Consider the following 52,440-nt stretch of genomic DNA (forward strand, 5'->3'; position numbering starts at 1 on the left):
TAAAGCGTAATAAAAGGTACTACACAAACGATATAAACGAATGTAAGAAAGTTTTTAATAATGATGGTCATTTAGTTGTAGCGAAAATACTACACGAACAGTAAAAAAACATTATATACCGAATTTGAAGAAAATAATAAAAACCAACTATTTAAAGGTAAAACCATAAAATGTGTAAAAATGGTTTGATAGAAACACGAGAATCCAAAACTTTGGTATAAAAAATGAAAACTAAAACTTTAATGGTGGCAAAAGATTAAATATAGAAACTTTAGGGAGAAATATTGAATAGAAGCAAAGTCAAAGGTTTTGTAATGATAAGATAAAAACTTAAGGGGTAAAAGTGAATATTATTAAAAGTAAAGAAGTATTGTCCTTTATGCATTAAAACTTGTAAATTTAAAACTTTGACGGTGGCAAATGATAAAATATAGAAACGAATAGAAGCAAATTCAAAAGTATTGGGGAGGGGATTCCCTTTAATTATTTCCCCAACTTAAGTCAAGTTGGAGAAAATCTTGACCCATGAATGAAATTTAATGGTCAAGATTTAAAGATCATCTTTGAATCTTGACCCTTGATTTTCATCTAAGGATCAAGATTACCCTAACATGACTAGTCATGTTAGGATAACTTGAGAGAATCTTTTCCAAAAGTATTGTAATTAAGATTTGGGAATATTATGTTTTTTGAAATATTTTGTTTTTTGAATGCATGTCTACATAGAAATAAAAGATAAACGGATAACAAGTTGCGCCGCTACTCCTTTTTGTATAGCAAAACTAAGACCCTTATCATGGTGTCATAACATTACTATGCATAACCATTAGACCCTTCCAACTAGCTCGACGGCCTCAGGTGCAAGAAATCTAAAGGGATCATATGCAAAGGGTATAAATACGTGTTGGTTGTCAAGACACGCCTTCTCGTGTTTGGTCACTTTGCATGGGGGAGCTTTTAAAGCGGCAAGACCGACTGTGAAGTTTCACCCTAAGCCCACAAGAGGAGAGACTCCTGTTACATCCACACATGCATGTTTTCCCCCATTACAACCAAAAACCAAAATGTCAGCAGGTCTGAGAGTAGATAACCCTTCCAACGGGGCAGTCAAAAATTCACTGGCGCTTCCTTCTTAGCAGAAATCTCAGCCCGCCTAAAAATGTCAAAGAGAACATCCCTAATCAAATTATGTTTGTATTTGAACCTTGGGAGCTCTTTAAAGTGAAGTGCATGCTCCCCAAAAGAATCCAAACAAGCTTTCCGACAAATAGGACATATCTCATCATTGTGAATATTATTAAAAGTAATAAATATAGATATAAAAGATAAAAATTTAAGGGGGGTAAATGTGAATATTATTAAAAGTAAAAAAGTATTGTATTTTATGCCTTAAAACTTTAAATTTCAAGTTGGTGTTAAGTATAAAATTAAATATAAATGAATGTCTTTGGTCAACAATTATAACCAGGAAGTGATATTCCTATCGAATCATTTGGTATGCCTACCACATATATCATATATGCATTATTGGTATCAACAGTGTGTTGTAAAAATGGTGTCATGTGATAAAGTAGAAAAATTATGGTAGATTTATCACCATCTGTTGTAAACGGTGTGTTGTAGAGAGTTTGTATCCATTTTGTTTTGTATGTAGCATATGAGGGGTGAATATTGTGCTTCACGTATAATGTAGGATAGAAAATAAAAATATTGTATGACAGCGAGTTTGTATCCATCAATGTTTTTGAACGGAATTGAACCGGTCTAGCCATCCGGTTTTTTAGAGATTTCCGGTTAATAGGTATGGATTGGATCGGTGACAACGAACTACTTTGAACCGCTTGCACCGCGCTAGTTGGATCGGACCGAAACCGGATCAGATCACTATTGATCCGGGCAACCTTGGTCCTTGAAATCCCGTCGTTATCTCAAATCTGTGCTTTGATTTCTTTGCACCATCAGTTAATTGTGTCTGGAATTCAACACCAAATTTTGCCTTTAAATGTGAGTTAAACTCATTTTTTGCATACCTTGATAACAAGTTTGATTTGCCAATTGATTAATCTCCTATTATCACTACTTTGAATATACATAGTTAAGCCCCTAATTTAGTGTGGTGGACCCACTAAATTATACTCCGTAGTTTAATCTTGAGTTTTGTTATGTTCTTGTGAAGTTAGATTGAGTTTCTGAGTTTTTTAACTTAAAATGCTACAAGAAATATGTCAAGGAATAGAATTTAAATGCATTTTACCCTTCAGTTTCGATGCTAACAAGATACAAAATGTAACACAAGCTTGGAAATAAATAATACAGTAACAGAGTTGAATGACCATATATATATAATAACACAATTGATGAACTAAATAAGTGGCTTGCAAACAAACTCTAGGAATACCATCATTCTGTCAATCTCGTCAACAGCTGCAGCTCGATTATCCTCAATCCACTCGATCGCATCAGCAATAGCACGCTCGATGTGCTCCAGACTCTTGGAGTCCAACTTCGCTTGAACTTCATATTCTTTAAGCTTATTCTTCTTCTTGTATATGAAATCCTCTAACGCATTGAATGCTTCCGCTTTCTTCTTGAATTCTTGGTCCTCGAGTTTGTACCTTTCGGCATCTTTTACCATCTTCTTGATCTCTTCTTTGGATAGCCTCCCAGTTTCATTTGTTATGGTCAGTGTGTCTGTCTTACCCGTGAATAACATTTCAGCAGTGACCGTGATGATACCGTTGGCATCTATTTCAAAGCATACATTATGATTCGGGACTCCTTTTGGAGTTCTTAGAAATCCAGAAACAGTGAACTCCCCCAACAAATGGTTATCCGTACATCTTGGTCTCTCACCTTGATACACGCTGATACGTGTGGTACGTTGATTGTCAGCTGTGCAATAACTATTGGTTTTCTTTGTAGGGATTGGAGTGTTTCGTGGTATCAAAACACTCATTACTTTTCCAGTTATTTCTATACCAAGTGACAAAGGAGTGACATCTAGTAATACCAAATCTTGAACACTACTATTTTCTTTATTACCGCTTAACTTTGATGCCATAACAGCTGCACCATATGCAACAGCCTCATCAGGGTTCACGCTCATGGAGAGCTCCTTCCAGTCAAAAAACTCGCGCAACATAGTCTGGATCTTAGGTATCCTTGTCGAACCACCAACAAGAATAATTTCATCCACCCATGACTTTTCCATCTTTGCATCGCTTAAACAGTTCTCTAGCGTCTTGATACACGTAGCAAACAAACTCATATTGACCTCTTCAAATTTAGCTCGAGTAAATTTCATTGAAAAATCAATCCCTTCATGCAAGCAATCCAACTCGATTGATGTCTGAGTTGCACTCGAGAGGATTCTTTTTGCATTTTCACAAGCAAACCTTAACCTCCCGAGTGCTCTTTTGTTCCCTGTCAAGTCCTTTTTCCATTTCCTTTTGAATTCTCGGATACAGTAATCCACCATGTTGTTATCAAAATCCTCCCCTCCTAAATGAGTGTCACCAGAAACAGCTTTCACTTCAAAAATACCCCCTTTCTCAATTGTCAACAAAGAGACATCAAAAGTACCCCCACCCAAATCAAAGATGAGCACATTTATAATCTTGTCAATAATATCAGACTTATTGTCTAGACCATATGCAATTGCAGCTGCTGTGGGCTCGTTGATCAAGCGTATGACATTTAAGCCAGCAATAGTACCTGCATCCTTTGTCGCTTGACGTTGGGAGTCATTAAAGTAAGCCGGGACAGTTATCACAGCATTTTTCACAACTTTTCCAAGGTAAGCCTCAGCGGTTTCTTTCATCTTGCCAAGAATCATGGATGAAATTTCTTCAACCAAGAATTCCTTCTCTTGACCTTTGTAAATGACAACAATCTTTGGTGTGTCATCTGCCCCTTCTTTGACCTTGAAAGACCATAACTTCATGTCTTCCTTCACCTTGGAATCACTAAATTTCCTCCCAATCAATCTCTTTGCATCTACATACAATTAAGTATTATCAGTCATTAGACCGATGCTCAAGTATCGTGTGCTCTTTTTTTTTTTGGTTATCTGAAGTGTAATAATCCTGTAAGCGAATTAAGCTAAAGTTTTTTCTTAGAATCCAGATAATCTTATTGATTGCTATTGTGCTTTTTTATAACTAAACATCAAAAATATATAAAATGAAAACGAATGAAATAGTACACTACTGACCAAATATGGTGCTGGCAGGCCTCATGGCTACTTGGTTCTTGGCACCATCACCGATGAGACGATCTTCATCAAGAAAAGCAACACACGATGGTGTGGTTCGGTTGCCTTGATCATTTGTTATGATTTCTATTCGATTACGATTCCATACTGCAACACATGAGTATGTTGTTCCAAGGTCTATTCCGATAGCTGGTGCTTCATTTTCTTTTCCCTCCATTATACCTTCAATACTCAATGTGAAATTATTCTATATTATATTTTGCTTTCTATATATTGATCTACCTTTGTAACTTCATTTGATAATTAACCAATATTCTTAATTTTTTTGTTCCTTATAATAATTTTAAAAAAAACTTTCAAAGCCAAAGTCAGAACAGCTAATTAGTGAATAACAAAAAAGTCGTCTCTTGAGATAATTAATTAAACCAATGATGTTTTGTTTTATATGATTAATTAAAGAGCCGAAGACTTTTACGAAAGTAACATGTAACTTTTATACCATGTTGAAACTTTCGTCAGATTGATCCAAAATTTCTATATATTAATCTTTATCTTTACTAGTATTTTTATAAACATTATCCACTCTTATAGAAAGTTAGTTTGGAAATTACATAATTACCTTTTATGAACGCTCTAAAAAGAGTTATAAGAAATTATCCACTTGTACATTTTTGTGTTTGATTATTTGTTAGCTAATATCATTTACGGAGTATTTTCATTTTTTTTTATGTTTAATATGTGTAATTTGGTTTCTTAATAGTTGCATAAACATTTTGTAGGCTGATTGTATAATTTGATGTTTATGAAGCTAAATTAACTCTAAAATGGGTAAAAGGTCACTCGAAATGGTCTTAGGAGTTGGCCAGTTGGGATTAAGTTACCTAAATATTTTTTATGTTTAAAATATTAGTGGGTAATGAATTTTTTTTGTGGGCCGAAGTCTGCAAGCACAAGCCTTCTATTTTTGTTCTCCTGGAAACCACACTATTTATAGTATCATAGTTCAATTGGTGAAATGTTGATTATCCATACGTTTTAGTTATTGTGATAACACCATTTAGGCGTTTAGCCCATTTGAGTCTTTTTATTTAGGGTTAAATTCAAATTTTGTCCATGTGGTTTTTCGAAAAACGCTTTCTATCTCTCTGTTACTTTTTGAGTTTTTTTCATCCCCATGGCCCGACTTCCGTTAAAAACCATTTATCCATGTCGTTAACTCCTCCCACGTGCAAATCATGTGAGGGTATATATGTCTTTTTACTCACTTTCTTTTCTTGTTATTCTCCGTTCTTCAAAACCCATATTCACACACACACACTCCAAAAAAAAAACCTAATTAAACACCTTCGGCCGCCGTGAAACTACCACCGCCTCCACCTTTATCTTTAGTCCCCCCCCCCCCCCCCTCTTTCTTTTATGCTTGTGAGTATCATACATTACATTTTGATTCAAGAATCAAACAATAAAGCCCTAATGTTGTTATTGGTGTGAGGTTGTCCTGACATTTTTATTTTCTGTTTTTGGATTATTATTATTGGATTGCAATTTGGAATTGGAAATATGATGGTGATGATGAGTTTTTATATTCATGGTTGAATTGTTTGGGAGAACTGCATGTCCTACTAGTCGGATAGAAGCCTACCCACCTACCAGCCTACCTTGTTCATATAGAGCCGGACTGAGCCTTTATGGGTTGGGCCACACACGTGCTACAATGGCAATTACAATAGGAAGCAAGGTTGTAAGGCGGAGCGAATCCGGAATGAAGATAATGATTATCATTATTCGTATAGATATAGATACAAATATGTTGTATGCATTGGTATTAGTTTCCTAATTAAAAGGAGTCAAAGAGCATTCTCCAAAGAACATATATGAATTGTGAGATATAATGACAAAAATGCCCTCACGTGATTTTTACGTGGGGACTAAACGATGAGGATGAAATTTACATTTAACCCTTTTATTTATCAACAATCAATCATTTATTTATCTGGATTAACAAAAGCCCAACACCCTCATATTTATTTTCTGCTTGGGCCGTGAATCACCAGCCCACCCTCATCTTTATATTCATGTTTTAGCCTTCTAGGGCAGCAACAAAAATAGAAAGAGCCGCAACCGCATAGTATAAAGAAAAAAACACACCTTTTATGATTTTTTCCACACATTATAAGCATGTATCAAAATAACTACTTTTAGAAAACTTTTTTCATCTACAATAAACCATTGAAGAAATATTGAATCTAAAACAATGATTTGAGAGAACTACTCATCTAGATTATCTTGAGAAAAGAATCTTAACAAGAATAAAAAGGACGAATACAATAACCTATCAACTAGATGATGGATTAAGGGACAAACACAAATCAATTACATAACCAGAATAATGATCAAAACAAACATGGTAATTTTTGTGAGAGAAGGGTACAACGGCTACAACGGCAAGAAATAGAGATTGTGTTGCAAGAACCCTAAAAGGAACAGTGTCTTGTGTATAAAGCCTTCATATCTTCAAGTCTGCTCCCTCTTTTTTTCTTCTTGCTAGCTTTAGTCCTTCAGCTTTCATCTTTTAATAAAGTGCGGAATAAGTCCCTTCCTTTATTTTTCTAAAACACAAAAATACATAAATAAGCAATAATACCAAGTATCAAGCTGCCAAGTTAACAACCATCATTATTCATTTCCACCGTTATCATTATTCTAAATCTAAAATCCACCTTTAACCTTATCTTAAGAGTGACTCTTGATTTGAAGACTCATAGTTTTTTTAGTTAAAGTTGAAAATCCATCTATTATTTTCTGTATGTGGATTGTGATCTCTACATATATATTATTAACTATAAGCATGATTTGCATACATTTATACATTTATGATCTACTTATTTACTCGTATTTAATTGTTTATATTAATGATATAAAATAGTGATTCAAAAATTTAATGTTTTTACTTTGATTGATTGTGGTTGATAAACAATAACTTGTGAATTTTGATTTCTAAAGTCAAAGTTTAGCTAGTAAATGGCAGGATTGGCATTGTGAATGAGGTTCCTTTTTCTTGATCGATTGATAAGTGAAAGCGAAATTGAATCATAACTTTAACTATGATTTTTCAAGCTTGTTTATTATAACTAATAAAAGTAGTGGTTGTACCCCATGGATGTTGTAACAAATGTCACATGTTTGAATCTCATCTTGAACATTGTTACTAGTCAATATTATCGGCGTGAGAGTTCAATTTATCGGGTGGGACGGGCGGAGGGAGGGGATCGGGTAGGCCCTCGGTATCCAGTCCGGATACCTGTGGTCTGGCCCTTCGTTGTTCTAAAAAAAATATGATACTATTGCCAATGAGGTCGGTAACCCATTGGTCACTTTTTAGACCTTCGGGTATTCCATGAGAATTTGAATCTTATTTTTTACATTTGTATGATAGATTATTGGGGTATTATGAATAATAAAAATCAAGTTAATTAGGGTGAGACCTTTACCCAAAAATATGGTATTATTAGAAATACAACTATTAAATGAGTAGTTTTTTTTTTTTTTTCTTTTTTTTTGTCGGGGTTTCCTTGATCACGAAAAGGAGACACCCACTTAGTGATTGAATAAACCAACATGAGTCGTTCATTATAATTAATTATCAAAGTTGTGAATACCAATGAGTCTAACATTGATGTATTTTATTAAAGAGTGATCGACATAAATCGTCCTTGTGGTTTATTAAAAAAGTCTAATTCTGTCCTTTAAGTTTAAAACTATCTAATATCATCCTTTATAGATTGTAAATGATCACGTTTCATCCTTTCTGTAAACGGACGTTTACTCCAAGCCGTTAACCTCACCACGTGTTGCCCACGTGAGGGCAGTTTAGTCATTTCCCACACAAAAAGTAGCAAATGCTTCTGTACCCATCCATGGCCATCCCATGAGTCTAATAAAAAAAATGATGGCTGCCGTCAAATATATATGTAAAAAAGTGAGATGAACCTTAATCAAACATATAGCAGCTACCATCAAACATATAGGAACACACATATAAAAGAGTCATAATGAACTGAAGGTAGATCTACTACCATCGTCGTGACAACCAGCCATCACCATCATGTCCACCAGACCACCATCAGGCCGCCACCGCCGTTCTACCATCACCAAACATCTCTCTTCCCTTTTTTAAACAACTCGACGACCACTATCCACCACCACTTTCCATCACGACCATCGTCCGTTTACCCTTATCATCATCGGCTTTTGATTTTATCTTTTTCAACCACGGGAAAAGAAAGACCATCACCTAGATCTCATTGTTACAAGAAATTGTCGTCGGAGATGGGTAGGCCGGATTACAAATATATATATATATATATATATATATATATATATATATATATATATATCTGCTACCACCGCCGCCGCCGTCGTACCCACCATCACTACCGCCGTACCGATCACCACCACCGCACCTTTTACTAAAAGAATACAAATTATTTATAGATTAGCTACCACCACACCCCTCTCTTCTTTATATATATATATATATATATATATATATATCATCGTATATATTTATATATATATATGGAACATATGAGTTTTAAGCAAATACTCATATGAAATAAAGACAACAACTAACAGTGTAAGTTATATATTTCTTCTGTACATATTTGCAAGAGACATAAAGTTTTTGTGATCTTTTAGTATAAATATTTTTTGTAAGATTTAGCATATGTTGAAATTAAAATGGAAGGTATTATGTGGAAGAAGATGATGGATGGTTGTTATGCTATTGAAGATATGGAAAATGATCTTTTAGTTGGGGTATTTTTTTTTTTTATGTTAGATAATAGATAAAAAAAAATTTTACTTAATTCTATCTATTATAATATAGATTAATTGGATGGAGAAGATGCAAAACAGGAAATGAAAAGAATAAGAAAACAAGATAAAATTATCAAATTTAGTCCTTTAGCGATGAAAAAGGACTAAAATGCCCTCACGTGGGCAGCACGTGATGGGGTTAACGGCATGGAGTAAACGTCCGTTTCAAAGAAGGATGATACGTGATAGTTTTTCATCTAATAAGGATGATAGTAGACAGTTTTAAAAATAAAGAACGATCTTAGACAATTTAGGTAAACCACAAGGACGATTTAAGTCGTTAACTCTTTATTAAAAGGGTGTGTAACTTTTAATGAAGAAATGAATATTGTGGCTTATGTCATGCTCCCATTAGAATTCAAATTCCACTTATTTAGTTATTTTCATTTGTCAACCTAATTCTGTTTGAATCAATTATGACCATTTCATGTAAAGAAAAAACATGTCCACGTGAACATATTTATTGATATTTGATTATTTCATTTATTTTACGCATTTGTTATATATGCTTCTCTATTTACTTGTCACTTTCATATTGAGTTATATTAATTAAAAATTAATCTTTATAATCTTTTTCTTATTTTCATTAACAAAATACATATTTTGATAATTTTTAAGGTTTTTAGTTAATCATCTTTTTTGTCGAACTCCGGTCATTATTTGCTACTTGTTAGAGGTAGGGTGAATACATTTCCCCTTATTCTTAGTATTTAGTTTAGTATTGTCCATTTCACTTTAATTAGTTTGTTTAGAAGAATTAGGCCAAAAATTAAGATACATTCTGGGAAAATCAAACTTCCATCGAAGAGAAGCAAATGAAAGGCTTTCATAAAAATTCTCGTAGAATCGAGAAGGAAGTTTTCATTCTGTAAAAACTAAATATATTATTAGAAAAACTAAATATCGTACAATACAAATTTATTTTAGATAAACTTTGACAAATATGGTTTTAATGTAGATCTATATTTATTATTAAAAACTATCTAGTACCCCCTAGGTCGGTGGTGATGTAAGAAAGGGGAGTTGAGAGCTATGATGCACCGAACCTTCAAACAAGTAGTCGTACCCGTTTCATAAACTCCATGGAAACGTTTCTGTGTACGAAACACGAGTAAAACTTTTCCTTGAACTTTCCATAGATACCGAAACGTTTTTTTGAAGTTTCCATACTGAGTTTAGTTAATATTAGAGTTTAATGGACTTTTTGTATTCCAAACAGACTATATTATATACAATTTGATCAACATTCGATTTTTTTTTAATTTCAAAACCAATTATTAAACACTAAAAATTCGATGAGTGATAACTGATCAAGCATAATTGATATATTTTAAATACAGTTATACATAATATCTAAAGTCTCAAGTCTGTCTATAAAAAATTGATATATTTTAAATTTGTATGTTTTTTATTGTCGTACCCGTATCTTGCATTTTTTAGTTTTTCCATTTCCCGTTCCCGTATCGTTCTTGTACCTTTTTGCCGTACCCGTTTTGGTGCTACATAGGTTGAGAGATTATAAATTATTTCGTTACAAATATATTATAGAGTCGTTTAATGGACCGAACGAAGTTGAGGGGCAAAAATTAAAAAACAGAAAAACCTAGACTTTTATGAGAAGGAAAGGGTTGCCCTGTAGGTATAATAAAACATAAACACCAGGTTACGTAAATAACAAAACACAAAACCCAACTAATTACTTCACTTTGAAAGTAATACTAATGGCGGACGGAAAACAAAAGGAGGCGGCAGCAATCGGCATTGACTTGGGAACAACATATTCATGTGTTGCTGTTTGGAAGAATGGTCGCGTTGAAATCATACCGAACGAACAAGGAAACCGTACCACACCTTCTTGTGTTGCTTTCCTTGATGACTCAGAACGTCTCATTGGCGATGGCGCCAAGAATAAACTAGCAACCGACCCTTGTAACACTATTTTTGGTCAGCATTATATATATACTATATGTTATATAATTTTATTTTTGTAGTTTATAGTTTATATTGAATGTTGTTTATTAATGCATCATCTGGCTATTTTATCTTTGGTTGACTCAACCCAAAAGTCAGAAACCCTACTTGAAAAATCGGGTTGTGAATGTATCATCTGATTTTTTCATGCTGGTTTTGGGTTTGCAATCTGGGTTAACGAGTAGGCCCTCCAAACCGAAAATTTTACCTGACCCGCAACCTGCTAAAGCATATGTCCACAACCCAACCCACTTGACATGTTTAACAGATCAGAAAATAAGACTAAAGATTGAAAAACACATGCAATTATTTATCGAAGAAAGTAACACAAAACTCCAATTTTTGTTATGCCTTTCCGACCCATCTAAATAGTATATATATACACGAGTACTTCATAACATACTTTGTCTGCAACATTACCCAACAGTTTGACCAGAAAACTACAAAATCAACCTTTCAACCCGTTTGACCAGAAACCAACCCAATAACTAGTTTTAATCCATGTTGATAGGTTCAGGTTGCAGGTTAAGGCTAGTTTTCCAACCTGATTTTAATATTATTATTCATGTTGGGTTTGGGCTGGGTATTAACAACTGGAACCCGACATATTGCCAGCCTTAGTTTAACATGAAGTTTTTGAAGATAATTCGTGTAAGGGTCTCAAACTTTGGGTGTTAGAGGGATTTTGGTGTATTTTTTATTTGACAAAGGCACAAAGAATTGACATGACAAAAGCAACAACAAACACCTTAATCAATGATCCTGCGTTCAAAGATCTCATGGCCCTGTTCATATGTCTTAGATTTCAAGTCAACTTATATCTAGTTGTTTCAAGTAGTCCGTATCAAAAGTGTAGCACACATTTATAGGACATGACTAGTCTCAGTTGGGTGCCTAACAATTTCTGTAAGGAGTTAAATAATTTTGTTTTCAAATGGACTGTTTATTATCGTGGATATTGTTTTAATCAAAGTTGTATTTACAGATGCTAAGAGGCTAATTGGAAGAAAATTTAGTGATTCACAAGTCCAAGAAGACATGAAGCTTTGGCCTTTTAGAGTCATAAAAGGATCTGCAGACAAACCAAAGATTGTTGTCACCAACAGAGGTCAAAAGAAGAAGTTTTTGGCCAAAGAAATTTCATCTATGGTTCTTGGCAAGATGAAAGAAACTGCAGAGGCATACCTTGGGAATGCCGTGAAAAATGCTGTGGTAACAGTGCCGGCTTACTTTAACGACTCGCAACGTCAAGCAACAAAGGATGCTGGTATCATTGCTGGATTAAATGTAATTCGCATAATAAGCGAGCCTACTGCAGCTGCAATGGCATATGGTCTAGACAATAAGTCTGATATAATCGGCAAGATGAATGTGCTCGTCTTTGATTTGGGCGGCGGAACCTTTGACGTCTCTATATTGACCATTGCTGAAAATGGCACCTTTGAGGTGAAAGCTGTAGCCGGTGACACTCATTTGGGAGGTGAGGATTTTGATAACCGAATGGTGGATCATTGTGTTTGAGAATTCAAGAGAAAATGGAGTAAGGACTTGTCAGGGAACCAAAGAGCATTGGGGAGGTTGAGACGTGCTTGTGAGAAAGCAAAACGGATCCTTTCATCCACTACTCAGACTTCAATTGAATTAGATTGCTTGCACGATGGGATTGATTTTTGTATGAAATTCAGTCGGGCTAAATTTGAAGAGCTGAACATTGATTTTTTCACCAAGTGCATTGAGACTGTGGAGACATGTTTAAGTGATGCCAAGATTGAGAAATCATGTATAAACCAGGTTATTCTTGTTGGTGGCTCAACAAGGATACCAAAGATCCAGCATATGTTGCGGGAATCTTTTGATGGCAAAGAGTTATGCAAGATTGTGAACCCTGATGAAGCTGTTGCATATGGTGCAGCCGTTATGGCTGCAAACTTAAGTGGTAGCAGTGATAAGACTGTTCAAAACTTGGTGCTTTTGGACGTAACTCCTTTGTCACTGGGTATAGAAATAATTGGGGGCGTAATGAGTGTTGTGATACCACGTAACACTCCAATACCCACAAGTCAGTCCAAAAATTACTATACATCTGTTGATAACCAAACTGCCATAGATTTCATGGTATATCAAGGTGAAAGAGCCAGATCTAGTGATAATTATTCCTTGGGAGGTTTCAAAATATCTGGAATACCACCTGCCCCCAAAGGAGTCCAATCAGTTTTGGTATGCTTTGAAATAGATGTGAATGGTATACTTACAGTTACTGCCGGGGTAATAGCTACTGGTAAGACAGAGAAACTCAGCATCACCAACCCAAATGGACGTCTCTCCAAGGAGCAGATTGAGAAGACGGTAAGTGATGCTCAGAGGTACAAGTTTGAGGACCAAGAATTCAAGAAGAAAGCGGATGCATATAATGCTCTAGAAGACTGCTTGTACAATATGAAGAAGAAGACCAAAGATGATAATTTGAAGAAGAAGGTTAACACCGATACCCTGAAGTTAATCGAGAGTACCGTTGCTAACACAACCAAGTGGCTTGAAGACAACCAAGCTGCATCGTTTTCTGATCTTCAGGTCAAGAAGGGACACCTAGAGTTTGTTTGCAAGCCCCTACGTTAGATCTCAGATGATTCATTGTCAAGGATTTTTAAGATTCTGTTTATCGTTTGATTGTACACTTGTACTTTTTGCTCAATGGATTTTTTGTCCTTTTTTTATCTTCTTTTCTGTGTATGTGACTTTAAAGGTTAAGAATGTTAATGTGTTAGGTTACCTCGCATACATTAGTTGGAGTTAATAATTCCTATTTCACTTCATGATTATTTAAAGTTGATCTTTAAATTGGTTTAGTTACATACGAAAGTGTAATACAAATTATTAATATTGTTTGAAATTTTAATATACTAGTTGTAGACTCTCAATAGACATTTTATAAAACAAGTTTTATTAAATATTCATAATAATTTAATATAATAAATTGTTAATGAAATTAATTACTATCAGAGAGACATAGAAAACTCATTCTTTAAATCAAATAGTACATATAAGAGAAACTCCAAACTGGGAAGCAACATGCAAGTGCACAAGAAGGGTACTTTAAGATTGCCACAATTAGCAACATACATCTGATCTGATGCAATATAACCTTTTGATACCTTTCCTAATCTGTCCATTGGTTATCAAGTCTTCCGGGTATATTTCATAGTACATGTCGTCTATCTCCTTTTCAACATTAACAGTTGGAGGACTTTCTGTCCTATTTGATTTGTGCTACAAACACCGTCACCTACCGTTGAAAGCGCGCCATAACCTGAAGCCTCTATATAGTGGTTTCTGGCTTTCTGCGCAAATCTGACAGGCACGGGCTAGTTTTGTAGAACCAATTTGTAGCATAGCTTCGAGTCCATAATTGACACTCAAAAGTTGCCAACTAAAATAACCAAGTTTAACATCATCAAGAGACACTACTTCCCTCATTTTCTTTCCATGGCCACACGCTTCTCTAGTTACCCATCAATTCTTCTGCTTTGGAAGACCAAATCTTGCAGATACCGGCCAGTTCGTTTTCAAACACCCAAAACATCATTTTAAAACCAAATATGTACTTTGTACTCTAAATTAATTCACCAAAATCATCAAATATAACATACATCTATTTGAAAACATCAACCGTTGAAGCAAAATCTCACTTCTCATAACTTCAAATACCGGCCACATTATGATACCACAAACCTTAAAAATTCAAACTTAATTTACAAAAAGGGTATAAAAAAGAACAATAGAATACCTGAAATTTTGATGGCCCTGCTTTCTTTTTAGACAACTTTAGAAGAGCTTGAGTAAGACCCATTAACTATTGTTTATTCCTACAAGTTTTGGAGGAAGTGAGTGAAGGAGCAACAATATTTTGTGAAATTAAGATTTAATCCTTATGGTCACTTCTTTTTTATTTAGAATTATTTTTGAACGCCACCGCCATCACTCCAGATAATAAAACCACAATACAACAATAATAAGATTAATAATTTCCCCCAATCGTACTTACCACAACAACAATAATAGTAATAATAATATGTATCCAAATAATAAGCAAAATTTGAATCATAATCTAGTACTACTACCATTTTTATTTTTATTTTTTGTTATCAGTATCCTTATATAACAAGGTTAATGAAAGTCAAAGTATTATATATAGTCAAAGAATTGAAAAGTCTGGAAAGTAAATAACGAAATTGAATCATAATCTAATACTACTACCATTTTTCTTATCAGTTTCCTTTTATAACAAGGTTTATCAAAGATTTATATATATATAGTCAAATAGTACGTACAGTCGGGAAAGTAAATTCGAAAGTACGAATTGAAACACAAACCCCAAAAGTAATATTATAATACTCGTAATAATGGGCAACGGAAAACAAAAGGAGGGGGAGGTAGCAATCGGCATTGATCTAGGAACAACGTATTCGTGTGTTGGTGTATGGAAGGATGGTCGCGTTGAAATCATAGCCAACGATCAAGGCAACCGAACCACGCCATCTTGTGTTGCTTTCCTTGATGACTCGGAACGTCTTATTGGTGATGGTGCCAAGAACCATCTAGCTATGAACCCTGCTAACACTATATTTGGTCAGTATTTTTGTATATATATAATTTTACTTTACTCGTATTATATATATATATATATATATATATTTCTTGTATAGTTAATTTATATTGGATGTTGATTATTTTATATATGGTAGTTAGTAAAAGTTGGATCCTTTATATTGAATGTTTCTTTTATTATGATCCGTCTACTCAACCCGAAATCCAACCTGAAAAATCGGGTTAGTACTTAGTGCTGACCCGAAACAACCCAAAAACCCGACAATTCTCCAAGTTGCCAACCCATTTTTAAGCTGTTTATCCCCAATCCAACTTATCACCCCAACAAACCAGTTGATGGTTAAATGCTTAGTTTTCCAACCCGATTGTAAATAAAGCAACAACAAAAGAATCTCACAATCGAAGTTGACATGTCGTAATTGTTTCAAGTATTCTATTGTTGATGTCTCTATAAGTGCAGTTATGTGGGAGGGGACTTACCTTCTTCACACCAAAGTAATTTTCATTAGGATTCCTTCAAAAATATGTAATAAAACTCATTTATTAGAGTAGTCAATTAGTACCCCTTTGGTGGCTAACAATTTCTTTAAGATGTTTCAAAATTCTGTTTACAAATGGATTGTTTATTATTGTGGATATTGTTTTAACTAAATTTGGATTTACAGATGCTAAGAGGCTAATTGGAAGAAAATTCAATGATTCTCAAGTCCAAGAAGACATGAAGCTTTGGCCTTTTAGGGTCATAAAAGGATCTGCAGACGAACCAAAGATTGTTGTCACCTACAGAGGTCACAAGAAGAAGTTTTTGGCAGAAGAAATTTCATCTATGGTCCTTGGCAAGATGAAAGAAACTGCAGAGGCATACCTTGGGAAAGCCGTGAAAAATGTAGTGGTAACTGTCCCGGCTTACTTTAACGACTCACAACGTCAAGCCACAAAGGATGCTGGTGTCATTGCTGGGTTAAATGTTATTCGCATAATAAGTGAGCCTACAGCAGCTGCAATGGCGTATGGTGTAGACAATAAGTCTGATATAATCGGCAAGATGAATGTGCTTGTTTTTGATTTGGGTGGTGGAACCTTTGATGTCTCTATAATGACCATTGCTGAAAAGGGCTCCTTTGAGGTGAAAGCTGTCGCCGGTGACACTCATTTGGGAGGTGAGGATTTTGATAACTGCATGGTGGATCATTGTGTTAGGGAGTTTAAGAGGAAGTGGAATAGGGATTTGTCAGGGAATCAAAGAGCATTGGGGAGGTTGAGACGTGCTTGTGAGAAAGCAAAACGGATTCTTTCATCCACTAGTCAGACTTCAATCGAATTAGATTGCTTGCACGATGGGATTGATTTTTGTATGAAATTCAGTCGGGCTAAATTTGAAGAGCTCAACATTGAATTTTTCACTAAATGCATTAAGACTGTGGAGACATGTTTAAGTGACGCTAAGATGGAGAAATCACATGTAAAAAAGGTGATTCTTGTCGGTGGCTCAACAAGGATACCGAAGGTCCAACATATGCTACAGGAGTATTTTGATGGGAAGGAGCTATGCAAGAGTGTGAACCCTGATGAAGCTGTGGCATATGGCGCAGCCGTTATGGCTGCAAACTTAAGTGGTAGCAGTGATAAGACTGTTCAAAACTTGGTGCTTTTGGACGTAACTCCTTTGTCACTGGGTATAGAAATAATTGGGGGCGTAATGAGTGTTGTGATACCACATAACACTCCAATACCCACAAGTAAGTCCAAAAATTACTATACATCTGTTGATAACCAAACTGCCATAGATTTCATGGTATATCAAGGTGAAAGAGCCAGATCTAGTGATAATTATTCCTTGGGAGGTTTCAAAATATCTGGAATACCACCTGCCCCCAAAGGAGTCCAATCAGTTTTGGTATGCTTTGAAATAGATGTGAATGGTATACTTACAGTTACTGCCGGGGTAATAGCTACTGGTAAGACAGAGAAACTCACCATTACCAACCACAATGGACGTCTCTCCAAGGAGCAGATTGAGAAGATGGTAAGTGATGCTCAGAGGTACAAGTTTGAGGACCAAGAATTCAAGAAGAAAGCGGATGCGTATAATGCTTTAGAAGACTGCCTGTACGTTATGAAGAAGAGGATCAAAGATGATAAGTTCAAGAAGAAGGTGAACACTGATGCCCTGAAGCTAATCGAGAATACCATTGCTAAAACAACCAAGTGGCTCGAAGACAACCAAGTTGCACTAGTTTCTGAGCTTCAGCTCAAAAAGACACACTTAGAATTTGTCTGCAATCCCCTGCTTTAGGTCTCAGATTCCACTTATACTTACGTGTGTTAAAATTCAATTGTATGGTTATTAAATATTTCAACATATTAATGTGTTACATTGCATATATACTTTAGTTGGAGTTCATGCATAAAAACGTGACATTCATGATTATTTAAAGTTGCTCTTCTGGTGCATATACTATCTTGTTACCTCGTATTCGTATTTGAGGATTTTAGTCAATTTAATTACTGGTATGACGGAAGCAAAAGAGGAAGGGAATAAGTTTATTCCGATGGAATGATTTTGAAATTGTCTTTTGGAATGGAATGTTTAAATCCTAAATGAATCACATTCCTTGAGTTGTAGCGTTTTTCATTCTTTAGCCAACCTTGGTTTTTTTCTCCATTTCATTCACAAGCCGAAAGAAATATTTTGGTTGGGTATAAAATTCAATGGAGAGAAACAGTATGAATAACAATGCAATGCGACGACAATTAATGCAATGACGGATGGTGGTGGTGGCAAAAATAACGATGTGGTTAATAATGTAAAAGTAATTGATATAAAAGTAGGTAGTGTACTTTTAAAAAAAAAAAAAAAGTAGGTAGTGTTGTTATTTTAAAGGCTAAAGGATATATGTTTAAATAGGTCCATTAAGAGTATTATAGGTAATATTATGTGAAAATATTTATAAGAGTTAATTGCAAGATTGGTCCCTGTGGTTTGTATGTTTTAGCAAGGGGTCCCTATTCGAGAATCGTTGCAATGGGGGTCCCTATTTTGAGAATTTTTTGCAAAATTGTTCCAAATTTGACGAATCCGTTAAAGGTGGTCGTCAAGTGTGCACCTGTAGGGGTATTTATGTACTTTCCACCCCACAGGGACCCCCATTGCTAAAATGAAAAAACCACAGAGACTAATCTTGCAACTAATATCTTGATATATTATTTTTTTCATTTAAGAGATTGTAATATATAATTATCTGCTCGTTAAGTCTCTAATATTAAATTTATGTGCACTTTAAAATTTTAGTAATAGAAATATACCTTATATATATATATATATATATTATATTTGACCCGAGAATAGATAACTAAAATACCATATATGACATTTATATTATTCGAATAGAATTGCTTTTTTCTTTTTAATAAATATTAAATTCTTAACATAAAATCTTTTATTTATTTAAGCTTATATAATAACAAAATTTTATATATAAATCAGTTTTCTAAAACAAAAGTATTTATATAAGGTATATTTCTATTATTAAAATTTTAAAGTGCACATAAATTTACTATTACAGACCTAACGAGTAGATAATTGTATGTTACAATCTCTTAAATTAAATCAAAAAAAATATCAAGGTGTTAGTTGCAAGATGGGTCCCTGTGGGTTTTCCATTTTAGCAATGAGGGTCTCTGTGGGGTGGAAAGTACATAAATAAGCCCCATAGGTGCACACTTGCCGGACACTTTTAACGGATCCGTTAAATTTGGACCAAATATGCGAAAATTTCTCAAAATATGGACCCTCATTGCAACGATTCTCGAATAGGGACTCACCTTGCTCAAACGTACAAGCCACAGGAACCAATCTTGCAATTAACTATATTTAAAATTAGTATATAAGAGAGTTGATATTTGTACCATCATTAGTAATAAATACTAGATTTTAGACCCGTATAATATACGGGTATATATAGAATTTCTACATTTAAACAAAAGTTAAATAAGTTTATAACAAAAGTCATGAAATAAAATATATGGAGTAACATATATTCAGTTAGTTTTTAAAGATCCATTTACAAATGTATTTAGTAAAAGATAAAGATTATTCTATTAGATATGTATTACTAATTATTCTTTATATTATATCAAAATTATTCTTTAATAAGTGATGAAAAACAAAAAAAAAGTAAATTAAATTAAATTAAAGACAAAATTGAAAGCAAAAGCTGATTTGAGAGAATCGAAAGCTGTGATTATTCTATAAATACTTAACTATTTGAATAAAGATTATTAGTATTTTTAAATTATAATAAGGCTAATAATGACATCATCAATGTTAAATTTTGAGAATTGAAGATTAATGATTGGTCAATAAAATGGTTAAGTCAATTGTCATTTAGTATATATAAAGATAAATAAAAGATAAAAAAGACTTTTTCTACAAATAATACGGATATAAGTACTAAAATATCTGGATAAAGATTATTAAGATTTTTAAATTAGAGTTTTGTTAAACAAAGCCAAAAGAGCTTTAAAAAAAATAAACTTTTAAGTTGAAGACTACAAAGTGCAAGAATAATATTTAAAGTGCAAATTAATGATGTAAAACAAAAAAAAATATAAATTAGTTAGAGTTTTTCTAAGTATATATATATATAATATAATATATAATATATATATATATATATATATATATAAATATTAAAGAGTAGTTATCCTAAGATTCTTAAGTCATCCATCTTAATTTAAACTCTCCTTAAACAATGCCACATAGGATTTATCCTATATGTCATTTTCATAAAATTTTTGACAATATTTTATTTATTTATTATATATATAATAAAAAAAACTAAAATAAAATTAATCTATATTATATTGTACAAATTTTAGATCCTCTAATCCAATAAGGCAATATATATATATAATACATATATTTGTGGTTTGGCATGAGATTTGCGATAGATATTAAAATTATTTATTTTAGGTAAAAATTTGTTTTATTAACCAAAAATGAAAATTCTGTAATTAACTGTATATTTTTACCGATAACTACTTTGGATTGCATATGTATATTTTACATTAGAGTTAGATATTTTATTTACCAAATTTTTAATTTTATTAGAATAAGTATTGGTTTGCTTTTAGTTTATTGTGTATGTAATTGGTTACGTTTTTTTTTGGTGCTTCATAATCATTTATTAAGCTCGATGTGTGATTTTACCATTTTGACAAACATACAATAAGACATATTGTTTAAAAGTATGTTATAATCGCCTCATGGTTGCTAAATATTTTATCTAAAAATATGTTGTAATCGTTCTTTATAATCTATGTAGCTGAGTCCAAATTCAATGCATGTTGTTTAATGTTTTTGTTAACCGGTTTTGTTGGTGACTATGATATGAAAATACAAGGGCCAACGAATGATATGGTTGTATAAATTAACACAAAACACTTTCACTGATTATCAATATCCACAGCTAGATTATTTTTCTTATATATATATATTCCATTAACGATATTTTAATTAGCCACACATCGTGCGGGTAAAATACCTAGTAATATATATATAATAACTTTTTGTTAGAGAAAAAATACGGCTACTATAGTTAATTCTTTGATTACATATTGTTGATTTTAATAAAAAGAAAAGTTAATATTTACATTGTGCTTAAAAGTAATTACATTAACAATCCGTGCGTAAAAATAGTCCCATGAAGTTTGCATATTTGTTAAAGTTATTATAGCTAGGTTTAAGGTAAAATAAAATAAGTATTGAAGTAAAACAAATAAAACAATAAGTTTCTCTTCACTGAAGATCACTGTGCATCATGAAAATCATCGTGTATCAATTGTTTCGTGAATATTCGTGCATCAATTTAATCATGATCTAAGGGTCAAGATCTTGTCTTATTTGTTTTACTTTAATACTTGTTTTACAATACCCAACCCCACTATAGCTATTAATCCTTTAAAATAAAAGTTTGGATGTGCTTAGCATCTTTAAATAACGGATAAGGAAAGTCATAATATTATTTATAGGTTAATAACTATTTTTATTTTATATTTATGAAATCATCAAAAGTTAAATTATCAAATTAAGGCTTTTGATTGGTCAATAAACTATTAGGTTTGTTGTCTTTTAGTATATATAAAGATAAAGATATCATACTCGTGCATTACTAACTTGTACATTCAGCTGTGAAACTTATACAGTGTGGTACATTTATCAAAAGTGATGGTATTCATATCAATACTCAAAGGATAGAAATAGTATTGATAGATTGGGTTGGAAAAAAAATTAGGGATACATTTGATATATATGTAGTGTATGAGTTGAGAATGCGTTAAAAGTTAAGGATATTTTACTTAAAGATAAAAAGTTGAAAAAAGAGAAGGATTAATTTGTTTTATAAAGAAATATAGATATAGAAATAAGGTTAATGAGTGGGTCAAAATGGTTAAGAATGAGAAATATTAAGACATTAAATGAAGAAAATAATTTAATAAATAAGGAAGTAGTTGAACATAAAATTTATAAAAATAAGTCTAATATAATTTGAGTTAAAACTATACATTTCTTATACAATCAATTTTGAAGATATCAAAATTTATAAATATTTTGGTAGATAAATATAAATCTCGTTCACTATTTGAACATTCAGGGTCGGCCCAATAGTTATGTTGGACTAGGCAATGACCTAGGGCCCCCAAATATCCCAGTTCCTCAAAGTTTTAACATGTTGGGCTGAAAATACTATTGGGTTTTTTCCTATACAAATTTACTTTCTAATTAGTATAAGACAATTAGACTAGGAACAGAATATAAATGATAATGATGGGAAAAAAAATGCTTAGATAGATCTCTTTGTTTAAAGGTTTAATAATAACATGAAAGGAAAAAAAAACTCCCGACGGCCGGAACTCATACAATTAAATTGATAATGGCACGAAGAGATTTTGAGAGCCATTTCCCATTAAACGAGAGGTCGCGGGTGTGTGGAAATCATTTGTGAGCTGTCTAAACAAGGTAAAAGTGGCTGGTGTGTCCTTAAACAGTTGTTTTAGAGGAGTTTGTGAATCAGGCAGGCTCATTCGGTTCTAGTCGGATATTTGGGCAAGTGAACAACCCCTTAGAGTTAGCTTCCCTCGATTATTTAAGATGGAAATGAAAAGAAAATGCAACGTGAGAGATAGGTCCAGACAGAAAACAAAGGTTTTTGGATTAGACTGTTCGTAGACAAGATGTCCTTCGACCACTAAAGAAACGGAGGAACTTGAAGAGTTGAAAAATTGATGGAGGGAACGTTTTAAACCAGCAAAATGATAAATGGAAATGGACTGGGAATCAGGACAATGATTTCTCAGTCAAAAGTGTTAAAGAGTTTATTGGGAGTGGGGTTGACTATGGTGAGAGATTTGTATTCAAGTGGTCTAAATGAGTTGCTAGGAAGTGTAATATTTTTATGCGGAGAGCCTCTATGGATTGACTTCCAACATTAGTAGCTGTAAAAGCAAGGAACTGCTACTATGGGAGCTTGGACTGTGGTTTGTGTAATATTGTTGGTGAAGAGCACTTGTTGTGTTCTTGTAAAGTGGTCGTGGAAGTTTGTTATAGGATTAGCATTTGGTGCAAAGTGGCTACTAATTTCTTCTTCTCGATTAGAGACATCTTTAATATCAACAAACATATGGGTTAGGGAAGCAAGCAAGGAATGTTTTTGTGACATGTTGGTGCATTTAGAGGAAAAGGAACGAAAGAAAGTTTGAAGATAAAGACATCAATATCGAGAAGATCATCCATGAGATCAAGAGTACGAGTCACTTTTGGCTCAATAATAGATGGAGCTTTTGCTCAATTAATTGGCAGGATTGGATTTTTTTAATGTACATATGTAATTTATACTTGTAAATGTTGGCCACTGCATATCAGTGAGAGTTGGCGTTGTTTATGAATGAAATTTACATTTAAAAAAAATGATAATGGGCTCCATAACAAAATACCTTTGTAAAATACCTAATCAAATGCAATAAAAATAAATAAATACATAAACAAATCACAACAATTAAAATCGAAATAACAAACATAAATAATCACACAATTTAATTATGAGCCATCTTATCTTAATTTTAATCTTAATATGTACTATAAGACAGTTGAACTAATGACTTATTAACCAATCAAATTGTTCGATTTTATTAAATTGACTCTCGCTTATGTCATCATGTAGATAAACTATAAATTAAAAATCCTAATAATCATTATCTAAATATATTATTATATTAGTATTTATATTAATTTGTAGAAAAAATCTTATCGATTTACATTCTTTTTGTTTTCCATCAACAATTTACACTTTTTAACTCTGAATATTTAATTTATACTTGTTTTTAACCATCAATTTGACAAAAAAAATTTAAATTTACAATCTTTTAATTAACCAAAAAAAATTCAACGTAATCTCTCAATAAAAAATGTACATATTTTATCCTATTTATATATTAGCTTTGTGTATTAATGTTTAAAGTTACAATTGTCAGTCAAATCAAGAGTCTTAATTATTATCAAAAACAATCATAATTGTTATCTAATTATCATAGAACAAATGATTGGAAATAAACCTAATCGTGTCATATACCCGCATCATGATCAAATACATATACTTGAATGTCAACTACAGGATCACAAGTATGCTTATATTTTAATTATTAATTATCTTTCATAATAATATCACATTATGAGTAAAACTGATTTTAAAAAATTCTATGATTATAAGAAATTATTATAGCATGCGCCTTGTGGAATTACTACGGTAAACGATTTCATCAATATGTCTCAGCTAATAATGAAAGTGGCAAACCTGTGATTATGGTATTACAACTTGCAAAGTATAACTTGGAACCGTATATTTTCAAAATTATAAGCTTTTATGACTTAAATGTATGAAAATCTAATATTGATAATTATAAACCTCGTGTCCAGTGTTGAACACGAATCTAAATCTTGTATACGTACTATATTGCAATCAAATGGGTACACATGGACGATTGATTATATAATGAACAATTTTAAATTGGAAATAGTAATATTGACATATTGGTGGTATCTTTCTTTCATATATGACATACGAGACTTTTGGAATATATATGATTTGAATGGTTGATTATGTGGGCCTTAAATTGGAAATTATATTGATGATATTTTTTTTCTCCATATATCATATATGGGAATATTATGTTAGTATACTAATGGTCAGCCCGTTCAATGGACAGGTAGTCTCAAAATATATTAATTAAAGCTAAAAAATTGGATTTCAAATATATTAAATAGATATACCGAAATCAACTTGAAAATTTGTTAGCTGAATAGCCACTCCATCGGTTAAAATACTGCAAAAATTATCCGCCCAACGAAGAAACATACGAAAATTAACTCCATATAAGATTTCAGTTTACCCTTTTTTTTCAACTTTAGTTAAATAAAAAATTTACAGTTTCTTATATTCTAAAAGTGTAAACTATATATATAAAAGTATAATTAAATATAAATTAGGTTAAAGTGTAAATTGGTGATGGAAAATCAAAAAGTATATAAGTTAATTATTTTAAATTTGGTTAAAGTGTAAATTGGTGATAGGAAACTAAAAAGTGTAAATTAATTGTTTTAGATTGGGGTTAAAGTGTAAATTGGTGATGAAAAACCAAAAAAGTGTAAATTAATTTAGATTAATATTAAAAAAATTAGAGGATTAATAAGGAGGGGGGATTAGACTCAAGGAGGTGGATTAGGGGTGCCAAGTGTAATCCCAACCCCCTCTTTTAGTTATATTATAGATATATTGTAAGTTAATTAGTATATTAAATAAACTAAGAAGATATATTCTAAAAGTTAAAGATTGTTATGATATATATCGATATGTTTATCCATATATACAAAATCTAGAGTTCTATTAATTGCAAAGTTTTATTAATCTAGAGTTTGTCTTTATTGAAACCAAACAATAAAACTCAGGATTCATAAATCACGAAACACAAAACCCAACTAATTAATTACTCCATCTTGAAAGTAATACCAATGGAGGACGGAAAACAGAAGGACGGGGAGGTAGCGATCGGCATTGATCTAGGAACAACGTATTCGTGTGTTGCTGTTTGGAAGAATGGTCGCGTTGAAATCATACCGAACGAACAAGGAAACCGTACCACACCTTCTTGTGTTGCTTTCCTTGATGACTCAGAACGTCTCATTGGCGATGGCGCCAAGAATAAACTAGCAACCGACCCTTGTAACACTATTTTTGGTTAGTACATTTATACTAATAAGGGATAACTAATAATTTGTTTATGTAGTTACATGCTTTTCCTCTGATCACAATTTTTATAATAAATATATATATATATATTATAGTTTACATTGAATGTTGGTTATTTTATTTATCGTAATGAGTAGAAGATGGATCCTTTATATTGAATGTTTTGTATTATTAATTATGTTCGGTCAGATTCAAGCCAACCTGAAAAATCTGGTTAGAATGCTTACGGTAGTATAGAATAGTTTGGGTTACCGGGTCAACCCAAGTTGACGCACCAAAATAGTTAGTTGCTAGTTGCTACAATTTCTTTGAGGGGAGTTTAGTAATTTTGTTTTCATATGGACGTACCGTTTCTTTTCCTGGCGGTTGCTTTATTAATTAAAATTGGATTTTTTTCTTTTTTTACAGATACTAAAAGGTTGATTGGAAGAAAATTCACTGATCCTCAAGTCCAAGAAGACATGAAGCTATGGCCTTTTAGGGTCATAAACGGGTCTGCAAACAAACCAAAGATTGTCATCACTTACAAAGGCCATGAAAAGGAATTTGTGGCAGAAGAAATTTCATCAATGGTTCTTGGCAAGATGAAAGAATCTGCAGAGGCATACCTTGGGAAAGTCGTAAAAAATGCTGTGGTGACTGTCCCGGCTTACTTCAACGACTCCCAACGTCAAGCAACAAAGGATGCCGGTGCCATTTCTGGATTAAACGTGATTCGCATAATAAGCGAGCCTACAGCAGCTGCAATTGCATATGGTGTAGACAATAAGTCTGATATAATCAGCAAAATGAATGTGCTTGTTTTGATTTGGGTGGTGGAACCTTTGACGTCTCTATAATGACTGTTGCTGAAGAAGGTGCTTTTGAGGTGAAAGCTGTCGCGGGTGACACTCATTTGGGAGGTGAGGATTTTGATAACCGAATGGTGGATCATTGTGTCAGGGAGTTTAAGAGGAAGTGGAATAAGGACTTGTCAGCGAATCAGAGAGCATTGGGGAGGTTGAGACGTGCTTGTGAGAAAGCCAAAAGGATTCTTTCATCCACTTCTCAGACTTCAATCGAAGTAGATTGCTTGCATGATGGGATTGATTTTTGTATGAAATTCAGTCGAGCTAAATTTGAAGAGCTCAACGTTGAATCTTTCACTAAGTGCATTCAGACTGTGGAGACATGTTTAAGTGATGCTAAGATGGAGAAATCACATGTAAACAAGGTGATTCTTGTTGGTGGCTCAACAAGGATACCAAAGGTCCAGCATATGCTGCGGGAATATTTCGATGGAAAAGAGTTATGCAAGAGTGTGAACCCTGATGAAGCTGTTGCATATGGTGCAGCCGTTATGGCTGCAAACTTAAGTGGTAGCAGTGATAAGACTGTTCAAAACTTGGTGCTTTTGGACGTAACTCCTTTGTCACTGGGTATAGAAATAATTGGGGGCGTAATGAGTGTTGTGATACCACGTAACACTCCAATACCCACAAGTAAGTCCAAAAATTACTATACATCTGTTGATAACCAAACTGCCATAGATTTCATGGTATATCAAGGTGAAAGAGCCAGATCTAGTGATAATTATTCCTTGGGAGGTTTCAAAATATCTGGAATACCACCTGCCCCCAAAGGAGTCCAATCAGTTTTGGTATGCTTTGAAATAGATGTGAATGGTATACTTACAGTTATTGCCGGGGTAATAGCTACTGGTAAGACAGAGAAACTCAGCATCACCAACCCAAATGGACGTCTCTCCAAGGAGCAGATTGAGAAGACGGTAAGTGATGCTCAGAGGTACAGTTTGAGGACCAAGAATTCAAGAAGAAAGCGGATGCATATAATGCTCTAGAAGACTGCTTGTACAATATGAAGAAGAAGACCAAAGATGATAATTTGAAGAAGAAGGTTAACACCGATACCCTGCTGCATCGTTTTCTGATCTTCAGGTCAAGAAGGGACACCTAGAGTTTGTCTGCAAGCCCCTACGTTAGATCTCAGATTATGGTCATGGAACATTAGGATTTTAATTAAGCTCAATTCTGTTTATCTTTTTTATTCCACTAGACTTTTTGCTTTTATGGATTTTGTGTCCTTTTTGCTTAATGGATCGATTCGGTATCCCCTTTAATGTACGCTTGATCCCACGTAATGATTTTGTGTCTTTTTCTTTTCGTTCAAGAGATTTTGTATTTTTATACCTTTATTAATGTGTTCTATAACTTGCATAAATTAGTTGGAGTTCATAGAAACGTAGCATTCCGGCCTATTGAATTAATTAAGGTTGGTTAGAATAGTTGGTATGTTGAACAATCCAACTAACTGATCTTTATAAAATCAATTTAATTTTTAATAAAGGCAATTACCCGTATCAGATCTCAAGTTAGTTGTTACGAGCCAGAGATTTCTAATTCGTTTTCTATCACAAAATCCTTTTTGTTAAACCACGTGTTGAAGCTTTTCAAAGTAATAGAGCCGAATTGGAACCAATGGAGAGTGGTCTGACAATCTTCTTAATTTTAAAGCAACTTAACAATCCTCGGGCCAACTATTCATGAAATGATCGATCACACTCCAAGATGTTGTCAATTCTGCTAAATTATATGCTCATAAGTGAATTTACAGCCTTACAAACTGTACGTACTCACGTATAGTATATACGAACTCAATGAAATCAAAGGCACGTAATTACATGAAGTCGAAATTAGAGTTTCTCCTTAATTTCTTCTATCGATTTGACTGCAACAAAGTCTCCAAGCATTAACCAAATTCAAGGATTGTAGTTCTTTATTATCTTAAATTCAGACCATATATAATTCCCTTTTAGCATGTGACTGTTAAGTATGTGCATGATCTCATGGATCGGAAACTTTCAATTTACCAGTGATAAAGGATGTAACTTCTACTGCTACTACTACTGCAACTTGGTTTTTTGAAGACACATGCATGGGTTCCAACAGCAAAGAAAGCCTCCTAATTAAGAGGCCTCTAGGATTTTCTACTCCGAATTCGAAACAATCAACCCCCCAATATGAGCTGACTTAAGTTTCTTTGCGTTCGATCTGCAACCTTAGTATCCTGGATAGCAATAAAATCTATTTTGTGTTCGATCTTTTGTTAAAGCTTTTATCCATCGTCCTTTATTAGTAGTATCTACGGTTCCTCAATAAATAATAGAGTTAATTGCAATATTAGTCCACATAAGTTAGTCTCGTGCGTTGCACGTTTATCTCTATATAACATGTTTTGCTAAAAATGTTAAAATGAAAAAGGCGCAATACAAGTGATAACGTGTAAAACTTATTCGCCTCCTAACATAAGTTCCAACGTTGGTTGTTTACATCTCAATCTCCCAATACACCGTTGTTGCATTAAGACCCAAAATACATGGAAAATTGGCATTGGTGTTACTTTACTCATTTTTTTTTTTCTTGTCACCAAACATTCAAGATTCGAACTCTTACACTTATATTGCATGCCTGTGTCTTGGATGTTAATGTTTATTGCCAAAAGGTAAGTTGTTTATTTAAAAGAAGTTTTTTTTCTTTTTCGCCGCCCAAAAAGTTTATAAAATTAAAGAGAAAAATTGTCTTCCTTCTAATTGTTTTGTTTTCTCTCTTTTTAGTCCAACGGCTATCATCCAAAATAATCACTGGCCATATACTAATAATAATTCATTGAAAAAATATAAAAAAATTAATTGAAACAAATTGTGAAATTGAATTATAAGATAAAAAAGTAATTAAGATATATTAAAAACATATGTCAACATAAAAAAAAAAAAAAATTTTAATATATAGATTCATTTTTTCTAATAAAAATAGTAAATTAATTTTTAAACCACTATAAATTAACATCTAAAATTAATAATATCGTAAATATTGTGTATTCAACACGAGTTTAAAATCTGGTAGATTTATCATAAGAGACATTTATTAAGTTTAACTTTTAATGACATGTCGTTCATAAAATAAATAATTAAAGAAAGAAACTAAAATATAAAACATGAAGCCATTTATTTATTAACTTAAAAAGGTAAAAAGATGGACATAAAAGCATCTAGCTCATGAGCCATATATCAAATTAAAAGATGGTGGTAAAAATACAAACTAATTTGTGGTGGCGGGAATTATTCTTTTGGTACGCACGTCATGGACTCATGGGTTTGAAACCCACTTGTGGCATTTAGTTTTTATTTGGAAGGTGATGTGATCATATTTAGATTTTCGTTTTGAACAACAGATAAAAATTGGTTTGTAGACTAAGTGGCGCAACTGTTTTACACCATCCACATAGGTCGCGGGTTCGAGCCATGTATAAAGTTTTTTAGTTATGTCTTGTATTTAATTTAAATTAAATTAATTTTAGTTTAAGTTCTAAAGTATAGGTGTCAACTTATGTGTCAATATTTAGGAGACAAACGACGTGAGAACACCATGTAGGAAAAAAAAATGATGTGGCGATACCAGAGACATGACACGTATGCACTTAGAGATAGAGAATTATATATAGAGAGAGAGATGTGGTTTGTTCATTTAGCATTGGCGTCCCTTTTCGAGAATCGTTGCAATGGGGTCTCTATTTTGAGATTATTTTACAAAAATAGTCCTCTTTAACAGGATTGTTAGTGGGTGTCGTTAAGTTTGCACGTGACCATCACGTACAAGGGCAATACCGTATTTCACACAACATAGAAGGGAAGGGACCCCCCCATTAGCATAATTCAAAAAGGGACCCCCATTGCTAAAATGAACAAACAACATGGACCAATCTTGCGATTAAATCTTGATAATATATATCATCTTTTATCCTTATCTTTTCTTTATATGTACTAAAAAACTACTAACTTAACTATTGATTAACCAATTAAAAAAAAACTAAATTAACCCTTAAATTTAATTTTGCATTTATCATAGTTAAAATTACAAATTAAAAAATATGGACCCATGAAAAAAAAGTTATATTATTAAAATAGTTGTACATAAGCTTTATTAATTTACATTTTTTTTTAATCTATCATTAAAGTACATTTTTTTGTTTTTCTATAAAAGAATGAATCTTACTAAATACTTAATGCAAATATAACTATTAACATAGTTTTCAATAAAAAGAAATTATACAAGGTACATCTATATCATCAAAATTTTAAAATATACATAAATTTACTAATTAAGCACCTGATGCACTAACAACTGTATGTTGCAATCTTTTGAGTTAAATAAAAAAAAGATTTCAATGTGTTACTCGCAAGATTGGTCCCTATAATTTTTTTCATTTTAACGAGGGTCCCTTTCCGAGTTCACTAGCAATGATGGTCACTTATGTGTTGTATGAAATGACGATATTGCCCATGCACATTAACACATCTGTTAAAAGGGGACAATCTTGCAAAAGTTTCTCAAAAATAAAGTCCCTTATTGTAACGATACTTGAAAAAGAACCTTTATTGCTAAAATGAGCAAACCACAAGGACCGATCTTGCAGATACCTCTAAATAATATACGAGTATATATATCATAAGAAAATAAATTCATTGTTGAATTTTAGAATCGATTGTGTGAGAGATGCCAATAAACCTCTTATGACGAAAGAAACGATACTTTAGGATTTCCATCTAATAACTTTCTTTTTATATATTTAATCAAATAAAAGTCCATGGTATATAAGTAACCCTAAACACAAAAACCCAGTAAATTACTCCACTTTGAATTTTTTTAAGTAATGGACCACGGAAAACAAATTGACATCCGTTCAACTAAAAGAAGAAAACAAAACGAGGAGGAGGTAGCGATCGGCATTGACCTCGGAACGACATACTCATGTGTTGGTGTGTGGAAGAATGGTCGTGTTGAAATCATAGCCAATGATCAAGGCAACCGAACCACGCCATCTTGTGTTGCTTTTCATGACGATGAACGTCTCATCGGCGATGGCGCCAAGAACCATCTCGCTATGAACCCTGCTAATACTATATTTGGTCAGTAAATATATATATACATAATTTTTTTAATATACTTTTATTGCATGTTGCTTATTTTATTTGTACTAATTAGTAGAACTGCGCGCAGAAGATGGATTTTATATTGAATGTTGCTTACGGAGTATTCATTATGTTTAGTGTAAATTGCAATATTCGATCCAACCCGTGACCCGATTAACTTTTAGATTATCAGAAAAAGAAGAGAACATTAGGTCGTGTATTCTATATCCGGTTATCTATTAAAAGGAAAACACATATGTGGCCCTTGAAGGTTTTTTTGACTATTAACGTCAAAAACTAATTGATTTTGTCGTTTAAGTAATTGACTAAAGTCGTTGCAAAAGAGTCTCTTATTTTAACATAGAGCTAATTATTAGAAAGTACTCTGGTTTGGGTCAAAAATCTGTATTGAGTTCCCAAAACTCAACAAACTGATATACACACACCTTACCTCTTATAGTGTTTTGTACAGGCGTTTAACCCAAGTTGGAGTAATTTCCAATTAATTAGCTAGCCCTTTATCTTATAGTAATTTGACCCACCAACCAATTTTACATGTTTAAACGGAAATCAACATGTCTGACCTACCAGTTCAGGGTTGACTTTTCCAACTTGATTTTTGATATCATGGCACGTACATAACAGTTTCTAAATAAAGCGCGCAGCAAGAAACATCTTTAATCAATGGTCTTGTACTCAAAAGAATCTCACGGCCAAAGTTTACATGTCGGAGACTTTAAGTCAATCTATGTTCAGTTGTTTCAAGTAGCTGTTATTGAAGTTTCTATAGTTGCAGTTATGTGGAAGGGATTTACCTTCTTCAAACCATAGTAAATTTTATTAGAATTTCTTAAAAATCTGCAATAAAACTCATTTAAGGAATCAATTAGTATCAGTTTGGTGACAAACAATATTTTTTTTCACAGATATTAATAATTCTGTTTTCATATGGACTGTTAGTTTTCCTGACTATTGCTTATATTAAAATTGATTTACAGATGCTAAGAGGCTGATTGGAAGAAAATTCAGTGATTCTCAAGTCCAAGAAGACATGAAGCTGTGGCCTTTTAGAGTCATAAACGGGCCTGCAGACAACCCAAAGATTGTTGTCACCTACAAAGGCCATGAAAAGGAATTTGTGGCAGAAGAAATTTCATCAATGGTTCTTGGCAAGATGAAAGAAACTGCAGAGACATACCTTGGGAAAGCCGTGAAAAATGCTGTGGTGACAGCCCCGGCTTACTTTAATGACTCACAACGTCAAGCAACAAAGGATGCTGGTGCCATTGCTGGATTAAACGTCATTCGCATAATAAACGAGCCTACAGCAGCTGCAATGGCATATGGTGTGGACAGTAAGTTAGATATTGTTGGCAAGATAAATGTGCTTGTCTTTGATTTGGGTGGCGGAACCTTTGATGTCTCTATATTGACCATTGCTAAAAATGGCACTTTTGAGGTGAAAGCTGTTGCCGGTGACACTCATTTGGGAGGGGAGGACTTTGATAACCGTATGGTGGCTCATTGTGTTTGAGAATTTAAGAGGAAGTATAATAATGACTTGACAGTGAATAAAAAAGCATTGGGGAGGTTGAGATGTGTTTGTGAGAAAGCCAAAAGGATGCTTTCATCCACTACTCAGACTTCAATCGAAGTAGATTCCTTGCACGATGGGATTGATTTTTGTATGAAATTCACTCGAGCTAAATTTGAAGAGCTGAACATTGATTTTTTCACCAAGTGCATTGAGACTGTGCAGACATGTTTAAGTGATGCTAAGATGGCGAAATCATGTATAAACCAGGTTGTTCTTGTTGGTGGCTCCACAAGGATACCGAAGGTCCAACATATGCTGCAGGAGTATTTTGATGGCAAGGAGTTGTGCAAGAGTGTGAACCCTGATGAAGCTGTGGCGTATGGTGCAGCCGTGATGGCTGCAAACTTAAGTAGTATCAGTGATAAAACGGTTCAAGACTTGGTGCTCTTGGATGTAACTCCTTTGTCACTGGGTGTGGATATAGTTGGAGACATAATGAGTGTTGTGATACCACGTAACACCTCAATACCTACAACTAATTCCAAACAATACTTCACAATCCGTGATAACCAATCTACCATGTTTTTTAATATATATCAAGGTGAAAGAGCCAGAGGTAGTGATAACTATTTGTTGGGAAGGATAGAAATTTCTGGAATACCACGTGCCCCGAAGGGAGCCGCAAAAGTTATGGTATGCTTTGAAATAGATGCAAATGGTATACTTACAGTTACTGAGAGGGTAGTATCTACTGGCAAGACAAAAAAACTCACCATTACCAACCACAATGGACGTCTCTCCAAGGAGCAGATTGAGAAGATGGTAAATGACGCTCAGAGGTACAAGTTTGAGGACCAAGAATTCAAGAAGAAAGCGGATGCATATAATGCTTTTGAAGACTGCTTGTACAACATGAAGAATAAGATGAAAGATGATAATATCAAGAAGAAGGTTAACACCAATACCCTAAAGCTAATCGAGAGTACCATTGCTTACACTACCAAGTGGCTCGAAGACAACCAAGGTGCACTGCTTTCCGAGCTTCAGCTCATGAAGGTACACCTAGAATCTGTTTGCAAGCCCCTATTTTAGGTCTCAGATTATGTTCAAGAAACGTTGGGATTTTAAGCTTCTGTTTATCTTTTGTTTCCACTTATGTTTTTGCTTAATGGATTGTGTCTCCTCTTTTGCACTTGATCTCTCATACTATATGTATGCCCCTAGAAGCTAATACTTCTGTTGAATGATGGTAATGAATTTTGTGTCCTTTTCACTTAATGGATTTTGTGTTCTTTTCACTCAAGGGATTTTGTATCTTTTTCTACCTTTCTATCTGTGTTAAGTTTCATATGTATGGATATTAAATATTTCAGAATATTAATGTGTTACCTTGCATAAATTATTTAGAAACGTACCATTTCTATTAGATTGTGTAAATTGAAGGTCCTCTGGTGCATACATCTTTTTAGTTGTAACATTCCATTTGTGTCAGTGAAATTGGTGTTCTGATGCGTGAAATGGCATGTTTCCGGTGAACATTACTCATTTGGGAGGAGAAGATTTTGATAACCGTATGCTGTATGTATGGTGGATCAATGTACGCCTGTTTGTGTTTTAGAAGTCAAGAGGAGATGGAATACATCGCGATGGGGAGGTTGAAGTTCGTTTGCGAATTATATGACCTGCATTAGAGGATTGATTTTTCTATGAACTTTGCTCGTGTAAATTTGAAAGATAGCTGAACATGAGGTTATTCGGTTGCATCAAGATTCTTGTGAGATGTTTGAATTATGTTATCAACTCAAAATTGAGATATCAAATACATATACATTCTTTGATTTTAAAAGAAATTGAAAAAAGGGGTTGTCAATTGTCTAGATTGGGTGTTAAAGTGGTCTAGATTGGGTGTTAAAGTGGTCAATTGTCTAGTGTTTTTTCATCTCTATCACAAGAATTATTAGCGAATTACGTCATTTTTCTTAATGCAATTACTTTTTTGCCGTTAACAGGCTGCATGTGCCCCAAACGTGAGGACCTTCTTGTCATTTTACACCGATGGAGGGACGTTTTCTGCAAAATATTGATAAATATTGATATATATTTATGATTTATAAATATAATATACGTCAAATATGTTAAAGCATGACTAATGAAACAAAAATATTTATAAATCATAAAAAAAAAATTATGATATATATTTTTTTAATATAATATAATAATTACTTTTCAAAAAAAATAAACATAATATAGTAAACAATCTCGTTTGAAAAAAGATAATTATTATTAAATTAATAAAAAAAATATATAATGTATATAAACATCTTTATACTAATAGTTGGTTACGAATATCTAAAAAAACTTATATTATACTGTTACAAATTCATATACTAAATCAATGTAAATTATACATAAAGATCACTAGTATCTATTTACAATTACATAGAAATATCGAATATGTGTAAGTTTTTGAATTGTGAGTTATGATGTTAAAAAATACAATTATATAATATGTGTTTCGTGAGAATACATGAAAGGTATTGAAATGCAAAATGAAAATAAAAATAGACTTTTTGGATACTTTTGGATATCCAATGGATGCATAAAATTGCACTGGATTTTGATATGGGCTGGGCTAAGGTTTGACTGGTTGACCGGGGTAGGTTTGTCCAAAAAGAAAAGTTTTTTCTCAAAACACCACATTGGGAACTGGAACGTCAACATGCATATGATTTTCATCTAATTACTTCGTCAAATAAAAGTCAGGGTACACACTACACAGTTATCCCGAAACACAAAACCAAACAAAATTACTCCATTTTGAATTTTTCGAAAGAAATGAACAACGTAAAACATTTCGAGGAGACAGCGATCGGCATTGATTTAGGAACAACGTATTCATGTGTTGCTGTATGGAAGAATGGGCGTGTTGAAATCATAGCCAGCGATCAAGGCAACCGAACCACGCCATCTTGTGTTGCTTTCCTTGATGACTCGGAACGTCTCATCGGCGATGGCGCCAAGAATAAACTAGCAACCGACCCTTGTAACACTATTTTTGGTCAGTAGTACCTATATAATCATTTTTTAATATTTTATATTGTTTTATTGTAAGTTGCTTTTTTTCATTTATCATATTTTGACTTTAGTACAAGGTGCTTGGGTCGTTTATATTGAGTGTTGCTTATTGTGTTCAGGGCAGGATGCAATATTCGACCCCGCTGATTTGTATATTAAATAGATAATTTGAAAAAGAATAGAAATTGTTTTTGCAGATATGAATAGAAAATAGGAAATCGATAAATCCTCGTAAAGATTAGCCTAAAAATCAACTTAAAACCTTAAGAATGGTCAATGATGACTAGTCCAACTAGTCTAGAGGCATCCCAGGTTTTACCCAAGGTCTCGAGTTCGATCCTTAGGGATGACAAGTCTTGGGGTCTTTTTTCCTCCGAATACTTGTAATGGCCCATGGTCAACATCTCGTTGTCTAGGTACGTGCAAGGCTTCACCATTTACGGTGAGGTTTCCTGATGTCGCATACCGACTGAATGTTTGGAAAAAAAACCTTAAGAATTTGACATGTGCGTTCCACTAAATCTCTTTCCGATTCTTATCTTTTGGTTCTTTCAAATGTCAATTAGGTTTTTTTAGGCATGCTACTTATGTTTATTATCATTATTCTAGAAAGAAATATCATGTTAGGGTTGTCAACTTTTTTTTACCCGTTGATCCGCTTTTGTTGGGTTGAAGTTCATTTGGGATAACAGACCGACCAGAAAACCAAAAAAAACATGTTAGGGTTTCAAGTAGTCTGTTGTTGATATGTCTATAGTTGCAGTTATGTGGAAGGGGGATTTACCTATTTTAAACCACAGTAATTTTCTTTAGGGTTTTCTAAAAATGTGTAACAAAGTTAATTTAAAGGACTCAATTAGTATCATTTTGATGGCTAACAATTTTTTAAGGAATTTAATAGTTTTGTTTTCATATGGATTGTATATTTCTGGGTATTCCTGTAAGTAAAACTGAATATACAGCTGCTAAGAGGCTAATCGGAAGAAAGTTCAGTGATTCACAAGTCCAACAAGACATGAAGCTTTGGCCTTTTAAAGTCATAAACGGCTCCGCAGACAACCCAAAGATTGTTGTCCTCTACAATGGTCAGGAGAAAGAGTTTTTGGCAGAAGAAATTTCATCTATGATTCTTGGCAAGATGAAAGAAACTGCAGAGGCATACCTTGGGAAAGCTATGAAAAATGCTGTGCTAACAACCCCTGCTTACTTTAATGACTCGCAACGTCAAGCAACAAAGGATGCTGGTGCCATTGCTGGATTAAACGTGATTCGCATAATAAGCGAGCCTACAGCAGCTGCAATGGCATATGGTGTGGACAATAAGTCTGATATAATTGGCAAGATTAATGTGCTCGTCTTTGATTTGGGTGGTGGAACCTTTGACGTCTCTATAATGACCATTGCTGAAAAGGGCTCCTTCGAGGTGAAAGCTGTTGCTGGTGACACTCATTTGGGAGGTGAGGATTTTGATAACCGAATGGTGGATCATTGTGTTGAAGAATTTAAGAGGAAGTGGAATAAGGACTTGTCAGGGAATCAAAGAGCATTGGGGAGGTTGAGACATGCTTGTGAGAAAGCAAAAAGGATTCTTTCATCCACTACTCGGACTTCAATTGAAGTAGATTGCTTGCACGATGGGATTGATTTTTGTATGAAATTCAGTCGAGCTAAATTTGAAGAGCTGAACATTGATTAAGTGATGCTAAGATGGAGAAATCGCGTGTAAACAATGTGATTCTTGTTGGTGGTTCCACAAGGATACCAAAGATCCAACATATGTTGGAGGAATTTTTTGATGGCAAGGAGTTATGCAAGAGTGTGAACCCCGATGAAGCTGTGGCATATGGTGCAGCCGTGATGGCTGCAAACATAAGTGGTAACAGTGATAAGACTATTCAAAACTTGGTGCTCTTGGATGTAACTCCTTTATCACTGGGTGTGGATACAGTTGGAGACAGAATGAGTGTTGTGATATCACGTAACACCTCAATACCTACGAGTAATTCCGACGAATACGTCACAATCCATGATAACCAATCTTCCATGTTTTTCAATATATATCAAGGTGAAAGATCGAGAGCTAGCGATAACTATTTGTTGGGAAATATTAAAATTTCTGGAATACCACCAGCCTCCAAGGGAGTCTCAAAAGTTATGGTATGCTTTGAAATAGATGCAAATGGTATACTTACAGTTACTGCCAAGGTAGTATCTACTCGCAAGACAAAAAAACTCACCATTACCAACCACAATGGACGTCTCTCCAAGGAGCAAATTGAGAAGATGGTAAATGATGCTCAGAGGTACAAGTTTGAGGACCAAGAATTCAAGAAGAAAGCGGATGCATATAATGCTTTTGAAGACTGCTTGTACAATATGAAGAAGAAGATCAAAGATGATGATATCAAGAAGAAGGTGAACACCCATACCCTGAAGCTAATCGAATGTACCGTTGCTAACACAACCAAGTGGCTCGAAGACAACCAAGCTGCACCGCTTTCCGAGCTTCAGTTCATGAAGGAACACCTCGAATTTGCTTGTAAGCCCTTACTTTGGGTGTCAGACTATGATTAAGGAACGTTGGGATTTTAAGCTTCTGTTTGTTTTTTGATTCCACTTTTACTTTTTGCTTAATGGATTTTGTGTCCTCTTTTGCACTTGATACCACATAATATATGTATGCCCCTAGTAGCTAATACTTCTGTTGAATAATGGTTCATGGATTTTGTGTCCTTTTTGCTTTAGGATTTTGAATCTTTTTCTACCTGTGTATGGATATTAAATAGTATGTCAGAATATTGATGTGTTATATCTTGTTACTTGTAACATTTCATTTGTGTCGCGGAAATTGGTGTTCTGATGTGTGAAATGGCATGTTTCTGGCGAACACTCATTTGGGAGGTGAAGGTTTTTGATAACCGTATGGTGGATCATTGTACGTGTTTCTGATTTTAAGAGCAGATGAAATACAGACTTGACTGGTAACCAAAGAGCAATGGGGAGGTTGAGATTTGCTTGTGAATTAATAGCTTCCTTTAGAGGATTGATGTTCTGTGAACTTTGCTCGTGCAAATTTGAAAAACATGAGCTTATTCGGTAACTGCATCAAGTCATTAAGACTATTGAGAAATGTTTGAATTATTTTATCGACGCAAAATTGAGATAATAAATTAAAATGCATTCTTTGATTATTTAAGAAATTTAAAACACTACTTACATTCAAAACAAACTTTAGCTGCATATACAAAAAAAAAAAGTATAAATCTAATAGCATAAAGCTATTCTAAACATTTAACATAATAATTTTAACCTACACGAAGCTAAAATCTAATAACTTAATCTGTATAAAGATATAACGATCTTTGCAATGCTTTGAATATACAATTTATTCACGTGTAATATAGCCTGCAATATGACTCATCTAATCCATAAGATGATTAAAACAAAGTTACCAATATTTATAATATTTTTAAAATTTTTGTTTTGAGTTTCTTCTCATGCATACACTGGTCTAAAATCTAATTAATATTTTATAAGAAATATCATATTAAATTATATTTTAAAAATCAAGAAATTTTAATGAAGATTGGAAAAGCTAGAAAAGCAGATGTTGATGCTTAAATTTGTGTCACACATTGTTTAAAAAACTTTATAATTTTTAGCCTACCATATGATGGAAAAACTATTTGATACTCGTATTATTTTAATTACATTGTTAAAGTTAATCCGAAAATTTTTAGCCCATAACCAACTAAAACACACACATATATAATTTGGATGAGAAAAGTAAATGTCACTGAAATATAAACATTGTTCTTGAAAATATGAAGTGTGAACCAAACATATGATCACGAATTGGTCTGTACTCTAGAGACATGGTTATTTCATCAACTTGCCTATTTCTGGTTAATCAACCAAGTCCAAGTTTGACTAAAGAAATTGTCAAGGTCAAATTTCTTGTTCTAGTTACACATACAAGAAAGTCAACACAAAATCTTGCTTTCCCAGAAGCCAACAAAACTCCAAACTCGAATCATTTATAAGTACATAATCCATAATCTTCCAAATCCAAAAAAAAAACACAATCTACATAGCTTTTTAAGTTTTTAGAATCTTTGTCTTTCTAAATCTTTGACAACTGTTTGACTTTCTAGAAATAGCAAGAATTGCCATCATGGATTATTCAGGTGGAAGATTCAACAATTCTACTTCAATATCCCAAAGCCATGGACATTCTTTTGATAATTCTTATAGTAACATTGATTCAAATGACAACAAACATGAAGAACTGAATTGGGGTTTGTTTAATTATTTCAATAATGATATTGAAAGTCCAAAACAGTTACAGGATTCTACTTCAATACTCCCAGGCAATTCTAATGTAAGTTCTGTGTTTCCAAAAATAGTAACTAGTCTTTAATGTGATTACTTTTGTTAATGGTTGTTTTCTTTTTTTTTTCGACGTGATGCATGATGCCCAGGCAAACATAACCTTAGACTTTAATGGATGTTTTCTTATATATGTTGTATATGATTTTGAAAAGTGTTTTTGTTTTGGTTTGTTGTATAGATTATGTCACCTCCAGGGAGTTATTATGGTTTAGAATATTTCAAGATGGAAGATACAAATATATCGGATTTCATATTCCAGTCTCAAACAAGGCCTATGAGTACTTCTTCTATCTCTGGAATCAAGATGGTATGCAATTTCTCCATTGTTTTTGAAATTTTATGTTATTAATCGGGTCATGGATTTGGATAAGAACGTATAGTATAAGGAAAGATATAATTTAAAAAAGAAGGATGAAACGTTTAGGACAAGTCAAATGCTAAAATATAGTTTTAGGAAGGCTAAAACTTTCAAGCAGAATTTATTGATACATACATTATTACTATTTGCTAAGAAATAGTAAGAGACTTGTCAAAAGTTTGGATATTTTGACTTTTAAATCCTTTGACTCTCTTGTCAAAGTATCTATTTTTCTCGCTAGTGAAATCTAGCATAGAGTGTTGAAATCTATTGTGCTGTTTGTTTGGAACAGGAAGAATCTATGCAAAGTGAAGTTCTGCATTGGAATGTCGAAAGTCGATCCAGAGAAATTGATTTCTCAAGGGAAATCAGCAAAATGGAACCAGAATTGGTACCTCCTCAAAACTATGGCAATTTTGACCCAATTCAAGTTAACAAGGAACAAGGTAAATTCAAAGATGGGTATAACTGGAGAAAATATGGTCAAAAACAAGTCAAAGGAAGCAAGAAACCTCGAAGTTACTATAAATGTAGTTATCCTAATTGCCCAACGAAGAAGAAAGTCGAGAAGGATTTTAATGGATATGTCACCGAGATTATTTACAAAGGAAAACATAATCACCCAATGCCCCAAAACATGAGGAAATCTTCGTTAGACACGTTATTGGACTATCCAGTTGAGACAAATAGTTCTGCAGCTTCCTTTGGGCAGGACGAGTGTGATCAAGACTCTTCCTTTGGCAAATCAGGCAACGAATGTGAATACGAACCCAAGGCTAAGAAATGGTACGGTTTTCTTTCTTTTATACTTATATCATTTTCCTTATTAGACAACCAATAAAAATATGATCAAAAGACTTGCAAGTATATATATAAAAGAAAATGAGTCGAATTATGACATTGTTACTTCTATGTTGCCGCAGTAAAACAGATGAGGCCGAGAATGAAGCAATGTCGTCCCTTGGGAGTAAAAGTAATCATGAACCGAGGGTAGTTATTGAGACAAAAAGCGAGATTGATGTTCTTGATGATGGATATAAATGGAGGAAATACGGGCAAAAAGTAGTTAAAGGGAATCCGAATCCAAGGAGCTACTATAAATGCACGAACATAGGGTGTCCTGTCCGAAAACTTGTGGAACGAGCCTCACATGACTTACACGCTGTGATTACAACCTACGAAGGCAAACACAACCATGGTATTCCTATACCACGGGGCGGTATAATTTACACCAAAAACCAGCCATCTACGTTTAACACCACGATGACTAGCAACAATTACGGATCCATGAATTTGCCAAACTACTCGAACAACATTCAAATGAAAGGAATGTCGACTAATGTCGATGGCCAAAGGACTCATAGTATTGAAACGTTTGAGCAATCTAAACATGATGGTTTTATGGAAATTTCGAACCAGAATTTGGATTGGAAGAATGAGGAATTCTTATTAACAACTAAGAAAGAAACAGAAAATGACTTTTTTTTCAATTCATATCTAGACTAAACTATGAAGACGTGTATATCTTGAGTAATTTACTTTGTAAAAAATTGAGATTTTGATTGAAAAATTCTTTCTGGATATAAAAGAAAGGTCATATGAAATGCTAAACGAACCACCTCCAACATGATCCGATGGTTAACAACTTGGAATTTTCATAAGAACTCTATATTTTAATCAAGCTAAATACAATCTTAAGCGTCGTTAGAGACGGGATCCAAAACGTAATATTAAATATCTTTATTTATTTATTTTGTAACAGTATACGAAACCCGAACCACCCCGTACCAACCCAGGATAAAAATCTTTATCTTAAATTAGTAAATTCCACGCTTAATTAATAAGTTTTAAATATATTTTCTATTATATATTATAAAAAAAATTAATTCATTTGATGTTCGCCTTGTGTGTACATGTTATAAAATCCCATCAAATAAACATAAAAATTAAATATGAAACGTTAATAATTAACTTCATATTTTGACTCAAATGTATACCGCTCCATCCGATATTTCATGTTATTTTCTACGAGTAATTATTTTCCCCTTGTTAAATTAGTCTCCAGTCCACTGTTTTTCTTCCCTAATTATAACCCACATAAATCTTGATTTTACTTTACTCCCCAAAAAACGGACCCTGATGAACAACGGAGGAATTAAAAAGCTGTAATAAACATTTCGATTCTATTCCTTCAAAGTTTGTATTTTTATTCAAACTTGCTTTCTCTACCCATATAGATAGCTTCTTTTTGTCTCTTTTATTGAATGCCCATAAGGTGTTCGATAAATGTCCTGAAAGAACTTTTGATGGGCATTGCCAAATGATCTGTATGAATGTTTGTGTTTCTATATCTTGTATTAAAAACCCAAATATTTTCTAGGTAAAAACATCTTGGGGTTGCCAGGAAATGGTCGAAAACGGTCACAAAAAATACCCGGTTCCACTGCATACATAAATTGTGTACACCAACTGTTTGATATTTTGCTTCAAGTTTGTTTTTTGTCAAAAATGAAGAGAATTGTTGTATGTTTAAGATCATCTTTACAAGTTAAATCTTGTGACAAAAACTTACTTCAAAAATCAAGATTTATGTGGGTTCAAATAATGCATAAAACAAGTGGAGGAAAAAGACCAAAAAAGAAAGTTTATCATAGAGTACATGAACTAGACAAAGCTATGGACCTTCAAAAGAAACCGGCCGCGATTTTGAAACTGAAATCTATTATACAATCACAAAAGAACCAGTCTTTGCTTTTAAGGGACCTTGAAAAAGAAGTTGGGTTTATTCAAAAATGGAATTTTATTGCCATTATTGAAAAGTACCCAACGATTTTTCATGTGAGCGGTGGTCATAAAACGCCGCCTGCTGTTATGCTTAGTGAAAAAGCTAAAAAGATAGCTGCTGAGGAGGTTGAGGTTAATGAACTAATGGAACCCATTTTGGTTAAGAATTTGAGGAAGTTGTTGATGTTGTCGGTTGATTGTAGGTTGCCACTTGAAACCATTGATATCGTTCGCTCTGAATTGGGTTTGCCTAGTGATTTTCGGAAGTCTTTGATTCCGAAGTTTCCCGAGTTTTTTAGTGTGAAAGATGTGCACGGGAGGTCTCATCTTGAGTTGGGAACATGGGATTCTTCACTTGGGGTTACTGCCCGCGAAGAAAGGTACATGAGTGAAAGAATCTTGGACAGTTTAGGGAATTCAAAACGGGCCAAGATTTCAAAAGATGGAAACTTTCCTGGCCCGTTTGCTTTTAAGTTGAACTTTCCTGTTGGGTTTAGACCCAACACGAGTTACCTGCAAGAACTTGAGAAATGGCAGAAGATGGATTTTCCTTCACCGTACTTGAATGCAAAGAGATTTGAAGTCTCTGATCCTAAAGCTCGAAAAAGGGTGGTGGCAGTGCTTCACGAGCTTCTTAGTTTGACTATGGAGAAACGGATGACTTCTGCTCAACTGGATGCATTTCATTCTGAACTGCGGTTACCAGCTCGATTGCTGCTTTGCTTGATTAAGCATCATGGTATGTTTTACATTACTAATAAAGGTGCAAAGAGCACTGTTTTTCTTAAAGAAGGTTATGATGGCTCAAGATTAGTTGATAAATGTCCCCTTTTGACATTTAGGGATAAATTTATAGCACTCACTGGTAGGAGAGACCTTGAACCATCATGTACTACATGAATATGAAGTTCAATAGAAGAATTTAATTATAGATAATGTTTGTTGTATCGTATGACCATAGTTTTCCATTGCTCCTTGTGATTGAATTTGTTTTAGTTTGTGTGTTTGTGAGAGCTAGTTCATAGATGAATCTTAGATGCACCTTTACGAAATGACCATTAGTAATTATAATTTGCAAAGGACTTATGGAGATCGAAGCTGGGTTACAAGTCCAGTCGATCAAATTTAGTGAAATCATTTTCTCTCAAGCTGTTTGAGGATTAAATCCACTCCCACCCTTTAATCACATTTCTATAATCAACTAAATCATTAACTGCTTCTTTATGATTTTTAGGAGAGAATTAACCAATTCGATGGTCAAAGGACCATATCTTTTAGAAGCAGGCAAGCAACAGATACGTTTTGCCAAACTTATCGAGCATATTGTCATCATTGAAGTCAGAGTAGTGCCCAAGAGAATCCTTTTTGGTTTCTAATAAGCATATTTTAATCTTCCAGTCCCAGATGCTTTGATTCCCCGTGAAGTCCTCATTCCATCTTCTCTTAAATTCACTAACACAATTATCCACGATGCAATTATCAAAATCGTGCCATCACAAATGAGTGCAACTGGAAACAGCTTTCACTTCACTAGAAAAATGTTAAAAGTGCCACCGCCAAAATTAAAGACAGGCACATTTATCTTTTTATTGAAGTTAGACCTATTATCCAGGCCATATGCAACTAAAGCTGCTTGTTGTAGGCTCATTTATCATGTGGATGATATTTAAGCCAGTAGTTGCACCTACATCCGTTGTAGCTTGATGCTGTGAGTCATTTTATCGTTATGAAAGCATCCTTGACAAATTTTCCTAGTTGCACCTCAGTAATTTCATTCATCTTTCCAGAAATCGAAATATCTTGACATTTTGACAACAATCTTTGGCGTACTCGCATGACCTTGTAATAAAAAGCCACAAGCCGATATCTTCCTGCACTTGCGTACTGAATTTCTTCCCTAATCAACAATCTAGGTGTATCATAGCCGACGAAACATTTTGAACCCATGAAAGCTAGTAAGCAACAGTAGACAGTGTCTAAGGCAATAGGTATGACCTCAATCCCACCTTGCAGGTTCTAAACAGCCACAACAGTATGTTGTCCCCAGATCAAAACCAATTGTGATACCATATCCTCCACCTTTCATCATATTCAGAATCCAAAGAACGAAACTTTCAGTTTTAATTTTAAGGACTTCTGTTTCAAATGTTTGAAATAATATTATCTGACAATGTCATCTTGTGCATTCACTCTAGCTAATTTCTGATAGTAATTTTTAATATAGTTGATAAGATAAAGGAAAATTTCTGCTTGCAGTAGTTTGCCCAGAATGATCCTTTCAATAGCATAGCCTCAAAATCCATTAGTGTATGCTTTACATGGTTTCTGACTTTCAGATTGCAAAAGTCAACAGTGATATTGACATTACATCCCGATGGTTTCTGGGTTTGAATAGGCAGTTGGCCGATCCATGTATGTTGGATGGTTTTTAGTTCTAGTTATCAGATAGGTTGGTCACTTGGTCCACATCATATCAAACACGTGCTTCGCTGAAACTAGCAGGGTCTTTTTTTGGGCTCATTTTGGCTTCTTCATTCGTTTGATGCATAACAGGTTAGGTGGACGTAAAGCCATTAAAATGGAACTAGTATCGGTTTAATGCTTGAATATTGCTCACAAAAACCATACATAAAAGGTTCTCTGCTTTCCTAGATTCAAGTTCGAGAGAAGCAACAAATTTTTAACATAATATGTTACAAATAACAGACAGAAAACACAACCATACTATATTTCATATATATACATTGTTGCAAATTATTATCACATCCAACGTCAACATTGTAGCAGCGACTCTGCTTGGTATTTTACCATATTTCCCTGTGATGTTCAGCAAATCTAAATTGTTAGGCCACGCCAAAAATATGGCAAGTATTCTATGGTTCCAGATATGAATCACTTCTAGTTTGAAATACAAAATTGTAAATCCATTATCAAGTGTATTGATATACCATCAACAACTAAAAAGACAACACGGCACTAGTGTTACTGCAAACTATTAAGCACCCATACAACCATAGTTGTACAAAACCAGAGTAAAGCAGTTAACATGTTACGAAGCAAAATACTCTTACCTATAAATTAGTCCTCATGATACCACATATCAGCAACGCCACGGTATGACCCATCATTCTTGTTTACAAACAGCTCTTCACCATGCAAAATTCGTAATGCTTCATAGTAATACCATTAAAATCGTCAAATATCTAGTATACAAGCTCCGCTAAAGAAAAGTTGTGGCTAAACAACCCTGATCTGAGATATTGTTAGGCACGTTGAAATCCTGTGCTGGGAGATCCTGTCAGGGTTTGTTGATTTAGGCACGACACTTGTCCCTGGCTGGATTTTCCACCTCACAAGCACTTGACCCGGTCTTATTCAATTTCTTTGCTACTTTGTCTACTGTTGGGTCGTGTATAAGATCCCCACCACTCTCTTGGGATCCCAATGGTGAATATGCCTAAATAGGACGAACAGGCGAGTGATTAATAAACACAAATGCAAATCAAGTTTCATAGTAATAAATCTATACTTTCTATACTATTGATTCTAGAGATAATTGTTGATTCATATTCTCTGAGTTTCTCAAAGTAGTTTTTTTTGTCACAGTCACATGGGTCGCGGTATGATACGGTAAGTGAAACGAAAACGGGTACGGGGTTGGTAAGTCTCTAAAATCCGGTGTGAGAGGGGGTAGGCTCATTCGGAATGCCAATTAGGTACGAGGTACACTGTACCATATTCCGTACGTGAATTGGGTACAAAATATATCAATAAAACAAAATTTTATAACTGAAATTTCTTATTCATAGGTAAATATGACATATTTGAACTTTAAAAACACCCGATCAATTTAAAAATGCCCAAAACATTGGCCCAATCTTATCCGTAGTTAAAAGCTAAAAGGTATATCAAAAAGGTTGGCAATATCCTTCCCATCTAAAATTAAATAAATGGTTTTTTCTCTAAAACCCCTATATATTTTTCATTTTGTCCTTTCTAGACCATTGAACTTTTTAATTTCCCATTAGGTCATTAAAAGTTGTCAAATTGTCTCATCTAGATCATTGAACTTTTTTATTTTCGACTAAAGATGTTATTGAGCTTAAAGATGTTATTCGCAGAGTTTAGGTAATCCTGGATCCAAATCTAAAAAAAATTCACATCCGAGACCCGAACACGAACCCGGTGGGTCCCTGTTTACTACTAACTATCAAGTAACGGGTTTCCCATGGGTAACCAAAGATCCATTATTATATTTTCTCTAAACCCGTTTACTTATTATATAACTATTAATAGGCGGCAAATTGAAAACCAATGGATAATACAATGATTACAAGGAAGCATATGCCCAAATCAATCAGGCGAAAGAAATGAGTCAAAACATCTTTCAATCGGACGACTTTCAGATAAAAAAAAATACGTTGGACAGATTGACATATTATTGAAAATTAACATATTATTATTAAGTTATGTTTCTATAAAAAATTAGAAAAAAGATATTATTATGTAATTTAATATATACGGGTCAAGTTTATAAATGATTGTAGCGATACAAAAGATGGAAGTGGCTATTGTAAAACTTAATAAACATCTTTTAGTGAGCTAATAGGAAATTAAAAGGTTTGATGACCTAAATGGGATAATTTGACAACTTTTAATGATCTATTAGGGAACAAAAAAGTTTGATGGTCGGAAAGGGACAAAATGAAAAGTACATAGGGGTTTTAGAGAGAAAACCCTTAAATAAACTAAGCATTACTTTGTGGTATCGTGACTCAAAGTCACTTTGGTACGTGTTCTTCATTCAATTAATCCAATAATTCCCCAGAACGGGAACGCCTTAATTTCACGTTTTGGATCGCGTACAACAACGTTTGGATCGCCTTAATTTCAGTGTTTCGGTACGAACGTCTGGATCAGAAAAAATAGGTAATTTTTTTTTGGTTTAAAATGTAGCAGCTATTACCACGAATGTGACAGACATACTCTCCATTGGTTTGGTATGGTGAGTAAAACCCTCCATATATAGCTTAGTTGCTGATTAGAATGGTCTCCCGAAATGAAAAATGTAGGATGGATGCATCAGTTAATCTTTGATCCCTTTAATGGTTTCTAGAGTCGGTTTCATGATTATTTGATAAAGCATCAATTTTCAATAATCTTTTTCCTTTTGAGTTAATTGTATAAATCATCCCCGTGGTTTACACATTTTCATGGTTTTCATCCCTACAAGTTAATTTTAGTGGATTTAGTCCTTCAACTTTACCTTTTTAGTGGATTACATCCTTTTGATGGATGTAAGATGCTAAAAAAGTTTGAACACTTTTCGTGTTTTTCATCCCTTAGAAGGATATAATCCATTAAAAAGGAAAAGTTGAATGATGAAATCCACTAAAAATAATTTGAAGGGATAAAAACCACGAAAATACGTAAACTATGGGGATGATTTGTGCAATTAACTCTTTCCTTTTTAAAAATTGTTGTAGAATTGAAGCATACAACATAGGAACTGATTCTACATTTAGCATGATTCTACAACAAATGTAGATGTATGTTTTAGAAGAAAAGCTTGGCTAAATGGGCATTGTGGTACCTTGGAGTGATACACTTAGGCTAAAATAGCTCAAAATTGTTACAAGTTTTCAATTGATAACACTTTATTTGGTTTATAATAAGCGATTTTTTAGGAGGTTTGGCAATATTTGAAAACGTTTTTGTTATATTTTGACCTCTTGAGCACATTCAACCAGTTTAATCTGTTTTAAAACATTTAGACACGCACTAAAAAGATAGAGGGTGGACAGCTTCAAAATGGTGATGAAGCTAAATGGGTATTATGTACAGCAGTACGTTTACAGCTTCAAAATTGGGAACTCCCAGAGACGAAAAAGTTGGGTTAAGACCGAGTGGTGTGCGACGTTTCCAAGCCGGATCCCCCCCCCCCCCCCCCAAAAAAATGCCCACAGGACGCAGTGTACATTGCCCCATAGGGTGTTTCGACTTGTTTTTTTTGCCCTTCACGGTTAGCCACAACCGTGGACTTTTTTTTTTTACTTTTGCTTCTTTCCATGCAAACTTTCTCTCTTATCCTTCCACTTTTTCACTATTATATACATTCAATCAATCATATAGTGACAAATGTAAGAAGTCCCTCCACCCATCCAAGATGCCTCACACCTCTAATTTTTGAGAATGCCTAACATGATGACATGGAGCCATGTGGCCAAAAATCCCCCACCCATAGAATGCCTCATACCACTTAGTCTAAACAATATGTCTAAGACTATGATGAGTAGCCCGTTCCATGTCTTGGGTTTCGTTCGAAACGTCCCGGAACGCCTTTGGAACACCCCACCTCTGCCCTAGGGAGCGTTCCGTTCTCTTAATTCGTGTGCCCCGTCCGATTTCAAACGTGTCCTGCCTTTCATCTTTAACAATATGTCTAATATTTTTTTTCAATTTAACCCCTAGACTTTCATTTATATACAAAACAAATATTCAAGTTTTGGAAATTTGGATTACGAATGCTACTTCCATTATATCTTATTTTTAATATTTATTCAAAATATATTAAGTTTATATTTATTTACAACAATGTATTAAGTTTTATTATAAATAATCTAAATAAAATAAATTATTTATATATAATTAAAAAAAAAAAATAGGGAATGCCCCTAGAGTCATTCTTCCACCCCAAGGGAATGAGGAGAATGTCCCTCATGATTGATAAGTGACACGTGTCAACATATAAATGGAGGATGGACATTCCTTTTAGGGGCTACTTCTCATATTCTAACATGTTTTGAAAGTTGACCCATATTTTATATTAAAAATGGGATACGATATACCTATGTGCTACCTTTTCTAATAATACAACACCAATCTACGTTTTATGATGTCATACATATGATGATATAATTATATAAGTTTAAATTGAGATATGTATATTCAACCAAAATTTGCTAAACATTCATACAAACCTCTTTGAAACAAACAAATCAAGAATTGTTTTAGAAAACTCGGCTTTCATCTTTTTAGACCATTTCACGTTCCTAACTTTATAAGATTTATTCAAATCACACTTCTACTACGGGGTCAACCTCGAAAAATAACGTTTTGACGAATGTCATGGTCCTAAGTAGTCGTCTTCCCGTCCATTTTGGATACATGTCTTCAAGGAAATAGAACGTACGACCAACTATTATTCCCTGAGTTCAAAAAATGAAAACATCAATAGAGAACTAAGTAAATGAGGTGGATTCTATAATAAAAAAAGTAAAATTTACAATTAAGAAGAACTTTTTGATATCAAGAAAGGAGAAACCCAACAAAACCTATCGGATAACAAGAACATTCTTATCAGGAATGCAATGTGTAATGACCCAAAAATTTGTTTTTAAATTAGGTAATGGAACCCATACAAGTCCTATTAACACTCTTTTTTTATTATTTTTTAAGCTACTATACTTTTTAAATTTTACAGGATTTCAACTCACTCAAGGTAAGTAAAGCCCTCTAATAAAGAAAGAAATCTAAGATCTAAAAAACAATGACAATCAAAATATTTATTGTTTAGGATTTTGATTGTCATGGTTTTTCAAATCTATGTATGGAGTAAGCGACACCCATACTCGTATTAATATCTTAATTCCTTATTATAGGGCATTACTTATCTTGAGTGAGTTGAAATTCTGTAAAATTTATAAAAAAAATAATAATAATAAAAAATAGTACCTTAATTATGTATAGATAAACTAATCATGGCAAGGTATTCAGTTAGAACCATTAGGTATGTTTCAGATTTCATATTTTACATATTACACCAAGTTTTTCTTACCGAAATCTCTTCGCATATAACTTTACTTCCAAAGTCTAATATTTGTAAACTTAATATTAGATAAGAATGTTCTTGTTATACTATAGGTTTTGCTGGGCTTCTCCTTTCTTGATATCAAAAAGTTCTTTTTAATTGTAAATTTTACTTTTTTTTATTGGCTGGTTCCGAGTCAGATCACAGGTTTCATTTTTTTTCTCATCCTTAACTGAGGTATATATATGTATATTCTTTCCATTTCACATATTATAGGCAAAATTATATATATAGTCACATTTACACGAGAATTGTACGTGTTATATATGTTATTAGGTCTTTTCCCCGTACGATGTGTGGCTATTTAGAATAGTCTACGTAAAAAGAATAAAAATGAACATGAACTAATATATAATAATGCATTAAAGCATACAAATTGTAGAAATACATGTATAAATCTTATGAGAAATATAATGATGTGAAGATAAAGGGTATGCGACAATGAAAAATGTTGTGCCACCATTATACGTAATTTTTTCATCAAC

The 52,440-nt window shown here is 33.6% G+C and overlaps 4 protein-coding genes and 4 pseudogenes across 4 annotated transcripts; 7 read left to right on the top strand and 1 right to left on the bottom strand.

Moving 5' to 3' along the window:
- Nucleotides 1-2,221: 2,221 nt before the first annotated feature.
- On the bottom strand, nt 2,222-4,505 carry LOC122606751 (heat shock 70 kDa protein 1-like). The gene is made up of 2 exons (XM_043779609.1): nt 4,214-4,505; nt 2,222-3,996 (listed from the first exon to the last, which is right to left on the bottom strand). Exons 1-2 carry the CDS (start codon nt 4,428-4,430, stop codon nt 2,363-2,365), a joined length of 1,851 nt encoding a protein of 616 aa, XP_043635544.1. The 5' UTR covers nt 4,431-4,505; the 3' UTR covers nt 2,222-2,362.
- Nucleotides 4,506-10,812: 6,307 nt separating this feature from the next.
- Nucleotides 10,813-13,678, top strand: LOC122609495 (annotated as a pseudogene).
- A 1,858-nt stretch (nt 13,679-15,536) lies between these two features.
- On the top strand, nt 15,537-17,963 carry LOC122606757 (annotated as a pseudogene).
- A 7,770-nt stretch (nt 17,964-25,733) lies between these two features.
- LOC122609496 lies at nt 25,734-27,927 on the top strand (annotated as a pseudogene).
- A 3,767-nt stretch (nt 27,928-31,694) lies between these two features.
- LOC122606755 lies at nt 31,695-39,255 on the top strand (annotated as a pseudogene).
- LOC122606759 (heat shock 70 kDa protein-like) lies at nt 32,950-33,524 on the top strand. Its single transcript, XM_043779615.1, has one exon. It carries the CDS (start codon nt 32,991-32,993, stop codon nt 33,471-33,473), a length of 483 nt encoding a protein of 160 aa, XP_043635550.1. The 5' UTR covers nt 32,950-32,990; the 3' UTR covers nt 33,474-33,524.
- A 1,398-nt stretch (nt 39,256-40,653) lies between the features above and the next one.
- LOC122606754 (probable WRKY transcription factor 33) lies at nt 40,654-42,814 on the top strand. Its single transcript, XM_043779612.1, has 4 exons — nt 40,654-40,932; nt 41,122-41,250; nt 41,594-42,087; nt 42,225-42,814. The coding sequence occupies exons 1-4, from the start codon at nt 40,726-40,728 to the stop codon at nt 42,805-42,807; spliced, it is 1,413 nt and encodes a 470-aa protein (XP_043635547.1). The 5' UTR covers nt 40,654-40,725; the 3' UTR covers nt 42,808-42,814.
- Nucleotides 42,815-43,346: 532 nt separating this feature from the next.
- On the top strand, nt 43,347-45,053 carry LOC122606756 (protein WHAT'S THIS FACTOR 1 homolog, chloroplastic). The gene has a single exon (XM_043779613.1). It carries the CDS (start codon nt 43,810-43,812, stop codon nt 44,983-44,985), a length of 1,176 nt encoding a protein of 391 aa, XP_043635548.1. The 5' UTR covers nt 43,347-43,809; the 3' UTR covers nt 44,986-45,053.
- The last annotated feature ends 7,387 nt before the right edge of the window (nt 45,054-52,440 follow it).

This window comes from Erigeron canadensis, chromosome 7 (assembly GCF_010389155.1).
Source record: "Erigeron canadensis isolate Cc75 chromosome 7, C_canadensis_v1, whole genome shotgun sequence".
NCBI classification, from domain to species: Eukaryota; Viridiplantae; Streptophyta; class Magnoliopsida; order Asterales; family Asteraceae; genus Erigeron; species Erigeron canadensis.

What these genes read in the sequence shown, in the direction of transcription:
- LOC122606751 (XM_043779609.1), bottom strand. Translation starts at nt 4,430, where the DNA reads ATGGAGGGAAAAGAAAATGAAGCACCAGCTATCGGAATAGACCTTGGA. An exon ending in GCCTGCCAGCACCATATTTG is followed by an intron (nt 3,997 to 4,213) that starts GTCAGTAGTGTA and finishes AATTGTATGTAG; the next exon opens with ATGCAAAGAGATTGATTGGG.
- LOC122606759 (XM_043779615.1), top strand. Translation starts at nt 32,991, where the DNA reads ATGAAGCTGTGGCCTTTTAGAGTCATAAACGGGCCTGCAGACAACCCA.
- LOC122606754 (XM_043779612.1), top strand. Translation starts at nt 40,726, where the DNA reads ATGGATTATTCAGGTGGAAGATTCAACAATTCTACTTCAATATCCCAA. An exon ending in TACTCCCAGGCAATTCTAAT is followed by an intron (nt 40,933 to 41,121) that starts GTAAGTTCTGTG and finishes TTTGTTGTATAG; the next exon opens with ATTATGTCACCTCCAGGGAG. An exon ending in GAACCCAAGGCTAAGAAATG is followed by an intron (nt 42,088 to 42,224) that starts GTACGGTTTTCT and finishes ATGTTGCCGCAG; the next exon opens with TAAAACAGATGAGGCCGAGA.
- LOC122606756 (XM_043779613.1), top strand. Translation starts at nt 43,810, where the DNA reads ATGAAGAGAATTGTTGTATGTTTAAGATCATCTTTACAAGTTAAATCT.